At 42.1% G+C, this 60,948-nt stretch overlaps 1 protein-coding gene across 1 annotated transcript; it reads left to right on the top strand.

Moving 5' to 3' along the window:
* The first annotated feature begins 35,065 nt into the window (after positions 1-35,065).
* C6 (complement component 6) lies at positions 35,066-60,513 on the top strand. The gene is made up of 17 exons (XM_010585794.1): positions 35,066-35,210; positions 35,990-36,146; positions 38,521-38,665; positions 39,310-39,451; positions 40,298-40,436; positions 42,429-42,629; positions 48,626-48,866; positions 49,575-49,697; positions 50,665-50,831; positions 51,763-51,988; positions 53,196-53,367; positions 54,475-54,586; positions 55,010-55,142; positions 56,126-56,317; positions 56,851-56,941; positions 58,083-58,324; positions 60,241-60,513. The coding sequence occupies exons 1-17, from the start codon at positions 35,080-35,082 to the stop codon at positions 60,420-60,422; spliced, it is 2,796 nt and encodes a 931-aa protein (XP_010584096.1). The 5' UTR covers positions 35,066-35,079; the 3' UTR covers positions 60,423-60,513.
* Positions 60,514-60,948: the final 435 nt, after the last annotated feature.

Raw genomic sequence — 60,948 nt, forward strand, 5'->3', positions numbered from 1 at the left:
TGATCATTTTTTTACATTTGTGTTTCATGTGAAGAGCAAAACTAAACATGTTTACAATGTTTGATAAAAGAAGGCCATTTACATGTTTTCCATGAGGTACCAAATGCGATTCATGTCTCTTCTATGGTTATGAACAGTGCCAATAAATTTGCTGCTTTTGGAGCGATGGGATGTATATTGCCCTCTGCCTGCCCACAGCAGGATTCCCAACAGTGTGAGCATTGAAGCGGGAGACTGAGGACAGTATATCTGACCTGAAAATTTTAAGCTGCTACACTTCATCTATTAAGTGGTTTAACTGATTGTATTTATCAGTGAGCTACAGGTTTAAATGTCTTTGTGAAGTAAATTCAAAGCCATGCCTCTAACACACGCATAATCAGTGGACAGTAAACATGATGTATTACGTAGCTTGCACAGAGCACGGATTAAATCCTGCTTGCTTTTCATTCTCAAAATGGGGTTTTCCTATGTCTCTGCCCCAGGTCAAGTCAGCAGATATGTGATGCTGGCCTAACTCTGTACTAGGAACTGCCAGTGCAAATTTTCCCTGGTTCTAGCAGAAACAAAGTTAGGCCAGCTTGGAGCACTACTTCCTCCCAGGATTAATCTTATGTAAGACCCTGACCCATCGCCCACTGAATTTAATAGGAAAATTTCCTGTGTTTATCATGGAGCTGGCATGGATTGGGCCTAGGATCAGTAACTTTGTGTACTGTAAGGGGGGCAGGATTTTGTCCCATACTGGAAATCTACTTTCTGCAGGACTAAAACTGAACTGAAAAAGAATAAGTGCAGTCGAAGCTTCTCTTTAAGGCAGCTACGAACACAGTACTTCTCTGCTGATTACAAAAAACATCAGTGCCAGTTTCATCAGTGAAAAATTGCTGTACTCAAGAGTGTAGTAGTTCAATTTCTAGCTAATAACAATACTTTATAGTCCTTAAATTGTTTGTGCGATATAATACTGCATAACACAAGATTGGAAGTCTACTTAATGGTACTGTTCTAGCAGCAGAATCACTGATCATCCTACTTTTAATGAAACATACATAAAACTCAAATATATGGAAAACTTGGTGATTTATAAAATGAGAGCATTGCCACTGTTATGACACCTAACTGATACAATCCAATCAGTCATATCTCCTGGACACACCAGTGCACAGGCACACAACTTTGGAAAGCAAAACATTGCATTTGTGCAAAACAATAGATGCTATAATGTCTTACAAGGAAAATGCTCTTTGAAATATTGCAGGGCTTTATGGGATAAGATGAAGGGCAAGTTTCCACTGATACTACCAGAACTTTTAGTTGAGTGAGAAAAGAGAATGGCTATTTTCTGTCAAATGATAAGGAATACCATCTACCATCAGAGTTTAGAAAAACAAAAAATGGTCATATCAAACCGGTAGGTTACAGGAGGGGATATAGGGTTTTTGTTGTTGTTTTTAGTTTAGGAAGAAGTGGAATAAAATGAACACTTGCTGCTATTTTGTACTGAGAGGGTGCCTTGGAAAAAGTCTCTGTGTGTGTGTGTGTACTATAAAGAAACATTTAAGTGTATGTGTAGTATAATGACACATTTATATGTATGTATATGACACAAAGACATCCATGCACACTTGCATAGTGATATTCGGGTTTCTGGACAGAAGTATTATAAATTTGGTTGAAAAAAACTGTGCAGCTGTTACAAAGTTATGATGCCTCCTTCAGTAGCAGTTTTTTCTGTATAGGTTAGGACTGTAAGACCCATCCCCAGTGTAATCTGTGATCTAAGCCAGTTAGGTTTTTTACAGTATTAAAACTTTACCTGAACTGCCTCAAAAATTTACCAAGAGTCACAGCCCATCTTTGCATTGAACGACGGGTAGGACTCTAGTGCTTTTACCCACAACTAAGCAAGATACGGGGTGGGTTGATGCACTTTGTTTGCATTTTCCACAGGCTCTCCAAGCAAAATTCATGCAACAGACACATAAAATGAAACATGAGCATTTATGGTTTTTTGAACCCACCCTATGTGAGTGTCCCACATAGAAACATAAAAATGTTGGTGATGTGGTGTGAAATGCTCTTTCCATTTTTCTGTTTAGCTGGATTTGTTTGCTTCCAGACTCTTCTTGTCACCCTTCAGCTGCTTAAGTATAGTCAAAAGAGTTAACCTATCCTTGTAATATAGTAAAGTAATCTGAATCCTTGGGTGGAGCAAAAACTAGCTTTCTTTGTTTGGATTCTGACTGAAATTCTGTTGAAACCAAGAGCATCAACAGCACCGAGTTCCTTCTGGGACCCCCCAGCTCAGACACACAACAGGCACACTGAGCTTTTCGCTTACACAGAGATGTACTCAAGGCAAATGTTCTGCTGTATTTAATAAAAGTGTGTGTGTGTGTGTGTGTGTGCGCGCGCGTGCGCGCGCGGCTGTATATATGAATAAATATAGAGCTATCTTGAGCTTGTTAGTGTTATTATGGAATGTTCGCTTAGCATCAGTTTTATTCTAATTGTCATTGGGGTGCTGGAAAATAGAAGTAAAGCAAAAAAAAAAAAAAATCCTCTGACAAGAAGGATAATAGCCAAATCATATAGTTTCTTCATTAATGGGGAAAAAATCTTAGCAAAATACTATATTTTGATCAGAAAAATCATGTTTTCATTTAGCTGTCGATCTCCTTTCTGTTGGAGAAGCACAGCACTTTATGTTGGGGACAGGTAAACAACTTGCCTTAATCACTAAAACAAAAAGGTGTGTGAGGGGCATACGGTTTGTGCTTTTCTGGTAATTTCATCTGCAAGGCCCCAAAACTGTAAGTCCTGATAGGGATGCACTCCCTGTTGATACTGTTTGGGAGATCTTGCCAGAAAAGAGCAAGCCAGAAGGGACTATGCAGCACAACTGGACCATTCAAGAGCCCTGTTTTGCCACCCATATGCAGCTAAAACTCTCTTTGATTTCAACCAGAAATGTGCTTGCAGGGTTGGGTCAGATGAGCTGTTCTGACCTGATTCATTTGGGAGGTTTCTACACATGTATTATGAGGAATCTTGCATGGGAAATTAGATGACTGTAATCAGCCCATCAGAGGAAAAATACTTGTCTACACTATGGATCTTCATAAGCATCTATTTACTCAAACTGTCATGTCATTCTCCACTAAAACATTTTTTTTCTTCCTGTACTTATCTTCCTCCTCACTATGTTCATTGTATACACATCAAGTAGTACTGTTTTCTGACATTTTCACGTGATTACTTGATTCTTTCTTTTCAGTCATACTTGAAAAATTGTGACTGCGCTGCACAACACAAGCAGTGTCTTAGCTGGTGTAAACCTACCTGGCTCCATTTTTCAGTTTACACAAGCTGAGATGGCTTTGTTTGGTATTGATCCTACCTGCAGTGATTTGGACCAAACAGCAGCTGGTCCTGGAGTCTGATTCCTGCCTTGTGTGGAGATGGGTAAGATCAGAATCAGACCACAGGAGCCTAGATTTAAAATCAGTGGGTTATTTGCATTCCTTTGCTGTTGGTTACATTACTGGTTTTCTAGGTCCTGCCATTTCAAGCTGTTTTTTTAAACATACACGTGTGTGTATACATATGCATATGTGCATGAGAAAGAATGTATGATCCTGTATGCTGGGCTAAGTCTTTCTGTCATACTGATACAAATCTAGACCATTTCTACTAATGTCAAAGTAATTACTAAACCTTTACCCTGGCATGAGGGGGAGCAGATAGTCAGTGTATTGCAAAGGAAATTTAAAATCATGGAGCTTAACTCCACAATATCAAAAAAGTGGAGTGTCCTGAAAACACAGCTCCAGTGCTGTTAATCCTGAATATAGTATATGGAGCACTAGTCATTAGCAACTGAGTAGGCTGTTTGGTGACTTCAGGAGTTCAGGTAACACCATTTTAAACTTCTAAACTCCTTTTCAGTGAAGTAAAAGCTAATAGCGTATATGATGTATTTGCCATATCTCAGTGGTAGCTTCTGTGTTACATAGAGTCAATGTTGTTCTGAATTGTGTATGTTTACCCAATGATGAGGTTAAAATATGCTGTATAGTATGTGCAATGTATTGATTACAAGTATGTTGGAGTTCAGTGATCTGTTTAGTTTTTACTGTGCTGCTGTTTTGTAGGTATGTGTGTGTATGGGAGTATGGATTGTCTACAGTGTACAAGGAAATAATAATTAATCCTAAAGGAAAAGGGCAGTTATGTAACCTGCCTTAATGCATTCACATAATATTGTTTAAATCCCATAATTATCAATTCTAATTTCAAACATTAACAAGGATTGTCCATAGGGCTGACTCCCTCACTTTTTGGCACTAAGGAGTTAAGCTCGAAGTTACTTGGAGCTCACTTACACATTGGCAAATAAAGAATAGGATGTTCACCTGATCTACTACCTTGATTGTACAAGGTGGCAAAGATGTGGTTTCCAGTGTGATACAGGTCAAATCACTTCTGTGCACACACAGCTCCTGCTGATGCCAGCGGGAATTGTGGACCTGTAATTGAATTGTCTAAAATTCATCTGGAATACAATCATGATAGGAGGGTGGTGATACCCTGGCTTTGGGGAAGTGCCTGGATGCTATGCAATACTGCTCATGTCCCGTGCTGGAACGTAGCTGTAAATTCGCAGGAGGAGCTTTGAACTCTGCTCCAGTCTAGGTTGGACTGTAAAAATTCTTATGTAAAAATGATAAATGTCAAAGGCTGAGCAGCCTGGCCTGGCCTGCCCACATACAGCATTCTGCTTTCAGGAGCCATGGCAGCTTAATTAAAAAAGGTATAATAATTTCCCAGTGTCTCGCAGGACCTAGTGCTCTACTTAGGAATCGCTACATTGCCCACAGGTATGACCCCTCTAGCATTCCCACAGCCAGGTCTAGGTCTCCCTTCATGGTTTCTGTCTGAGATGCCTCTGCCTGATGCCAAGGGTAATGCTGAAAGATTTACTGAATTCAGAGAGGGTTCGCCTCATGCCTGACCAGTTGGACAGGAGTAGGCAGGGCATGCCTGCCTTATGGTACGTTTGATGTGAGGTCACCTTCACTCAGACACACCTGAACAGTGACTGAGGGAAGGCAGAAGTCTCATTTCAGACCCTTTTCTGTTATCTTAGTCTAGTTAAAATGCAGCATCTTCCCACTCTTCTCTTTTGCCTCTGCTCAGTGCTCCTTATCTCACCTTCTGCATATGCATCCCTTTAACCGCCAGCTGTGAGCAACACTGCTCAGAGTATTACTTATTTGTCATGCTCCGTACACCATAGCAATCCACAAGTTATAAGATGTTAAGTATGGTGCTAAAAGATGGTGGTGTCCCACATCTGATGTTCCAGGATGGTTTATCTCCACGCTCCAAGTTATGTACACATGTCCTCTTATGTAGGCCTGACCTTGGGTGATGAGCATTCAGTTATAAATTTTCTCCCTCCAAATTAAAAACAGATTGGATGATACACCAATGAGTATGTCCTGAGATGGAGGTACACTTAGGCTTTTTTTTCCGCAGTGAGATGATACATACTAGTCTCTTCCCTCAGCTCTGGGTCCTACAAAAGTCAATTTGATAGGGAGAGATTCCTCGAGTAGCTGAAATCAGTTTTGCTGTGAAGCTGAGATCCTTAAAACAGAATCCTGGGTTTATGTGTAATTGTTATTATTGAAAATAAAAATACATAGTTAAAAATATAATTTCAAAAAGAAAAAAGAAGAAATATCTGGGCTTGCCAGGACAGTTGTTACATTTTTGACTGCCTCAGTCATCAGTAGCTTTAGGACTATGTAGGTGATGATTAGAATGTTATTGCCACACTGCCTCCTGACGCTGTTCAGGGTCTCTGTACAGAAGCCTTATTATTCCCAATGAGCATTAATGCATTTGAATGACTTTCCTCCTTTTGGTGGGAAGGAGAATTGTGTAACACTGAGGACATGGAGCTCCCTGTGTGTTATGCCCACAAAGGTTCACAGAGCTGCACCTTCTCTTTTTAGGATCTATTCAATGGTACTTTAATAAATGTTGTGTAAAAAATGCCTACAGTTCTGTATAGCAAATGTGAATTTTTATGACAAGAATGTGTATTTAATGTAAAAAAAGAGTAATATAAAATCCAGTTTCTTTGTACCCAGTGAAATATCTAATAAAGCTCTGGTATCGTTCATTTATGGCTTCATTGCTGCATTCAAGCCTTTACATGTAGGAGGCTTCTTAAACACGGTTTTGCGATATGGGGTGGAGTCAGATGTTAGACCCAAGCTGTGCTCTTATGTTAGGACACGTGGACTGCCCCGTGAGGGCATTGCAGCGGGAGTACCATTTCCACATGGTTATTGTGGGACCCTTGAATACCACAGGGCGGTGTGATGTGTTCGTGCTGCTAGGGTCACAGCAGGCTCTTGGCGTTCTCTTTCCCTGGCAGGGCCCTCCAGCCCCAATTTGCCTCAAGCACCAAAGTGTACGACCCAGCTCAGTAGCCTGCATGAGCCCATGCTGCTACTCTTGCCATTGGTGGTATCTTGTAAGAAGGAGGGAGATGGAAAGCAGGGTCTAGACCTCTGAAATGTTAAGTCTGTCCCACTGCTCCCCCAGGCCCTGCAGCTCACGTGGGCATGGTGAGGAGTGCCCACCGCCGATGCAAACTCAGCTTGCCGGCAGGTCCTGGTGGAGCAGACTAGCCAATGCCTCAAGCCGGGCTCCAGGACATGCCCGCCAGCAGGTGAGTTCCTTCCATCACCTCTCCGGTGCCTCCTGTGGGGTTTGGGGACCTATTCCTCAGAGTGGGACACAGGTGACCCCCACCAAGATCTCTGCAGCCAGAAGCACAGCCAGCAAGGCTGGGCTTTGCAGCGTCCTGCAAAAGTGGAGTGTGGCATGTTAGAAGCTAAAGCCTTTGGAGTTTAAGGTTCATATTACTTTTTCTTCCTAGCGAGGTCAGAAGTGTTGTTTTGCAGGACAGACCTCTTTTGCTCACTTCTCCTACCAAGTCACAGGCAAACCCAGCCCAAGTGCTCTGCTTCCGCACTCTCCATGCTCTCTCACTTGGCCCAGTTTGAAGCCAAGGAGCCAGGAGGCTGCCAGGGTTGCAGAAGAAGATGCCATGAAAGATGAGCAATGCCAGGGAGGCCTGTCTGTCACTGCATTAAATTTGCCTGCTGCTTAAAATGTCTCCCCTCCTCTTCCTACCCGACAGGTACTGTCTTTCCAATGGGAGCATATGGGTTGCTCAGTACACAAAATGATTTTTCCTCATTGCAGAAGTGGTTCTCTTCTCTCTCCTTTTTTTTCCTAAACTACTACAATAAAAGAATCAGCAGGCCAACTTTATCCTGCTGTTGCAATAGCTACTTTATTCAAATATGGGTTGCCTCTGTCCTAATACAGTGGTCTGATGACACATGAGAACACAGCCAGCTGAGGTGCTGATGCTTTTAAGAAAGCATGTGTAACACTAGGTGAGACATGTTTAGTAAATGGTTCTGATTCCAGAAAGGAATTTTATATTGAATTACTGGATTGGGGGGGGGGGGAAATGTTCTACTCTAGTATGTTTTTAATTTGATAAGAGAGTTCAATTAAAATGCAACTATTCTTTTGGAAGGTCAATTTAAATAGATTTTATGGAAATAAGCTGTTTATGGGCATAGGCACAGCATAAGTGTTAAATAGGACTTCCACATTTTTGGCCCAGTTTCTTGCCCCTTAGTGCCCTAGCTGCGGTTTCTGCCATTATTCATTTATTTTTGTTTTCTTTCCCAGCAACTGTGAAATTTCTGAGGAAAAAATAATTACATTGTAAACGTATTGATTGAAATCAAAATAACTTAAATAACTGGTCTTAATCAGGTTTAAATCTTCAAGTACAAAACAGTAATTTAAATAATGAAAGTCTTGCTTTCCCTTTTTTCATCATAGTTTTTTGTTGTCTAAAGGCAGGACAATTAAGCCCTGGTTTAGCAACTAAGTGGAATAGAATATTAGACTTGGTATGTCTTTGCTAAACAGGAGGGTAAGCTATACACATGAGTAAATAAGTATCTGTTTTAATATACATTCATGTAGATTGTTGTTTCCTCTTTTGTTTTGTGAGAAAACAGCAAAAGGTATTTCTTATTTAGGAAATCAATTTTTTTGAGTTTTTTTCATGCTGTCTCTTGAAAATGATGAGAGCGAATTAACACATACAAAATCAGCACTATGGCTAATAACAAAAGTACTGTAAATAAAATGGAGCTAAATATGCTGGATCCCAAAGAAAATCTATATCAACACTGAAATCTATGGAAAGTCATTTACTGAAAGAAAAAAGTTTGATCAAGAGTTCAGGATTTGAGTAGGATTTATTTTTTTACATAATTATCAATTTCTCTTATTTCTTTAGGACCAAAAGGCCCCCAAAACATGCATATACTTTTTGTTCAGAGATGACTAGAAAAGGGACATCTTCCTGGCTTTTAAATCCTTTTTTTTTCAGCTCTGAAAAAACTAATTAGTAAGAGAGGAAAACTTACTGATTTCTGCTGCAAAGATCGTACATGCCAAAAAAGTTGGTCACTTCAAGAAACTTTATTCCTTGGTGCTTAGAGCTGGGGACCTCAACCATTTCACCTTTTGACATTTGTCCGTGTTTCAGTGTGAACAAAGTGGAAATTATTTTACAGTACTAAATAGTAAATGTAGTCTTTAATTTGGGTCAGTGTTGATCCGCAAAGCTTCCATCTCCCCTTTAAAATGGTGGAAGTGATACCCAATTTTCATATAGTCATTAATAGCTAGCAAACCTTCCCAGAAGTGAAGGCAGCTGGAATAAAGTCTGGTGCTCTTGGGAGGGAGGGAGAATTTGACTCTCGTGCTGGTGGAGAGAAGCGTGGTGGGGGTGGCACAAACTGCAGAAGGAGCTGATCAGCTGGAAGGGACCCAAATGCGGGACTGAATTTCACAGGATGGCTCTGAACAGGATGTCCTGGGGGCTGTGGTGTGGAAAAAGAAATGTATTTTGGGGAGACCAATGAGAAAGTGGGAAAATCTAAGAACAGGGAGCTTTGTGCACCTGAGAGGTGAACTACTGCCTCAGGAGGCATCACATGGGAAGGGACTGGGGCTGCTGCTTCGTAAAATGCAACAGTAAATGCTCCAGGTGTTTTGTTTTTCTGGGAGACACAGATGTAAATAACCTGTCTGGCTGATCCAACAGATTCAGCCCAGCCAATATGGCCTGAAAGACATACCTGAGCACCTTCACCTTCAGATAAGCATATTCAAGCAAGACCAAGCCATGGAAATAGAAGAACATTAAGACTGACCAATGAGCTGCAGGCAGAAAGGTGCTTGCAGGACTTTGGGAAACCCATTGCTCCATCACAGCATTCAGATTAAAAGGAAGAAAGCTGTAAAAAACTCCAGTGCTTGATTTATGTGATGCACGCAGTCCTTGCTCATTAATGCCTCACGATCTATGCAGATATATTCAGTTTTCTTGTTCCTGTGCAGTCTGCACAGGTGAGGAATTGTCATCCTCATTAGCAAAACTATTGTCTGACCAAACCACTTCCCATTCCCCGAGTAGCCGTCACATTTCTGAAACTCATAAACATCTTAAAATAAAGCTTGTACAATTTGCAAGGAAGAATTGGAGGGCATGAGCTGGGGTGTATTTTAGGTATGTCGGGTACCACATGGATGAAACTGCCAGAATAGATCTTGCCTTGGAGTACAAAAGCCTATTATTAGCCAATTGTTTAAGTCCTCTGGCTTTGCTTTTCTAGTAACTCAGGAAAAACGTTAAACCCATCTCTCAGCTTGCATTCAAATCCAGGAGGACAGTACTTTATGTTACTAGGTGATACCTGAACGAATTGCTTATTCCCAAGCTTCCAAGCCCTGCCTGCCCCAGTGCCGATCTAGCTCTGCGGGTGAGAGCACTGACACCTGCCAGGGTTTAGTGCTTTCATCTTTCTCTAGTGCTGTACTCATCTACCTGGCAGTCGTCTGACCAGAGTCGTCAAAGATCTTGCAAAAATTTTTTGAGGGTTGGTTTCTTGATAGCAAATCACAATTTATTTCCCTGCAGTAATGGGAAGATTTGCCCATGTTCATTAAAACACTTGACCCAAAATCTGAGCAAACTCCTTTTCCACTGTCTCATGTATCTGCTGCCCCATTAAATTCACGTCTACTCTTCCTCTAATTGCAGCATTAAAAAATAGAAAGTGTGAGAAGTCATCAGAAATAAAGCATACTGCATCTACTTCTACATGCTCAAACCTTGTAACTTATATATAGTCACTGCAAGCTCCCAAAGTAGCCGGTACATTTTAATAATCCCGTTGGCATTGGATTTTTTCAAGAATAAGTGTCTGGTTTTATATTTTAACTGAAATTAAATACGCAGTTAGCAGTGAATACAGTGAATGGCTGTGGCCTATTCTCCAGGCTATTGAGAAACATATCTATTGAGAAACATGTCTACCTTTTGATCCTGTCATGACTGTTAGTATCAGCACTGAAACAAACTGTAAATAATGGAGCAATAAAATCCATTTGCTTTTGTGGTCAAAAAAGCAAATCACAGTAGGGATCATGAGGAAAGAAATAGGAACAAACCAGAACACATCATTATGTGTTCATCTAAGCAGCGTCTGCGTCTCATGTACTGAGCGCAGTTTGGTTCACCGGTCTTAAGGAGGATGTGAAAAGACTGAAAAAGACTCAGAGAAGGACAACAAGGATGAGCAAAGTTGTGGCTAACTTCCACCTCAGGAAAGACTAGGTCAAGACTCTTCAGATGGGAGAAGAGGCTGATAGGAGGAGGTATGATAGATGGCTATGAAACCATGAGTAGCATGGAAAGGGTGGACTGCAAGTTGTGGCCCACAAGCAGAAGGAGGCATCAGCTGAATCTTGCTGGAAGCATGTTCAGAGCAAACAAAAGGAGGGGGTTTCATCTGCTGTGTAGTTACACGGGGGAGCTCCTTCCTACCAGATGCTGGGGTGGATGTTGAATGTTTTCATCAGCCCAAAGGAAGACTAGGCAAGTTCATAAAAAGATAAATTTATTGAAGGTTACTAAATACAGAGACAGTTGAGTCACCTTAGGGCGTTCCTTAGCTGCGAATTGTTGGGGGCTGAGAGGGTGTTTAGGAGCTCTTGTTTCATAACAGAAAGAAAAATTACTAATTTTGATGGTAACGAGTAATCCTTCACACAAATCAAAATCTGATAGGACTTGTCTAGTGATGAATAGGAAAAAAGTTAATTCATGTTACATGGAAGTGAAGGTAAACCCTGCTTGGATAGCTCACTCTTGAGCACCCCACTGATTTGTTATCATGCGGTCACAGAATAATTCAGGTTCATCTATTTCTGTATGTAATCCTTCCTAATACCCTTGGCAAGACAGGATTATCAGATCCTGAAAACATTATCTTGGAGGAAAAGATCCTGCTGTGCCTTCATTCATCTATTTGATGTACTGATTTTCTGAAGACTGCCTGGCTATTCACCCAAACCCTCATTTGTGTAACAGTATTTTTGTGGGCTAAAGATTTGCACATATAATTTACAGCAGAGTGGAGAGCCAGAAGTACTTTATTAGCTGGAGTTACAGCTTGTCACAAGGCCTGGTATCAAACTGACCTGCATGCCTTGTCTCCATAGTCCAATCTAACAAGCTATTGTATCTTCATGGTCTGTGTTCAATGAAATAAAGACTGCAATAGCCTTTTCCAGATGAAAAGCAAGCTTCCGCATTGAATGCGTTGAGATTATTAACTACGTAGTTATACAAGTAGGTAATCACACCCACAATTCATGGACTTGCACAAAATAGCAGTGGTCCAATTAATCAAACCATTTATAGACGAGTCTGTCGCCTGCTTGAATTACTGCATTACTAAAGCTCTTATATGATCAGATCAGGTGCTTTTTTATAATACGAGGATTATTACTCTGTACATCTGTTTGTGCAGACAATGTACTCTGCAAGAAAATCAGGTAATCTGTATTCTCCTTACTAGAACAGTTAAATGCACAAGCTAAACTCAGCTGAACCTTTTTGTATGTGGGCATAATCGGTCTGCATGTAACAGGGGAGGGAGGGGGAACTTCTTTCAAAAAGCTGCTTGCAAAATCCAACAGCACCGCTGTAAGCACCAACTAGATCGTCTGAACACTGGGATTTTAGCTTGTGTATAGCAAAATCAAAGTTGAAAGCGAGGGAATGGTTGGGGCAATTAGCTGCCTCATCTTTGAAATGCAGCAAGGCAAAGCTGGTGTATCTCCAGGCTAGTGAAAATTGGTGGGGGCTGTTATATCATACATCGCCAGTGCTGGAAGTACATGTGATTTTTTAGTGAGGACTAAGGCCTCTTCCATTTACTGCAGAAGAGGAACATGGACCACCCAGCCAGCCATTATGAACTACTTAAGATACAAGAAATTTAGGCTTTGGGTTTTATTGGCAATAATTATTAAGAGCTGGTGCCCTGGCTACCCCACCACTCAATCCAGAAGAAAGCACATCAGGTATGATCTCAACTTTCTAAGGGTTCAACTAAATGGTTCTGCTTTTATAAAATTTGGCTGCAATTTAGTGTGATGATATCAAATTGGCTGTTTAAAACCAAAACTAGGAGCAGATGAAAGCAAATGCACCCCCACCCTTCCTGGAGCCTCCTAAGAGGAGGCTGTTTGCTGGTGGAGGGAGTAAACACGGCTGCTGTTGCCCTCAAATGTTTGTCATCTCTCTGCTTTCTTTTTAACAAAGTCTGAGTCCTAAATTAGAGCTTGCTAAAAGGTCTTGACAAAGAGAAATGTAAATCAACAATTTATGATGAAGCTGCTTTTCAACTTTCAGGGCTGCTCTTTCTGTACATTGAAAGTGTCAGTTGTGCAAAGGCTGCAGTTAACAAGTAAGTGTAAAGTGTAATAATTTGCCTGTAATCATAATGTTTAACGCAGTAGAGCTCTGACGAGCTTTTCCCCTGATGTTCTTTGTGCAGCTAAGATTATCTTTTGGATTAAATAAATACAACTTCTAGAGTAAGAGGAGCTTAATTTAGAAGACCAAGTTACTGATGTGAGCACTTGTATGTACGTTACTAAATTAATTAATTATTCAGTGAACCTCCTGCTAGGTTTTTTTTTTTAGTTTGCCCTTTTCCCAGACATTCAGAAAAAACTCTTGAGCTTCTAGAAGAACTAAATAAAGAGCTTGGAGAATTACACTGGCAATTTTGTGGTAACTTTGTGGTAACCATAGCATTGTGCAGAATAGAGAATTGGTCCGGAATGTCTCACTTTTCATATCAAACCAAACGCTTGACCTGCTGTTCCTGCAAGAAGCTCTTTTTTTCTCTTTCTTGGGCATCGTGGACAAAACCAGGAGAAAAACTTGATACTGTTAACCAGTGGTATTTAATACCACTGTCCTGCAGCTTCTATTACAGCCTTTGCTGCGTCGGTCAGATCATGTGAGTGGAAGGAAGTGGTTTAGTGGAACCTTTGTGGGAGCAAAATATCAGTAACTTTTGGCCCTGTGTGTCTTGTGGGACCCAGTGCATGCTCAGAAATAGTTTGGTAATAAATATAAATGGGAGTTATTCACAGGTCTGCATAAGTTCTCTCTTACTTCAAAGCAAGTAGTAACTATTGTAGTATTAATGATCTGAGTGCTATTTTGATGCATTGAGGATTTATGATACTGAGTTGCAAGAACTTTGTCAATTTTTTTGAAAGGCCATGTAAAGGAGCTGAGTCAAACTATGTTTACAAAGATTTGTCAGAAAATCTATGTATTTTTATTCTCTAAGAAAAAAGAAACAGTGGTTCAGCCGCATAAACATCATACATGCATACATGGGAGCACTTGCCTATGAGTATGCACTTAAAGGGGAGAGAGGGGACCTCCTCCAAGGACAAATCATCCTGTGTTTTTATATTTACAAACTTGCCTATGGGTTTGGGTTTTTTTTTCCTTTTTGAAGTTTGTTTCCCAAAACAGTTTTTCAACACAAAATTGCTAATATCTGTCATGTTAGCCAAATACTTTGTCAGTGCAGGAGCCCTGGGCTCCAGCCCCAGGCAGCTCCCCAGGAACAGATCCATGAGCTGGGTGGTCTGCAGCTTTTCCATTTTCTTCTCCTGGGGCTCTTTTATGTTGCATAGATCACTTATATACCAACAGACATGTGGAAAACAGAGTATCTTGATTCAGGTCCATACTCCTCTAACAATTGGACAAAATGGAAGGGAACATAATGGTCTGGGGACTTTTCTGATGCTACTTTTGTGATTATAAAGGGGATGGGTAGCTTCAGAAGAGTAAAGGAGAAAAGAAAAGTAAACATGTTTGTGTCCTGTTGTTCCTCATGCATCGTTTCTGCAATTGCTTTACAAAACCTGTGTGGCAGATGGTTCAGAGCACATTGACCTTCCAAACAGAAAAACCTTTTCTTTTCTGAGTAAAACCAGATGCTGATTCTCCCTGTTTGTGTTGTATGTATTTGCATATGTGCAGCTATTTGGAGGTCAGGTGCCATCTTTTAATATGGGATTGCCTTGTGCTGCACAGGTTTTGGTCTGCTTTGCCTGCTCTCAGTTTATTTGCTCCACTACCTCGGAGCTTGCCTGATATTTATACCTCTGCAAAGTAAAGGTAAGATATTTGTGCTCTAATTTGCTAGCACTTCATATTCACTTGGCAAAAGCATAAAGCCTTGGGAATGGGAGCTTCTCTGTGGATTTTACAGGCAGCCAGGGACAGCAGTGGTGGGAAGCTTGGGGTCCAGCATGTGCCCAGCTGCCCATGGCTGAGCAGAAACAGCCTTCCCATCCACTGAGGAAGGCAACCTCCGCTACACCATGTTGCAAAGGATTCCCTTTTAAACACCAATATGACTGCCAGTTTCCATACCTTCAAGCTCTTCTTAAACAACAGCATTTTCTTTGTCTGTCTGACTATTGTGTCTAAGCTGTGTTATTTGAGATCCCATTAATTGCATTTTTATGAGAGATGGAGATGGCTCTTCCATTTCTTTGCTGTGTCTCAAAGTTTGCCTTCAAAGGTGTAGCTGGCTTTCCTGTATGGGTAACACCTTCCCAATAGTTCCTAGGCATGTCAGGATATAAGCAAAGCATGGCTCTATAACATGTCCAGGTGCCTCTGTGTTGCAGCTGTGTGTCCAAATGGCAGATAGAATACTTCCTTTAAACACTGTCTGCAAGCTATGCTAATCCTGTTACTTTGAAGGTGATGAACTGTGCAATTCTGAGTGTATTTGCATATTGATGAAAGAAAGAAGAATTTTCAGGAAATTCAGGAGAGACACCTGACTCTGAAATGAGCTCCTTCTTCAGACTGGACCTGGGGCTTGGATAAATCTCAGCTTTTAAGGACTCAGTTCTTGGTTACTATAAATCTGTGTGGTCCCATTGCAGTTACAAAGCAGCATATGTACCAGCTTATTCATGGCTCTTATCTATGTTTGTCTCCTTTGTGTTTAATCACACTGAATCCAACCACCTGCAAATCATCAAGGGTTCAAAATACTGCCACTCAGCCTGACCTGCAAGTCCCATATGAAGAATGTTGCACTAGTATTGGGAGTTTTACAGGGATTTTGCAGTGGCTAATTGTGAACTAAACTATCCCCAAACATGTCTACTGGTCCTTCTGTTTTCAAACCAAAAGTCTAGCATGGACTTTTTTTGGCGGGGAGGTGGGCAAGAAAACATCTGCTTTCAGGACAGAGTCACCCCCTTCCCCATCCCCTCCTTGCCCAAAAGTCACATAAGTCACATAAAGTTCCTGTCCTGAAGTCTGTAACTGTTGCTCTGCAAGTGCTCAGTGTATTATTTCCAGTGGCAGCCGCTGTTAATGGTGGCATGACTTGTTTTGTAAGTCTCTGCAGCTTGATTAAGCAGTGTTGTGATCTAAAAGTTATTTTGTCATGAATTATAAAACACAATAATTCTTACTGCAACACTGATCCACACGGTCTCAGCGTCTATCAGCCCTGGACTCAGCACTGAACACTACGGCTTTAAATGGCAGCATTTGCTTCCCCTTACAAGGGGTGATGGTGCAGCTGCAAATCACTCACCTGAATGCAGATAACAAGGTTCTGCTGTAATTTAATTAACACAGATCTAGTTCTCATGGTTATCCCTGAGGACTTGAAAAAGACCAGTTATTGATCAAGTTTGTAAATTCTCAAGTGAATAGTGCAATTATGCTTCAAGTGATATTTAAAAAATTAAATCAATATTTTAGTAGCACCTCTTCAGCATTCTTGCCTTGTGTAAAGCAGAAAATAGTAAGCCTGGCTGTAATAAACACACATGTATGCACATATACATGAGGCAATATTTGTATTAAATAAGTTGTGATGTGTCTTGGAAGAGCATTCAGCACAAGCTCCCTGTTGTACAGCACTGTTCTCTAGCTTCACCTGTAGCTGAATGTGTCCTACAAATCCACCATGTATAGTTCTGGCACTATTTTGCTTTATTTAATTTAGTAACCCTAAAAACTGCCTATGGATCACATCATCTTTCATTTTAGTCAGATTGTGAGGATTCTAGAAATGGGAACTCTTTATGCACAGCTGCTATGAGATATCAGCTGGATCATGTCTAATTAGATAGTGCACACTGGGTAATTAATTTTTTTTTTTTTAGGCAATGGATCCTTCTTTTTCTCAACTGTTCTAATTTTTCCACAAGACCTTTACAATCATCAAAACAAACAAAATAAAACAAAATTCCTGTCAGTGAAGCTGAATCTCACCTCACTTATACATAAGAAAAATGAAGTTTAATTAATGTGGTGATACCAAAACCCTAATTTTCTTATTTAGGTATCTTGTTCAAAAACAATTAAAATTCCTTCATGGGCTTGGTCATACACAACATGGTTCTCTTTGCTATCATCTTCCTCTCCAAACTTCCAGATCTAGTCACTGTACTAATTCCTTCTCTGCATACTCACCTTCTGTTACACTCACTGAGTCTTTCTAACATTTCATATAAAAGAAGCTTCTCACCTGACTTGCTCTTAATTTTTTTTTAAATTAAAAAAACCTCCAGCCACTATGATCACAAAATATCAAAAGAATTTCAAAATGAAGAGTCCTTTACTGCTCTTCCCAATACTCTGCTTATGACCTTGCTTTTAAGTTTTACCTTTTCTAATTTTTGTCTGAAGAAATAGCCTCTCCTCCTAGAGATGGAGCTAACCATGGCTGTAGCATTGTAATTGCACTGTGCTGTTTTTATGCAGCTTAAAAAATTCAGGTCACTGGCCATTTTCTTACCTCTGCAGAGCAGAATTAACACTACAGTGTCAGCTGGACATTAATGACTTAAATTTCCTTTAATGAAATGAAAGATCTTTTGCATGACCTTCTTGGCTGGGCTGAATAGCAGAAAAAAGAAGACAAATCTCTGATATATGTTGCTTAATTTGTTTCTACAGGTTCCCTTGGGCTAAATTACTGCAGTGGTGTGGTCAGCTTTCTTCACACGGCCCGCCATCATTAGCGGTCTGAAAAACTTCTCATTATGAGTATCTTTACAGGGCAAAGGTGGTGTTAAGCAAGTGTTCGTGTAACGTACCATGGGTCTTGGCGATTGCAACATGCTCATGCTGCACAAAGTGTTCGGCTCATTCCAAGTTCCTTCACCAAGACCGACTTCAAAGGTTGAAATGGGAAATTGTATAGCCAAAACCATTATCTTGGGGTGTTGCTTTCACAGCCACCAGAAGGCCTACATGCCTCTCTGGTTGGCTGTGAAGGAGCTTGTGGTGCCTCAGCAGCTCTAGAGGGATATGAAGGCCGTCGGGAGCAGCCTGTGCAGGAGAAGCCATAACCAGGGCAGCCTGGAATGCTGCCAAGCCTGTGTGCAAACAGGGTGGGTGAGTGGATGTAGGGAAGGAGGGATGGACAGACGGATGGATGGAGGGATGGAGAGAACGGGACCAGTAGGTCATTGCTGCACTGCAAACGGGACAAGCAAAGGTGAGTGTCGCAGCTGGGGTAGTTATGGACCAGGAACATATACAGAAGCTAGAAGCAAGGGCTCTCCGTGCCCAAGCACTGGGAATGGGAGGATTTAGTGGAGAAAGTGTGGGTGGAAAACCAAGCCTCAAAATGCCTGCAGTTAGCAACATTGACGTACCAGGGGCCCGAGAGTGGTGCGTTAGTCATGAGACTGCCTTGCTGTGGAGTTAAATCCCGGAGGGCAGTGTGGGCTTGCATCTTCACCAGCTTCCTCCATCAGCAGCCTTCTTCCATCCTGCATCCTTGTGGCTCACAAGTGCAGAACAAAACCCCTTCTGGCACGTTCCCTGCTTCTGCACAGCGCTGTCTTCTCTTTCCAGTGTGAGTTCATGCAGACAGCAGGGAGCAGAGAGGGGAGTCCAGGCTGTGCCCAGCTGTGCTGCAATGTGTGATGAGAAGCAGAGCTGGTTGTCAGTGATGTCTTTATCCAAGAAAATTAGTAACTTGAAGATTGTGTAGTGGTTTTAGAGGTCAACGAATCTTTTTTTTAAATAGGTGAATAAACCCCTGAGTCTGAAAATAGAAGAGGAAAAGGGCAAGAAAAGTAAGTGACTTGGCATAATCCATAGAAAAGAAGGCATGGGACTGGGTGTTGTAATTTATAGTTGCTAACCTTGTGTTTGGTTGTCTGGACTACGCTTCCCTCTGCTGTTCTATCTTGAATGTCATTAATTTAATCACTTCAGTGGGAACAGGAGCAAGACCTTAGGCTGGGATTTTCAAGGGCAGTTGAGGGAGACAGAGACTCACTGTTGGGTTCCAGCACAATGTTGTTGTTTTCAAAACCTCTTGGAAAGCCAAGATCTCAGTTACTTGTAAATGGTGGCTTAGGGAATTTGGAGTTCTTTTATTCACTTTGCAAGCAAGAGGTCAGAAGAATTATGTGGACCCTGGTAGAGCAGTCGGTTGATTGTTGTATTTGTTGGCCATTGAACACAGCCATCAGGTTCCTTGACAAGTAACTACGTACATATGCTTTCTGCAGTACATTTTTAAGACAATTAAAAAAAAAAAAAGTAAAACTAAGAGTTGTGTGACAGACTTACAACAACAAAATCACAGTATGACTTACTGGATCCACCTCTTGAATGCCTCAGAATGTGTTAATACAGGTAAAGCTGAAGATCATAAACTCAAAAATTACTCACTGAGGACCTACTGACACCTTGGGCAGGGGAAGGGACAGCCTGTGACTGCATGGACATCCACAGCAGGGAGCAAGGAAGGAGTTGGTTTTCCCTCTTCATCAGTCTAACAGTGTGAGTTTCCACCCATGGCTGCTACAGAGGACTTAGCAGTGTGAGTCGATCATGTAGGCATAATGGAGATTACCCTTTATTTTCCTGGATATGCAAGGATTTGTAGTGGAGCTCAGGAGATTAAGGCTGCCAGATGCAGCCAAGCTGGGAGCTGGGTCAGCCTGAGGGTCTCCCACACACTCTAAAGGATCTCAGTGGGATGGCTGAGAAGGAGGGTGTCTGGCAGAATGACTGCCTGAGTCATATGACATAGGATATCATTTTTCTTCCATCTTCATACAGGTGTTTAAGGAGTCATGCACGCAGTTATCCTTGGATACAGAGGCATGCACGTTAAATTTGCACAGCCAGCTGTGCTCTGTATGCAGGTGACATGCAGGTAAACAGACATGCAGCGTTTGGCGTGCAACTCTCCTTCAGACACGCAAATGTCAGCGTAAGGCATGAGAATTAGAGACCCACAGCTGTAAACCTAGCCATTAGCATGCAAAGGAGTTTCAGTATCGTCAGAGTCCCCTGTGCTTTGTCTTACCATAAATGGATCATGAATAAAACATTCTGAGTCATGGAGAAGAGCGCAGCTCCCATAATTGCAGGTGAGTGATGTAAAGATCGCATGGCAACACCACCAACTCCATCCCACTATAGGACGCAGGGAGTGACAGAGAAACAATCATCTCGGCTCCATCAGCAGAGCCATTTCAGGAGCCTGTCTGCCTGCCATGGAGGCATGTGTACACCTAAGAAGCATCATCAGATAAATCTACAACCACAGCTCCTGGCTCTGCTGCCAGGATGCTGGACCAGGAATTTAGGTCCATCCCAAGGCTTGGGGGGAGAGCTGAGATCATGCCTTTCTAATGCAACTCCTCCTTTGACTTTTGGATTTCAGCAGTAAATTCTGTCCAGCATTGGACAGAACTGTCTCACCACAAAAATACATACATGTAAATTTTTATTCATGTTTGCAGAACTGTAAGTAAAAAGGGGACAATCTGACTTTGAGACAAAATTGCTTTCAGGATTTGTGGAAAGCTATGATGACTTACAATTCTCATTATGCCTATGGCAAAAATATTACCATCCAGCAGGAACTGTGATGTAACCAACTGTCTCTAAAGCCCTTCTGTAGGGGTAGGGACACTGATGGCAGAAGGTAGAGGTGACGTTTAGTCCCAGGGAAAGGAAAGCAAAGTACCATTTCCAGATTTGCCCTTTTTCTGGGAATACTATATATAGAGTTTCCTGTGTGAAGAAGGAACTGCTTCTTGTTCCTCTGCTTCTGTTGTGGGTGACCTGTAAAACAAACACACAAATACACATGTACACAGCTGTCATTCCAGCTGCGGCTCTGATCAGAAAGATCTAGCCATATACTTGTTCAAGTTGCTTTCTAAATCCATCACGATTGGTAGTGTGTCATGTTTCTTGGAAGCAGTCTATTTCAGGTCACAGAGTGTAATTAAAGGCAATTAATGCAATTACTCACAACTGTGCTACTGATAATGCTCCAGATGCCATTACGGCACTGTGCTTCCTGCTGCTGGCCCTCACAGGCTGTGCCTTTATGTTCTCCTAGTGTTGTCATTGTGGTTAAACCGGGGGGCTGGAAATGGGAGGAAAGTACAATTTATTGTTCCTAGCTCCCCTCACTCTGAAAATTTCAAGTGTGCTAGGCAGACCTCAAACCCATTTGTCCATTCTCTTTTCTACTCACTTAGGGATGAAGAGTAAGAAGAAGACAAGGGTGAAGACTGCCATGGAAAATGGTTGTAGCTGAAATGTTATAAAACACTTATATATAAAATATATATTTTACAGTAGTCTGTTCTACAGTTAAACATGTAGTAAATGTGTCAATTTCCACTAATGAGTTTTATAATTATAGAGTAATTATTCAAAGGGACTATAACTTTAGGCAGTAAAATCTGAAAGACTTGAATTAGCTGTGAACTTCAAACTTTTCATTTGGAATCCAGCCCTGTCTTTCCCTTTTGTCTCAGCTGCTGCCAAGTAATTTACAGTTCAAGAAAGGCTAATGGAGCTATAAACAATGCACAGATGCCTCTCACACTTCCTTTATTGGGCTGTGGTATGAAAATAGCCGCTGCTTCCAGAGGAGGGCACATGCATAATTACAGAAGTGCCTCAAGTCTCCTGTTTATCCATGGAACAGGTACACCATAAATCATCTTTCGTCTTCAGTGGGGCTGGCTTAAGGGGCTGAAACCTACCTGAATTCACCCTCTGTCCTCTGCGTTTATTTTTGTAAAATGAGCATTGGCCTACTGGAATGATCATTAGACTCATTAAGTGTCTAAAGAAGGACTGAGTACTGGAAGCTCGGTTTTAAAAGCTGTCTCAGATAGATAGTGGGATATCTCTGGATCAACTTGTGAGCCTGTCAATCACTGCAATCACATTAAAGTTCAACATTTCCCACTCTCACCAGCATGAAACAAAAACATCTCAGTGGAGCTGAATGGTGTTGAAACCATTTCATAGCAATGGGGTTGTGATTGAGTTCATTAGCACCAGGTCAGGGCTGCCTCGTGTTCTCCTACGCCTTTCCTGAAACGCAGGTTCAGCAGTTCTGGAGCCTGGGCACACAGCACTGTCCTGCTGCAGCTGCTGTCTCTGAGCTCTGCCTGCCTCCAGGGACGGCTCTTGCTGCTGCTGCTGCTGGAACGGGGGCACGGGGTGGCCCAGGCGAGCCAAAAGCTTCGTCCGGCAGGGCTGAACCCGTCTCCCTGCTTCCCACAGGGATGGTTGTAGGAAAGGGGAGACCGTGTCCTTGGAAAGATGCAGTGGGATTCATCCAACGGTTCCTTTGGAGAAGGCGGACTGTTAGCAGATGTCAGTAGCTGATGGTCAGCTTCACTGCAGATGAATACTTGTGCATATATGGATATTTCAGGACATGAGGCCAAGTGAGCAGAGGTAAGCTAGCCTGCACGTGCACGTGGCAGTTCACTCCCCGGTTTGCTGAAGCTGCATTTGCTGGCTCTGGGATCTTGCGTGGCAAGCAGTCCTGTCAGATAACAGACGGGCTCTGTGAAAAGCTGATCTTCAGCTCTTTAGTAGTCAGCTTTGCCCTGCAATGAAGAGGCAAGGAGGCTGGGGCGTTTATGTACCAGCCAGCCAGAGGAAAAGCTTTCCACACTGACAGTTTTCATGAGCCCTGATGTTAAGCATTTACATCGCAACTGACAAGAACCATGGTTTGATTTTTAGGTCTGCTCCAAAATGTCACTGGACAAAGAATGGCAGAGTTGCAGCAGAGACCTTGGGACCCCTCACACCTCAGGACCCTTTTCACGCACCCTTGACCCCCACCAAACTTTGGCTGTTCTACTGAGTGTGTGGCTTGCCAGGCATTTTGGAGAGCCAACCTTTGGATGGGTGGTATGACTATAAAGGGAGGTCAGAAGCTGGGTCTCTAAGATATGATATTTAGAGTAGTTGTTCTGATACTAAAGGGGAAGCAGCTTCTACCTGCACAGGGCACTATTTCTGTACTGCATTGTACAGCCCATACAATGCCCAGCAACCCTCAAGACTTTCATCCTCTGTATGGTTTCTCTTATTCAGCTTTGCAGATCATATCAAGCATAACTCAGGTATGTACCTACTGTTCTCAGTTCAATTTCATCTCGGTTGCCCCACATCTGGTCCCATCCCGGTTGCCATCAAACACAGACTGTCCAGGTGGACTAAGGAGTCCCCAGCTGGGGATCAGTGTTCCTGGCCAGCCTGGCAGCACCACAGCTCAGAAGCAGTCCCTCTGCACGTGGTCAGGAATGTCATCTTAAAGTCATTGCAGTGTACAAGTGGACAGGAGCTTTCCTAATGAATTCAGTTACACCTTCTCTTGATATTTAGAGCACATTCACTACAGTGGTATGACTATTGAGAAGAACAAGATGAGGTAACATGCCATTGAGGAAGGGGAGAGCCTTAATCCAACTGGAAGTGGGCTACCAGGCAGGCTAGATGAATGCAGTTTAGTTTCCATACAATAACAAAAAGGTTTTTCCTAAGAGTGTGCTGTCACCCACTGCATCAGGTTTGTAAGGCCTTGCAACTTGTGACTTTTGACAGCTATGGCACATGCATGTTTACTTGGAGAATTTTCTTGCAGTCATGGCTCCAGCCATGGAGGAGAGCCCCTGTGAGCAGTGGCTATAGACGAGTCTCCAGCCAAACCTCCTTTGTCTTGTGGGAACCGGTGTGAGGTATGCCAGGGCTGCTTCCAAATGGATGACACTGTCATGACACATGGCACAACATCCTGGTTGCTGGGGAAAATGAAGACTAGGAAGAGCTGCAGCTTGGGCGGCTCCTGAGTCACTGAATAATCAAGGCTAATCCCATCTTCCCGTTTTAAAAGCAGAAGATAACATGTGAAATCTGACATAAGTGATCAGTTTATTATACACTTTGGTCTGCAACCACAAAGCCATTTAGGAGTCGAGGTTGTGTTGACTTGAGCCTTGCCTTCATTTCAATGCCCTGAGGCTCCTGAACATCCCCATGGAACCGGGTCGATGTGGCATACAGCTAAAACCAGAACAGCCAGAGAGTTTCACAGCACAGTCTGACACCGTCCTTAATGTCACCCCACTCTGCACAGACGTGATGGCAATGCTGATGTTTTGTGTCCAGCTCACACAGAAAGAGAAGGTAAGGTAAGTTGTGCTTCTGGCAAGAGGAAGAGGAATTGAACATGTATGGGGTGAGCTGTTAGCAACCATCTCTGGTCAGTCAGTTCTGCTGTGTGGACTGGGATTTGAGCTACAGCTCTGAATTTTCTCCATCTGCCTCTGAGTCATTGCCAAACACCATCAGGATCCTCTGATCCTGATTTCCCACAGAAAAAAACAAGCTGTTTTTTTCTCTCAGCTCTGTAATGCACTTCAGATTTGACCTAGAAGGTTCGTGTCTGGTGGAGAAAAACTCCTTCGGTGCCTGGTATTTGTCTTCTTTTATCATGATAAAGTTACCAGTAATACAGAGACTCGGAAAAAAATATCCAATAGTTGTAGAGATGAATCAGCAAAGCTCTTGATTGGTATCAATTTACAGACCTTGCCTAGTGATCAAATAAATTAAAATCTCTTGCCCCATTACTCCTGATTCATCTAGTTTCTCAGTGGGCAGTTTTAAAAAATTGCAATTTAAAATTATTCATTGTGTCAGTGTTAAATGCATTCTGTATTTTATAGTTATAATCTGATTTCAATGAAGAAAAGCTCTAAAAAATTTTATCTGTTGGTGCTCTCTAGTGGTGACGTTTGCCTGCAGTAAAGCTGCAGGAATTTTGCTAATGATTGTGCAATTCCATATCTTAATTGCTTTAAATTAAGTCCCTCAGAAAGCCTGTTTGGGTGTATAAAGTCATTCACACATATCAGTGCTTGCAGGACTGTGCTTTCATGTAGCACAGGGCCTTTACAACGTGAAAAATATACACAGCAGCAAAGAAAATCCTTTTTCCTTCCTAGGCTTTGTTAATTTCTGTTCTTAGTCTTAACATGCTACATAAACTTTCCTAAATAAGATGAGATATGCCACTCTTGTTTCTTTTCTCATTCTGTATCAGACAGAAAGCCACACACACACAGAGAGAGGCATGGAGAACATTTCTGCCCTCAAGCCCATCCCCAGGGTCTGTTTCCAGCAGCCAGTGGTGCAGTGGTGCAGTTCCCAGTATGGTGGTCACTCCTGTGTTGTGGTCCAAGGCTCCCTCCCCACACATGTCCCATGCTGGGGACGAAGCACTGGTAAAAAGGACTTTGATGAATGCCAAACTGGCATCAACACATGCCTCTCTCTTGGGCCGAACTTTACCAACTTAAGAAATATCTGAGAGAGGAAGAAACCCCACAGCCATGAGTCTACTCTTGCCTGCAAAATAGCTGTATGCAGCCAAGTGCCACAGCTCCCTAGTGCAGCAGGAGCCAAGCATAACCATGTTGCCCCTGAGAAATAGCAGTTAAGCCAAAAAAAGTCTCTTCTGCCCTCATCCACTGGCAGTCATGGTACAGGAATTATTCTGAGCCCAAGCTGATGGACAAAGCCTTACAGACTGGATTTACACTGGTAAATCCTCATGGTGTCAATCTCCTCCAGCACAAAACCCCTAAAGCCTCTGGGTTTCCCCAGCACATGCTGGAATTTATGTCTACACAGGCAAAACAAGGAACAAAAGGAGAAGTTGGTGCAATCTATATATCCAGATCTGGTATCTTTTAAATACATGTATGTAATATATATATAAGGATATAAAACATTTATATACCTTTTAAATGACACCACTCTCAAACACTTAAGCCCAGCACAATAGTGTTGGCTCAGGTTCATTTATGTGAAAGGTTGCTAAGGCTGTATTACAGGAAAGAGAGTACAACAGCACCACATATGCAGAGGAAGTGGGATGCTTCTGCCCCAGGGAAACTGCCACTAATCCTGGTCCAGTAAAGGACAAGCATGACTGCGATGGTTTAGATTCTGCTGAGAAGGGGACATTGTCCCAGGACTTTGAAAGGCCCCAGAGAAAACAGCGGAGTTGGCAAATCATCTGTTTTTGAACAGAGGCAGTGAGTCTGAGCAGGAAATGGGAGCACTGGGATGGGAGCAGTGATTAGGGATGCACCCAGTTCTCTTCACCTCTTCCCTGTGGGGTGGCTTCTGGGTGCTGGTTTAATGAAACAAGGTGATTACCAGATGCTTTGATTGATGACTATCACACATTTTCATAGTAAATACCATAGCTTACCAGGGATCCTTATTGCTTCACATTGCTCCTTTTGAAGTTTTTTCTACCCTTTTTTCTTTCAGGCAGGATCTTATCTTCCTACCTTCAGCATTTTCAGCACCATGTCATCTCTTTCAGGAAGCTGAGACCTATGTGCAAACTGGCTGGAAGCAAACTGAAATCAGTCTGTGGAATCTGTAAGGGAAAATTTCAATTTCTAGTGTTCACCTTATGTATGCACATTACTAGACCTTCCCTCCCAATGCAGAAAAGCCCAGTACAGCAGATGGCTCCCGCAGATGCAAAGTGTATTTCCAGTGGCCTGGAAAAGAGCCTTTTCCCCATGTACTTTCCATGACTTAGGTCAGTTTTTGAGAGTTGGTTCCCTGGGAGTTTCCAAAGCCCATAAGCAGGCGATGTGCACCCTGGCTCCCTTGCTGCAGACAGGGAGCGGTTGCCCTGGTAAATATCAGGGAAATCAGCTGTGGCACAAGGCGCTGTCTCCTGAACTCTAGGTATGCTCACAGGTACTCACACTACCCCCATCTGCATCGAGCACTGATACGGCATGACAGGTATTTTCTCCTGTCTTTTGTCTAGAATACCTGCTCAGCCATGGGGTACAAATGCCTCGCAGCTCTGTTGTCCCTCCCGTTTGTTAGCACTCCAGAAGTACTGTCATTTCTTGTAGAACTAAACACAGATACACCTTCCAGCATGACTTGCTGGGTGATGTTTCAGGGATCCTGAATCTCCAGCCCTATTTGCTGTCTGAGGCCTCAACATTTATCTCTCATTTCAGTCCTCCAGTGCGCATGGGTTCCAAGAGAGATTTAATTTGCTCAATGACTTAATTTAGGACGCTACTGCAAACAGGGAGACTGTGGTCACACCTTGCCATGTGATAGATGACCGGTGTGGTGCCAGCTCAGGTGCAGCGATGCCCATTGCCCAGCCATGAACCGTGGGCCAGGCCCTCAACACCGGGTTGATGAAGAAGAACAAGAGTGTTCTGGCCCTCTCCTGCATTCACCCCTCCACAGGCTGGGGGCTCCTGTGGTAACCTGGGTCGTCCTTAAAAGCCTTGATGGAGTGATAAACACTCACTTCTGTGAAGGTGGAAGTCATGTATCTCCCCTGGATTTCATGGGGGAAACTTGCCTCCTTGGTGAAAAAGGGCACACAGCCACCTTTTGTAACTTGTCTTATTCACTGGGACACAAGGGCCCCTTTGATTTCTCCCCCACAGAGGAATGCACCCCAGTAAATCATGTGCTTATAGAAATCAGAAATGATATAAAATATGTATTACAAATTATAGCTTTAATATAATTTAATAGAATTATAAATTAAATTATAAATTATATAAACTATAGATTGGTCCAGGCAGCCTGTGCAGGGGTGGTGGAAAGGGAGTCCCCCAAGATACTGCCTGTATCTGTGGGCCCAAGCTGTCCTGGGGTGCCTACTCTGCACATATAATAGGGATACCATGAAGAGAAAATGCTGTTCTCCCCATGAACAAGCCTCAGGGGACGTGCATAGATTTCTGACTGCAGGAGGGAAAAGCAGCCTTGCAGACTGCCTGGAACAGAAGTAGGGAGCCTCGGTGCTGGCAGCCAACTATTACAACCAGTATGGGGAAGGGGCACACTTTTGGCATCGGAAGAGTCTAATGGGTTTCGTTTTTGGCAGTTCCAGCTGATTTCCAACCCCTTCAAGGCAAGAAGAAACCTCTCCTGGTGCATCTTTTAGGAGATAATTTTTTCTCAAGGTTCTTGCAGGTTTGTTTTAAGTCTTATTTTATTTGGATGCATGAAAACCTGAGCAATAATTGTACTGAGGAAATCCTGCTCTGTGTTCTTGTCAAGCTTAATCGCCTCGATTTAAGCACTCAGGGTTGTAGGAAAGGGTCTGTGTACGTGCGTGATTCAGGTTTTTCTGGGCACACCACAGATTAGATCTATTTAGCAGAGAGAACTGTGAGAAAAAAATTGCAAGGCAATGGAAAAATATGTCTGTATTTTTCAAATTAATTTCAAGTGAAAATTTCTACTTTTTCTTAAGGAGGAAAAAAAAAGGAAAAAACCCTCCCCTCTAAAAAATTTCAGTCATCGCAAATGCAAGTTTTCACATTAAAAAAAAACAGAGAGAAGTAGGTATTTTTGATGAAAAATGTTAAGTAGGCAATTTCCATTAAAGTTTTGACAAACATTTCAACTGGTCTCTTATAAAAATAATGATTGGACAATGTTTTACTGGTCATTAATGATACCATCTCATTAGTATTTGTGAAGTGTTAACCAGGAAACAAAATAGTTAAATGAATCACTTGTTTCGTACAGTTATACATGGATGCAAATTCCTCAACATACAAGCAGCTTGAATAGTAGCTACTTAATGATAGCTTCTATTTATTCTGAAAAATGTTATAAGGTAAGATCACGTTTGCCTGGGCAAATACAAGGTGTGGGTCAAGCAGCCCAGCTCAAGTGCATCCTCCTTCCACCTATGTACCCAAATCACTAGCACCAGATGCTTTCTGACCTCCTTCCTTCCCCATAAACCTCGCAGTGGTGACTGCTGCAGGCTCCTTGTTGTGTTGCAGCTCATGCAATGGAAGATGCATGACTCTTCTGAGATAGACCAGCTCAGACTCTCTTCATTCAGATGCTGCTTCCTCATTCCTTGGTGGCTCATTTGGCAAGCAGGGTGTTGTGCAAAGGGTGGCTGACTTTCCATCCACCCTCCATAAGGACGTGAGGTGGCTGAGTGCTGAGTGAATGCCTGTATGCAATGTTTCTGGCTGGTTCCCTGTCATCTCCTTTGCTGGTAAGGTGCCTTACAAGCATGGCAACTAGGATTTATTTTCCCCAGAATTTTGTTTTTCCACTGTGTGGTAACTAAAACCCACTTTTAAGTATTTCAGCCCCTGGCAGAAGGGGTGCTTTTGCTGCTTTGGGGGAATGTGCCTGTGCTGTCATTGTGCTCAGGTAATCCCATGCTCGTGCTTCAGTCTGTCAGCACAGTCACTGGGTATTAATGGGTATGAAATCCAATGTGACCTCTAAAAGTGAAAAGTATTAATTTAATTTCCAGGTGATCTGTGGGATGAAGAAGTGACAAAACAGTAGCCTGAAAGCATAGAAATGAAGGAAGGTGCTGAGCTGGTGTTTCCCTCCTTGGCTCCAGCTCACCCATTACCATGGGGTGCAAGCAACAGGGCTGAGGGTCAGGAAACAAAGCTTGTGCTGGGCTTCCTGGTGATGCAAGCAGTGAATGTGCTTTTCAGAGCAATACACCCTGAACTGTGCTTGATCCAGAGCAAAGCTACCTGAACACATTTTCAGAAGCAGTGGCTGGTTTTGCTTGCTGGTGCCCTGGAGTGACCTTGACACCTACCACCTCCACCATGAAGTCCTGAGTCCTGGGCTACTACTGATGCACCAAATACTTTCAGCTTGTTAATTAAAGTCAAGGAGCAGCAAATTCTGTGCGAGAGGTAATGCCTGACTGTTTGTTCAACAAAGCAGCCGGAAAGGGCAGCTGCACAACACTTCCAAATCTTGCAGCATAAAATCTGAATCTGCTAACACAATCCTTGGCCAGAAACTGTTTTTCTTCACAGGTGTTGCTGTTTCACAGCATCCTCTGTGCTGATACAACCCCTCTTCTCGCAGCCTTTGCCTCTGCTCTTTGATCCCACACCTCCTTCAGATCAGCAGTGGCAGCTATGGAGGAGCCTGCAGCGTGGGTTTCCTCGTGAAGCAGAGCACAAGTGCCAGGCTGCAGGCAAGGCTGCCCGCCACTGCTGTGTATGCCAGGGTCACTGGCACCTCTGTCATCAGACAGCCCAGAGATGGACAGAGTAAATAAGATATTTTATGGTTCACTTTTCTTATTGCCACAGGGTATGTCAAAACAGCTCAGTATTGAAGCCATTCAGATGACCTTCCGGGCTTAAAGGTACCTTCATATTTTTGTTTCAATATCCTTTCTCATGGGGGACATATAGGGCAATAAAAGTTTAAAGAGGAGGAAAAATACCTCACTGAATTATTGAATTAAGTGCAAAGTGTATTTTCCTCCCAGTTCAGCCTGATACTAAATTTTAATCTGCCATGTAGGGATTAGAGATTTCTCTTGTACTTTGTTTTCAGGAAGATTTTAAGGCGAAAAAAAAGTCCAGGGGCGGTATCAGTTTATGCTCTTAAAACTCCGGACTTTGTCAGGGAGCAGACAGCTGAATTCAAATCTGCAAGATCTGTATGAGATGAGGGGTGCAGTTCAGTAAATTCTTGCTATTCATCATCCAAAGAACTGGAAATAGGTGGCAACAGTCCACAGTTGTGAATTTTATGGGACAGGATGAATATTTTTTTCCTGTCTCTGCACCTAAGGGATCTGGAAAGCACCAGAGGATGTCACTTAAACTGAAGAGCTGTTTGACTTCTGTTTTGCTCACTTCCCAGAAAATGTTGTGGTGTTTGCCCCCTTCCTTCTGCTCTTTCCCCTTTACAGTTCTAGAGTTTCTCCCTTGAGCGGAGCTTTGGGGTGAGAACAGAGGCTGCTCTCAGGGAGGTCTTCAAGGTTGACTTGGGAGGATAACATGGGTTTTCTGAATAGAAGGAATTAGATATAAGATGAAATATATGAGGTGTGACCTTGTGAAACCCAGCTAGAAACACTACAGTATCAGGCAGAATACTCATTGGATTTCTCCACTCCCTTTGAGATAACATTTCTCCAATCTTTGAAAAATGATCTTTTATAAACACATTGCAGCAGAGATGAAGAGATGTTATGTTTGTTTTGCTGGAGAAATATTTCTTGTAGAAATAATGAAATTGAGGCCATGGATATGTGCCTAGACATTCCCAAAGTCTCAGTGTTGTAAAATGGCATGCATCTATACACTGACCTCTCTGGGTTGCTCTCAGTGTGATTCCAGGGATAGTGCTTTGGTCTTTGGGGAATACTGCACCAGAGCTTGAGACCAGAGACTTCATAAGGCACAGCATCATATGGATGTGAAAGCCTGAAGGACCGCAGCCCAGAGGAGGACCTCCTTTTGGTGCTGATGCTTTTCCATGAGGCAATCTGTCCTAGAAGGAACCCTTGTCTGCATGAGCCATCACTTGCCATATTGCTGACCAAATTTCTAAATGTTTGTACCTCTAAGCAGACTTACTTGATTTCTCATGCTTTTAAAAGGTCATGAGGAAGCCTTCCAAGTAGCTGACTGTGAGGACAGAAGGTGAAGTCTCAGCAGTAGGGTATTGCCCGCTGTTCAGATGCCCTAACACATTCTGTGGTATAAGGGCATATGAGCATATGCAAGTGCTGATCTCCAGCCAGGGCAGAAGAGAGCAAGATTGCTCTGAGGATATCCTATAGACAAAGCCTGTGAGGAGCTGAGGTATATATATATGAGAGCAGTCCTGCAGCGTCACGAGGTGAGCTGCCACACCTGGGAAAAGCTCCTTTCTCTAGTCACTTTGGTTACATGAGTACCAGCTTTGTTGTCCTGGTCCAGACCCTTCATTCCTCTAATCAGCTGGCCTGCTTGCAGGTGAGCTGACAACCTCCTGGGGCACATCAGCAGCTGCATGCAGCTTTGCCAAAATGTAAGTTAGCCCAAGCAGTGCTCTTTGCTGCTGTGGCCCATCAGCCTCAGGCAACTGAGCTAAGTTCACGTGAACCCCCATCTAAGGATTCAATATGGAAGTCCTCACCTGTCGTCAATCCCCGACTTTGGTGTGAAGTCTACCAGTTCCAGTCTCCACCTAACATTGCTGTTAATGCTAATGGTGGTACTTCTCTGCTAGCTTGTTCTCTGATTATGAATGGCACAGACTGCTTGTAGACTGTGTGAAGTGCCCTTTCCTTGTAATAATTTTAAAATTTATAAACTCCTTTAGTAACTCCTTGTTTTCCTGTTAAGAAAAAGCGCAAAAGTAGTTTCTTAGCTAGAAGGTTTTAGCCATCTGCATTATACTACAGTAAACACTGACTTGCAGCTCACAGCTGTGGTTTGTTTCTACAGGCCTGGGAGAAGCCAGGTATCTCCTGCTCGGGATCCCACTGGGGCTGGAGGGGCTGCCGTCAGTGAGCTAGAAGTGCTGAGGGTTAGGAGATGCTCTCTGAAAGGTAGAAGCCAGTATTTTTCACATAACTTTCACATATTTTTCACATAAATCCCACCCAGCAGCAACCATGGAGCCAGAGTGATGACTATTTTGATTTCTTATGACAAGTTTACACAATGTAACAAGGGTCTGGCAGAACATCAGTTTGCTAATTGTGTCCTCAAGTTGTGTAACAACACTTCCTTGGCCAAACTCAAGAGTTTAAAAAAAAAAACCAACTGCAAAGGCAACTGGAAAATGAAGCTATGCAGGAAGCTCTGAGTTGTTTTTCTTTTTCAAGGATACATGTAACCTTGGGTCCCAACAAACTGGGAAATATCTTTTGAGGACTCTGACATCTTGACATGTTTCTGCCAGTCTGCTGGAGTGAAGGGGGATTCAATGCAGCAATACTCTCTGGGTGGGTCGCATGCCAGGTATTTGGGAGGTTTTGGGTTCTATTCCAGACTTTGATTACTTTTTTAGGGCAAACTGCTTCCTTAGTTTGTGCTTGTCGCTGCTGTTTCTGTTCTGCATGGGTGTATTCTCTGGCTTTCCATTTTAATTGCTGCCCTGAACCTCAGTCTGGGTCGGGGTGGTGCCCGTGTCGCAGGGCAGAGGCTCTCAGCAGCTCTTGTCTGCTGGCCGCGCTTCCCCAGGGTCACTGTGCACCCAGAGCTCACCACTGAGGGCAAAAGGCAAAGAGATGTAAATAACGTCAAATGTATTTGGAACCTTGCCTTCTCTGGGGGCCCCGCTTTTGCAGAGGGGGTGCAGCAGCAGACAGGTATTTTGCCCTGGCCTGGACTCTGTCCTCTGTTTCCTAGTGAAAACAACAATGAATTACGAGCGTGTGCCATCTTACCAGGTTCTTACTCTGTTGCCTTCAAAGTGAGAGCAGAGAGGTTGTGCAGCTCTATTGGGCAGCACAGGGAGACCTGCAGTGCATCGAGCCATTATGGTCTAATGCAAAGGTATTTTTAATTTTTCTTGGCTCACATTGGGCAGCTACATTTGTATGAAGAGCTGTTCCTCCACAGCTCTCTATAACATGTCTCTCTGGGGGTGCTGGTGGACAGGCCGTTTTGTTCTGACCATTTCTGCCACCAGACCAGACCTGCCTTCATTAACGGATAACCAAATCAAACAAAACCTCCAACCTTTCATTTAAGAGACTGCAGCAAACCACGTCAAGGTCCCACCAGTCTGCAAAGTTGACTGACTTTGCAGCTAACAGTAAGTCTTACAGTCTTACAGTAAGTTAATAAGGAAGCTTTTCTGTTGGCTTCATTGCACACAGATTACAAGACATATGTGGAAGTGTTTTGTGTGTGTTTTTTTTCTTTAAAATGCTAATTAATCTTTCATGTACTTACATTTATATGGCTGTTGATATGCTTCTGATGTATTGATTAGCTGGAGTTTTTCTCACAGATGAGAATAAACAGTGTTTTTCTATGTACAGTACAGTGAAGGAAGGAACAAAGTAATTGTTCTGTAGGTCTTCATCTCTTTTCTAAGCTGGCACTGTTGGTGCAAGGCACCAGGAACTCAGGTAAGGAAAAAGATGTAATACCTGTTCTCCTCTTGGTTCATTGGCAAGACTGCTGATTTCTGTCTTCAGTTTTACCATATTTTGGGTTTGGTTATAGTTAAATCTCTCTGAAAGTCTTGTTCATTGATGAATTATTGTGTAAAAAGTACTCTGGGTTCTCACTACGACAGCTGTGTGAAGATTTACAGCCTTTCTTTACTAGAGAAGAAAGCAGTGTTTGGACTTAACGCAATTTCATTTTTCGCAGCAAGGTATAAAAAGCATAATAGCATATGTGGCTAAAAACCTAAAATAGAAAACAATTGCACATTTCATTTCAAACTTTTCAAAATGAAATATTTTGTAGAATTGTTTTAAAATAAATACTTTGCTTTTAAAACTTCCTATTGGTTTGGGGGGGTTTTGATGCAAAACAAAATGATAATGTTCTACTGTAACAGCCTGTCAAATTTAGGGTTGATTCAATCCCATGATGAGGGGGAAAAATCTTTTGCATTTTTCAATGAATAAATAGTTTGTCTGGAAAATGTTTTTCAAGTTTACTAAGCATTATTATTTCCTAAAGACTGCCTATAACCTTCTACTTCATCAAATAAAGTTTGATTGACCACTGGAGTGAGAAATAGGCTAGCTGTTCTGTCTTCAGCTGTTGGTAGAAAATTTGGATGAGCTTTGAATAGTGATGGTTTGTGGTTTAGACAACTTCGTCAAAACTAAGAACAACACAAAGCTTTGTTCCTAGGAAGGGTTCACTGCAGCAAAATGCTTATGCAAAGGGGGCTTATAGGCATGTGAAAATGAATTGGTTATGGGGTAATAGATAGGGCTGCTTACTCTTAAGGTCCTTTTTGTTGTTTTACACATTTTATAGGAAGATGTGTCTCATGCTTTTATTCTTATTCCTAGAAAATATTTTTGAGAATACTTCTAAGCAATTAAGAGCAACAACAGATCTTTATTTGTCACATTCAAAATGATTTATAAGCAACTTCTTAAATAGAAATAATGAGCAGTCATGATTAGTACTCCTGATAAATAAATGGCCAAAAAAGCCATTGTGACTTCCGGTCCTTAAAGTATTAACTAAATTAATGATAAATGTGTATCACGCATTATTGCCCCTTTCTAGGTACAACGCTTAGCAACTTTGTATTGTGAAGCAGATTATAGACTCTGCAAATTAGAAGAGATGTTTCTCTAAGGGTGCAGGCGTAACTATAAGTGACAGATTCTTGAGCTTTTGTTACCTGTACGTGTTTAGATGGACACCTCCACTACAGACAAGACTATGTTAATGTACCTGATCCTGCTGAGCCTGGTGATTGGGAGCAGCCAGGGGTGCTACTGTGAACATTACCCATGGGGGTCATGGTCTGCCTGTTCACAAACCTGCAACTATGGCACACAGACCAGGCACAGGTAGGGCCAAACTATCTCACTACTTCTATGTTTCTATTTATTCCCTGAGAAAATACCACTTCTGGGGAGGGGGACCTGTGTCTGAAGTTCCAGCTTCCATAATATACTGACAAAAATTGTCATATCCAAGTGTTTACCAGATGAATAGATTACATTTTAATTGCAATACTTAAAAATTACAAAATTATGTATATAGAGCATTATGGTGCCTCCAAACAAACGTGTGTCTGCCAACACGTGTTGTGAGGAGAGAACAGCCAGGTCCTAGGAAGGCCTTGCCAGCAGCATGCATTGAGCAACCAGCCCCTGTGGGCACATGGGGCCAGTGCTCAGCACCCTGCGCCAGGAGCTCTGCTCAGTGCAGAGCAATGCTATGGGAGGGATAAGCTCCAGCACGGCAAGCACACAGAAAGTTCCTCCCTGTATGATTAGTCTTATGACAGCAGTTAAAGTCAAATAAAGATTCAGCAGCACCAAATTAGATGCAATTCAGTGGTATACTCTAAACTTGTGAGAAATTCCCTCTTTTCCTCCTGGCTTTCTCTGTAGCTATTCTCTAGGACATTTGAAGGACATGAATCAAAAAGAATTGCTCTGTAAACTTAAGGCATATTTGGATTTTTCTGTTAATATTCTGCAACTACCTATTATCTATCAAGTTTTTTTTCATTGGGCTCAAATAATTTCATTTATCAGCCTTCACCCACAGTTAAAGAACATCTACGATTCTACGATCTGTCTATGATTCCTTCCTAGAATAACTTGTTAATTTTTTTCAGGCAAATAAGAATGGATGAATATTATAGCCAAAACTTCTGTGACCAGCTATGCACAAAGCAGGAATCTCGTGCATGTAACCAGCAAACATGTCCTATCAACTGTCAGCTTGGAGACTTTGGCCCTTGGTCAGAATGTGATCCATGTGTTAAAAAACAAGTAGGTAGAAAATGTGTTATATGTGTTAAATGCAAGAAATTATGCCTAAGGGATCTCTTTGTTTCAGACATTCAGCTTTATCACAATTGATCTGCAAAATTACAGTTTAAGTTAACAAGGGAAATGGGTTATGAATTACAACAGTAGAAGATGGAGAGAACAAGTTAAAATAAGCATATCAAAACAGAAAGGTGTGATTTAGTAGCATAAATCCATTTATGAGAACTTACTTCAAAAGTTCCATTGTCACAGTTAAAGATGAGTTTTCCACATAAAGGATAAATTAAGCTACAGAGTTTGCATGTCTGTTCAAGCAGGAGAAAGTAATGGAATATTTAGCTTATCCATAGCATTCTATACATTCTAAAGACAAGAAAAATAGGACCAAATAAGCTGTTAAAAAGAGTTAACTGGCAAATCCTAACCATAACTGGCTAGAAATGCTTGGGCTATATGTTACACTGATAGTCAGGATCAGTTTGAGATTGCTGTTAAGAAATCTGGAGCACCGTTCCACCAACCTTTATAGCCCACACAAAAACCAGGTGGATGTTCTTAATATCAGTGGAACAAAGCGCAGGATTGTCTTTTTTTTCCTCTTGGGCTTGTGTCCATCAACTGATGGTGGACTTTGAGGTGAGATGGCAGAGAGGGAAGAGGTGAGATGGCAGAGAGGGAAGAGGTGAGAAGTCAGGTTCAAGTGGATTTAACCTAAAGAAACTGAGCTCTGGCAAATGTAAGGTTGTAGGGAGTGGAGGGGAGCAGAGTGCAGATTATTTGGGGTAGTTATGTGGCTGGTGGGTCTGAGCTTTGAGGCTGACCATAATAGCAGCTCTGAGGTTCTGTGCAGACAGAGCCTACAGCTCTCTGAATGTCCTGCTCAGCTTCAGAAATCCATGCCTGAAAAGCAATCTTGAAAAACCTGTCAGATATCATAAGTATTTTTTTACATACATATATAATTTTCTGATGCCCATGCAGGATGAGGAAGACCTGAAGAAGTTTTCTAGGCGTGAGATGTGAACCACCCTGTAGGGTTCCTATCCTGCAGCTGGGATGGAGAGTATGAGAGCAGAGCAGGGAGAAACAGTGAGGGAGTGGGAGACAGCAAACAAGCTGCAAGAGCTGAAAGGGAGCATTGCTTGAAATTGAACTGATTTTTTTTTGTAATCAATATCCTCTAAATGGCTGAGTTTCTTACCTATGCATCCATATATTGAAGCATTGTTCATTTTTATTAACTTTAAATATTGATGCAACATATATGCTGCTTCAAGCAAAAAGGTGCTTTTGTGGACTGTGATCCATTTTTTCCCTCCAAGCTATAAAGATCACTGCTTGTGACTGCTTTATAAATACAAACCATAAGAATGGAGGACATGAATTCCAAGGTAAGTGTGAAGACTAGTGTAACCAAGCTCCCAGTGAGAGGAAAGGATGAAGAGGTGGAAGCTCACACAAATAATATAGTGAGTGTTGTGGATCCCAAATGGAGTACAAGGAAGGGTTATCTTCAGCTCAAAAGCTTTCAGATGGTGTGCTATTGCTCCTCACACTCTCCCTTCATAGTCACCCAGTTACTGATTTTTACTAGACATCTTCCTGCATTGTTTGACTCCAGGATCTGTCTACAGGGAGGGAAGTAACAGAAGTCTGCAGGGAACTGTGCTTTTCCAGTGGGAAAAATTCCCAGAGGAGGAACTGTTCAGTCACATGCAGACAGGTCTCACCAGCAGTCTTTTGAAATGGAGTGGAAAATGTATATGAAGTGATTTGTCTAGCAGCCTTCAGCTTTGTTATTCTGCACGGAGGGTACTGACCTGGGCAAAGAAAACCCAGTGAGCTCCACATTTTGGTCCCAGATCTTCTTAGTAACAAACTTTCAGGAAAACCATTTCTGTCCTCCCCAGTCATCCAGTGCTCCTCAGAGAAGAGGCCCCAACAGCCAAGACAGCTGGTTTGGGGATGGGGATACATGCCACTGTCAGAATATTTCTATTTCAACAGAGATGATAAAGAACAGGAAAAATCTCCATAAGGCTGTTCACACACAATTTCCTACCATACCTTTAAAGCTGAAGATACAGGGTCTGAACTTTTGATTACTCCAGTGATGTAGCCCAGGTTGTCAAGTGTTTAATCATGTATGCTACATCAGAGCTATGGAGGATCTTGGATTTTAGTTCCCTGCCTGCCTTACCTGCGATGATGGTGCAGCAGGATGTAAGGACAAAAATAACTGATTATTTCCTTCAGGGCTCTGATTTTCATAAAGCTTCAGCAGCACTGAGGCATGTGGCTCTGCCTGAGGGGGCACCTAACTACAAAAACAACTCACACAAACAACCCTGGTGTTATTTCTTCTGCCTTTCAGTTTCGTGTCCGGACACTCCTGAGACCATCCCAGTTTGGGGGTCAGGCCTGTACGGAGCCGCTGGTGGATTCCCGCCCATGCTTCCCAACTAAGCTCTGCAACATAGTGGAAGTTGATTGCAAGAACAAATTTCAGTGTGAAAGTGGTAATGATGATCCTCATTGTGTAACTGCTGCATTATTAGATAGTCAAAAGTTTAGACATGGGGACAAAAAAGGTCCAGATGATCCAGACCTTGTATATGCCATGCACAAATTCCAGGGAAAAGGAGCAGGAAAAAAAGTCTACTTAAGGGTTTCATATGTATTAGTAGCAGCATGCGTTTGTAGTTTCTTCTGTAACTAAAAGTAATTCAAGTGCAAACTCTAGCCTGGGATGTCAGTATGACCATGACAGCTAGACAGTAACACTGTTCCAATAATATTTCTTTGTACAAATTTTTCATGTACAAACATATCTGAATATAAACTCACACTATTTTTATTAAATTGTGAGTATTTCTTGTTTACTTCAATTTAAATATAGCTGATTAGCCTCAAAATAACTTTATCCACATATCCTTTTTCTAAACCTTAAATTAAGCCTTTGCAGGTTCAAAGCAAGGCAAAACTGGCAGAACTGAAATGACCATTTCTTATTGGAATAATCTAGGTATTATTCTGCCTCACTGTTAATTCATATGGCAAATTCACACCTTTACTAGGGAAAAAGGCAGACTGACCTTTTCTGCATTCAGACATGATGAATCTTTGCATAAAGTTTCTTGCTGTTGCTGTTTCTCTGGTGCAGGTCGCTGTATTGCAAAAAAATTGGAATGTAATGGAGAAAATGACTGTGGGGACAACTCTGATGAAAGAAATTGTGGGAGGAAAAAGACTGTGTGTAACAGAAAGTATGAGAGCATCCCAGGTGTGCAGTTAATAGGCAGTGGGTAAGCCTGCTTTGTTTATTTTTCATGAACGTGAGATTGTTAGCTTGCTAATTTACATAAACAAGATGATCCCTAATTAACATGTGATAGTATCCCATTAAACCACATAATCTCTCAAATTAAAATTAACAAGAAATTATGAAAATGCAACCAAACCACCAGGCTAGGACTTGCCCACTGCATCTGCCAGTCCTGCTCTGCACTGCCGGTGCACCAGGTAAAGAGCTGTCAGGGAGCACTGCTGTCTGAGTGACCCTTCCTGCCTCACAGCAACCACAGCATCACGTACTGGCAACTTCCAGCTCAGTTATGCCAAGTCCTTCAGAAATTTTGAGGATGGTCCTCTACAGATGTTTGTCTATGATACATTTAACACAATAGTAACCATCATCTCTTCCAGACTACTAATTTAAGCAGTGTAAAACCTAAACATGGCATGCCTATACCAGGTAGTCTTGCATTTTTTAACTGAATTTTGAACTCGGTGCACTCCGGTAACATCACTTATGGTAGAAATGGAGAACTGCTTCTTCATTTTCCTAGGCCATTTTCAGGTGTTTCTCTGCTTAAGAGTGACTATCTCAAGCTGACATTGGGATTATCTAGAGGGTTAGGCACTGCTGGGAATTAGGAAACAGGCTTGCTACTATGGCATTTTTCAGGTGAATTCAATGTGAATGAGAAGTTCTTGTAGAGGAACTTCATTCAAATCAGTAACATAACCCAGATGCTCATACCGTTTCACTCAAACCTACAACATTTTCCATGCAGCTATATACCACTAAATGTTTCAGGTCTGTATGCCTTTCTGGGATTGTTTAATCTCTGGAAATGATTTTTTGTTAGATTTCACATTCTGGCAGGAGACAGCCGAGGGGAAGTCCTTGGCAACTCATTCAACGGAGGACAATGCACAACAGTGAAGCACAATGAGACAAGGAAATCGTATCGTGTTCCTGCGAACCTGGAGGCTGTCAGCTTTCAGGTATTCTGAAGCAGCAACTCCTAGCTGAAAAACCATTGCCATAATCACAATCCAAGTTATGTGCTCAAGCCTTAGGCGGTAATGGGCATTTCAGGACAAGATTTCTCAACCTGGTAAGGCATGAACATGCTCCAGGTGATGTGTGGAAATGGGATAAATTGAGCAGTTGGGTGGTTCTACTCACGCCTTTCCGATCTGTGTCTACTCACTGCATCATATATCAGAGTCAACATGATAGATTTGGGTTTCTTTCCTGCTTTCCTCATGGCTGTGGCCATGTCTTTGTTCTGACTTGGTACCAAGGGCTTTGCTCCTAACCCTAACATAATCTGGCCAGAGACTCGTTCAAGTCCAAAGCTCATTTCAGTATCACTGCTGTATCCTTGCAGTACCAATGGCTGTCCTAACTCCAGCTTCCTCCTAGTCACCTGCAGCCTTGGGACACAGTTCCTCCCTGAGCCATTTCAGCCCTTCAGTCCTGCCTGTTCCCTGCCCAGCCCGTCTGAAGAGCAGCAAGGAGAGGAGGTGGACACCAAACTGGGGAGGAAGGAGGACAAGAAGTACACAGTCTGGGGAGGAGTCTTGCAGGACAGGCCAAGGACAAAATGAACCTGGCTTGTATCTTATAAAAAATCTGGGAACCACTGATTTGGGGAGGCCTGATATTTTAGACTTTTAGACACTGATATTTAGAAAATTCTTTGAATGCCATGGTTAGGGCATAGCATCTGGCTGTGCACATATCGGCAGGCCCTGTCTGAAGCCAATAGATACTGCATTGGGAAGGAAGGAATGCAGGACATGAAAAAGCTCAACTAATGGACGAAATCTGAACTGCTGACTTTTGCCACAAGTGCTGTGAGTTGTTAGTATTACTTTACAGGAGCAACTGAACAAAGGACACCCTAATATGTTCCATGGAAACTGCAATTGGATTGGCCATAACATGTAGGTTTTGTCAATAATGGTGAAAAATTACTATGTGCAGAAATACCCAATGGGGAAAAACAAGCCTTGTTTTGCCCAGGTCTCTTTAAAGCTGTGTGGTTTATTAAGTTACTGATGTCCATTTGCAGAACTGTTAAGGGTTTGTGAATCTCACCTTTGGGATCTATCTTTGAGATCTATATCTTTTAACTTTTAGAGCAGCCTTTGGTATAGAAGGGTCACTGGATCAGGCTTTCTTCTTGAAACTCCAGTGTGTTTTCATGCAAAAGCATATGACTTCTTGGAGAATGGAAGTGGACTGAGGAATGGACCACCTCACCTCCCAAGGTCCTTAGCAGCCCTATTAATTAAACAAGTCTAGAGGAGGGAAAAAATTGAATCTTTCAAACATCCACAGGGTTTGCCTGAGTATTGGGAAATGAATAATTTCTGAACTGCTTCTAAACTTGTCTTGGTGCTTTGCACAACAGCATCACTGAGGTGTACTAACTTGATCAGGCAGGTTTGTGCCCAGTTCCTTTCCACCTGCCCGTAGTCCATCATACAATATGGGTGCTAACTCTGCAAGTATACTCTAAGACTGTATTCTGGAAAGCTATTCATTCCTCTAGCTGGGAATTAAGAAGAAAGGACAGAAAACATCAAGCTCTTTGCCTTGTATAATATAGAAGCCATGGGACTGGGACTTAGTCATAGTGTGGACATAGCATGAGGGTCTGAGACTCTTTGAAAACTGTGTTGAAACACTTGTTGAAAATTATTCTTAAGCTTTGGTCCTTGGGGGTGGGGAATTTTTGAAGAAAGTATTAAGTGCTTTTTTTTTTCCCCTTGTATAAATGCTTATTAGTAAGTCTACTTCTTGTATTCGTCTTGCTATTAATCTTTCTCAGTCTCATCTTTGGTGTTAAGAACAGTTTTTTAGCTTACTGCCATGTCTCAATCAAGCATGTTTCTCTCATAAAAAACCCCAAGAATTCATTGCTTAATAGGTTTATGTTTCAGATTATTATTTGGGAAAATGCATTTTCCTTTACTGACCCCCAGGTAATGAATGAAGAGGATGATGTAACATCAGAATTCTACAATGATTTAACTCCCCTGAGTGATAGTGCTCATGGAAGTACATCATCTGCTCATGGTGCTCGAAGATCTTCTGGTATCCCATTTTTATTCTCAAAAAAGACACGGGTTGATGTCACATCATCTTCCTCCTTCAAGAAAGCCATTGAAGCCTCATATGAAAAGGTAATTCAATGTTGCCTCCAATTTCTTCCTTTCATTTGATTTCTGTCTGCTCATTTCAGAAAAGAGCTATCAAAGGCTATTTTCTTTATCAAGGCATTGGCATTACTTTTTTTTTCCAAAAACACTAGAATTACACATTTAAAAGTTCCTTTTCTGATACTACAGTATGTTCCTGGTTGTAACATACCTTCTGTAATGCAACATGCTTTTCTGTTTTTAGTATAGAAATCGTAGGCTTTTTCCACTTAAGAGAGCATAGATTTCACATAGATTTGAGATTTTTAGATCAGGTAAACCACTCCTTTCCCTGTCCTAGTTACAGATTAAGAAGGCAGAATGCGATGTAGTAACAGTAGCAGACAACTCTAAAAAGAAATGAAGTGTACTCAGGAATGTTATACATATGCATGTACTGGGAATTAATCTACATCAGCTTTTTATTTGGTAGCTAACTTTCATATTGGAGTCTTATGCTGCCAGGATGCACTTGCTCATAAAGATAATCTCAGAAATAAGACATCCACAGAAAAGTTTCTGAGAATAGCAAAACTTTTTCCCTTAAAATTCCGCACCTTTAATGCAGATGAATACTGTGGGATATAAGATTATGTACTTTTATAGTTTAATGGCAGTAAAGATTAAAGATTAAGATTTCCTATGATGGAAGTCTTCCACAGGCCTTGCTAACTTGTCTTCATGGTTAAGTAACTTGACTGCTTAATTAGTCCATTACTTCTAGTTTGAATTCAACTATACTGAAGTTCTAGCTACCGGAAACTATTGACTTTCGTTCCCATGTAGATACCTGTATACAGATCAGGCTTCTCTTTTGTACAACTGGTAAGTTTGTTTTGGTGGAATGGTGGCTTCTTATTGGCTTAAACCCAGACCAAAGCTACTTATGGAGATGTTAATTTAAATGAAACTTTTATCAGGAAAGTTTTTTCAAGGTACATTGGGTTTCAGCATTGTTGTCATGAAATCCCAGAAATGCATATGAAATAGCCAATAACTTAGTTTGGTGTTGGCTAAAGATGACACAGGTTAAAATCCTTTCTTAGTGGACCCATAGCAGGAGTTTTAACTTGGGTCTTCCTCATGTGTTCTACCGTATCATACGGGAAGCCTCTATTTTTATCTTTATCTTCATAAATTTTATTTATGTGTGTTTGTAGATAGATGTATACTTGCATATGTTTGAGAGACTTATAAATGAATTTTAAATACTTTCTTAAATAGTGAAAATAGAAGTTTATACAGATCACTTAAAAGGACGGGGAACTTACCTGGGCTTTGGAAGGTCAGATTCAGGCTGATATATTAAACTGTGTGCAGAAGGCTTTCACATAAGCATCTCAGGGACTCTGGAGGGCCCTAGCCACTTGAAATGTCATGCATTTTTCCATATTGGCATGAAAGAAATATGAAAGCTTGACGTTTTTCAAGTTTATTTTTGTTTACCAGAAACTTTTTTAGCTAAGCTGACTGGTCCTCTAGTATGTCTTCTTGGTTTCTGATCCTTTAATCATAGAATCACAGAATCATAGAACCATAGAAGATTTGGGGTTGCAAGGGACCTGTAAAGGTCATGTACTCCAACCCCCTTGCAATGAGCAGAGACATCTTCAACTAAATCAGGTTGCTCAGAACCCTGTCCAGCCTAACCTTGAATGTTTTCAGGGATGGGGCACCTACAACCTCCCTCAGCAGCCTGTTCCAGTGTTTCACCAATGTCATTGTAAAAGATTTCTTCCTTATATCTAATCTAAATCTACACTCTTTTAGTTTAAAACCATTACCCCTTGTCCTATCACTACAGGCCCTACTAAAAAGTCTTCCCCATCTTTCCTATAAGCCCCCTTCAAGCACTGAAATGCTGCAATAAGATCTCCCCAGAGCCTTCTCTTCTCCAGGCTAAACAAACCCAACTCTCTCAGCCTGTCCTCACAGGAAAAGTGTTCCATGCCTCTGATCATTTTTGTGGCCTTACTCTGGACCTACTCCAACAGGCCCATGTCTTTCCTGTGCTGAGGACCCCAGAGCTGAACACAGTACTCCAGGTGGGGCCTCATGAGAGCAGAGCAGAGGGGGAGAATCACCTCCCTGGACCTGCTGGTCATGCTTCTTTTGATGCAGCCCGGGATACTGTTGGCTTTCTAGACTGCGAGAGCACATTGCTGGCTCATGTCCAGCTTTTCATGCACGGGTACCCCCAAGTCTTTCTCTGCAAGGCTGCTCTCAATCCCTTCATCCCCCAGACTGTATTGACACCAGGGGTTGCCCCAACCCAGGTGCAGGACCTTGCACTTGGCCCTGTTGAACCTCATGAGGTTTGCGTGGGCCCATTTCTCAAGCTTGTCCAGGTCCCTCTGGATGGCATCCCGTCCCTCAGGTGTGTCAACTGCACCACTCAGCTTGGTGTCACCTGCAAATTTGCTGAGGGTGCACTTGATCCCACTGTCTCTTGTCATTGTTGAAGATATTAAAGAGTACTGGTCCCAATGCGGACCCCTGAGGGACACTACTTGTCACTGACCTCCATCTGGATATTGAGCTGCTGACAACTACTCTCTGGATGCAACCACCCAGCCAATTCCTTATCTGCCAAAGAGTCCACCCATCAAATCCATATCTCTCCAATTTAGAGAGAAGGATGTTGTGGGGGACCGTGTCAGAGGCCTTACAGAAGTCCAGACAGATGACATCTCTAGCTCTTCCGCTGTCCACTAATGTAGCAGCTCCATCAGAGAAGGCCAGTAGGTTGGTCAGGCAGGACTTGCCCTTGGTGAAGCCATGCTGGCTGTCTCGAATCGCCTCCCTGTCCTCCCTGTGCCTTAGCACAGCTTCCAGGAGGACCTGTTCCATGATCTTCCCAGGCACAGAGGGGAGGCCGACAGGTCAATACTTCCCAGGGTCCTCCTTTCTACCCTTTTTAAAAATGGGTGCAATGTTTCCCTTTTTCCAGTCTCCAGGGACTTCACTTGACTTCTGTGACTTTCAAATATGATGGAGAATGGCTTGACAACTACATCAGCCAATTCCCTCAGGACTCTAGGATGCATCTTGTCAGGTCCTCTAGACTTCAGTATGTTCAGGTTCCTCAGGTGGTCTCAGATCTGATCTTCTCTTGCAGTGGGAGGGACTTTGCTCTCCCAGTCCCTGCCTTGAGCCCCATCCACTCGAGAGGTGTGGGAAAAGAGATTGCTAGTGAAGACTGACGCAAAAAAGTTGTTGAGTACCTCAGCCTTCTCCTCGTCCGTTGTTACCAGTTTGCCAGTTGTGTTCATCAGGGGGGTACACTTTCTTGGACCTTTCTTTTCTGGCTCACGTGCCTACAGAAGCCCTTATTATTCTTTGCATTCCTTGCCCAGTTCAGATCCAGCTACGCCTTGGCCTTCCTGACCCCATCCCTACACAACCAGGTAGCATCCCTATACTCTTCCCGGGGCACCTGTCCCTGCTTCCACTGCCTGTGCATTTCCTTCTTGCCCTTTAGTTTGACCAGTAGGTCTTGACTCAGCCATGCTGGTCACTTGCCTTCCTTTCCTGATTTCTTACACCTAGGAATTGATAGCTCTTGTGCTCTATGAAAAGCATCCTCAAAAATCATTCTTATCACCTCCTTCATGTCTTCTGCTTGCATCGTGGTAACTGTCTATGGTAGGGTTCAGCTTACATATCCGTAGGCAACAGCAGTTCCACAGGGATCTGCGTATCAGCTAATTACCCTCCATTTGTATTGATGAAGATAAATGGGTGGGTTTCTGCATGTCTGTTAACTGAACAGTGCCCTAGTAGGGGTGTAGAGGGAGCCCAGGTGACCATCTCTCACTCTTCTCTGTATAAATATAAGGAAAGATTCTTAAAATGAGACTGGAATATTATGTAACACATTTCATTATAAACTACTTTACTAATATTGCCCATCATGCTCCATGTTGTTATTTTTTGTATACTATTTTCTTCACTTTTTTTGTCACTGAATTCCCATGCTGTGATGTCAAAGGACTGCTGAAAGCTTTGTATCAGAATTTGTGCCCATTCCCTTAGCCCATGTTCCTATTATTTCTGGCAGGAGTTAATTTAGTTGGACTGCTTGAACTACAATTCAAAAATTGAGAGGTCAAAGATAGGAGGCCATCTGCAGCCCTGGGGATGTCAGGCAGGGACAGACATGATTCTGTGGCAACTCTACTTATGATATTTGGGATGAAAGATTACTTAATTAGCATGTTTTTGTGAAATACTGCTTTGTTAGAAAATTGCCAATTAAAACTACTGGTTTTAATATCAGTCCAGCTCAGCTTGTGTTTGGTTGCTTTTTGTCAATGAAATAGCTTGTATAACAAAACTGAACTTGAGTACTCGTACTTGATTTAGACCAGGCTTTCTTTGGGAATAATCATCCCTGATCTACTAAAATTTTGTATTAACACCTGGTACTCATGGGTGAAGCTTGCTACAGGCACCAGCATTTACCACTATGATAAATCATGTGCCCAGAAATAAGTGGAGACTTTGGAATCCAATTTCCTGGGATTGTTCTACAAGTGAAGGTTTCCAATATTGTGCATGCCTCAGGGATTTAACATGGAAATCACTGGGTTTGACAACTGTAAGTTAAATTGCTAGTAATAAAAGCACTTAATTGCTGGTAATAAAAGCACTTAAGATAATTTTACTAGCAGAAAATGCAAATGCAAGATGCATGTCAAGCAGAAATTCATATTTAGCATGCAAGTGCATGTTAAAACCAGCTAAAGTTTTAGAATCAATATTTGCTGAAGTGGCCATGCATGTCATAATCGAAATGTTAGCTGGCACAGCTGAAAGTTGAGGGTCAGAACCTAAATCACACCAAAACCCTGAAAAAGATGTTACCACAAGGTATTTTAGGAGCTGAATATGATCTGGGAATTGTTACATACCCTATTTCTCCCATTCTTATTCTCACTGCAGCAGAAAGTTGAGTATCCTTAGCTTATTTTCCAATGTGCAAACAAGAGCACTGAAATGAGCAGTGCTGTGCAGAACTGAGAGCTGAGGTCCAGCTTGTATGTTACATTGCTTAGTCCTGGCTGGGAGAACCCCCTGTTGAGATGCATCCCTGTGTCTTCTAAGCCAAGTGACCTTAGAGACAGAAGTGGAGTAGAGCCAACCTATCAGCAGCAAAATTCAGCAGAAGAACCCATGTATAAATCAGTAGCAAATTGTTTTATAATGAGTCTTTCCTATCTGCTGGTTGGTCATTTCCTCTTTTCCTGCTGCTGCTTTTGCTCTTTATCTTTTTGCTTAGGCCTTGTGCCATCAGTTCCCCTTGTCACTCTAGAAGTCCCTTCTTTCAGTATTTTCTATTCCTTCCCTTTCTAATTATTTAAACTCCCACATAAACAGCCTCTAGCATTGCAGAAATATATGAATTAGCTGTTTCAAAAACATCAGTATTTCCTAAATGTAAGTGATGTTTCTGGTTTTTGAACTTCCTCCTTTTTTTTTGCGCCTTACATTAACGGCCTGACACGTGATCTTGATGAGATCTTTATCCCTGTGGTTTAGTTTTAGCAAACTGTTAAATGGTGAAACTTCATAACAGTGAGTTAGTATTCAAAACATCCACTCACTAGATCAGTTGCAAACAACCCATGGATACTTATAAGCTGAAGCCTTTCCTCTGAAACTTTTGGTTCTCTTATCAGTTGCTGGTGTATTTGTTATGGCAGGAATCTTTTTGCTTTCTGTTTGGTAGGTGCTTAGAGAGTCCTCATTTTTATTGGAATGGTATATACTCCCACAATGTAAAGCAGTAATGAGCATTGTCCTCAAGAACCTCACAGGGCTCCTGGAAACTCCAGGGCTAGTTTGTTTATGGTTGAAACAGCATGATACACAGGATTAATTAGTTCTTGCAATGTATCTCAGGACATACTCTTGGCTTCTCTACTTTCTGCAGTTAACTACCTATGAAGGTGCTAAGAGTCTCCTTTTCTTATTTCTAGAATTCCAACTTTATTAGAGTCCATAAAGTAATTTCTGTTGCAAACTTCACAATGAAACAGTCAGATCTGCAGCTCTCAGATGTCTTTCTAAAAGCACTTAACCACCTGCCCCTGGAGTACAACTACGCTTTATACAGCAGAATATTTGATGACTTTGGCACTCATTACTACACCTCTGGGAAGATGGGTGGTTCCTATGACATTCTTTACCAGTACAGCTCTGAGGAACTGAAGAACTCGGGTATGTAATCTTTAACAAGGAAATATCACAATTTGTTTACTAGCTTTTCTTATTACTGTTTTTACGTCTTGCACTACATAGTAAGTTCTCCAACAGCAAGAAATCCTTTAGACTTGCATAGACCCAGAAATTACTCACACTGCCTAAATATAGAGCAAGAAGAAATTTTTGCTCTACACTGTCTTAGCTTGAAAAGTTCAAGAGGTTCCTTGCTTGGTAAACATCATTGTGTTTAGGGAAACCTCTTAAGACCTTCAGATCAAGATCAGGTGCCACCAAGAAAAGGTGTTCCAGCATGCTTCAGTGTGGGACTGAGGTCTGACAGGTGTAAGTGGTACTTTTTGGGATACAGTCATTAAAGTTGTTGGTACTGATTAGAAATTACTCTAAAAATATTCCCATGGCTGCCAGATTGTCAAAATGAAAAGACAATACCACAAAAGTGGAAATCTAAGATCAAAAGCTGTGATCTTTAATGCCACTGCTGTAACTTGCATGGGTATGGGTACCTAAAGGGGATGGTAAGCATGACTCAATCCAATGCTGTTTGTACCCAGCGAAGCAGGTGCCTGCATTAGTGAAGTCTCCAGTGGTGGGTGAGGAGCAGGGAGACCTGCAATGGCTCACCTCGGTGTGGGAGCCTGGGGGCATGGTGCTGTCATGTAACATGGTTATGGTGATGAAGCTGCTGCTCTGTGGTATTTCTAGGCCTGGCAGTGGATGAATCAGTGGAGTGTGTCCGAAGAGAAACAGTAAGGCGTGTGCTCTTCTGGAAGAAAAAGAAAGTCAGTACCAGATGCACCACAAACAGGATGACTGTGAAACACGAAGGTGACAATGATGAGAACAGGGCCCATGTCCTGTTACTTACCCTGAGAGATAGCATTCCCCTCAACTAGGTGCCCCAGGTGACCTCCCAGCTTTGTCGGACTACAGATGCTCTTCCCCCTCTGTCAGAGGAGCCAGTGTTTCACTATCTCTGAAGCAAGCTGGAAACACCCTCTTACTTGCAAAAGAAATTATGATGTAGGAGCACTCTTCTCCTCGAGCACCATCATTGGGGATCTGGTGGCACTGGGTCTTCCAGTGAGTCACGGATCTGGCAAACATTCCCCATGGCCCTGGGTCCAGGGCCAGGCATGCTGAACTGGGAAATTGGCATGACTAGAAACCTGTGATCTTGACTGAGTCCCTGATCTTCTTTAACGGTTGCTCTGGGCTCACTGAGAGAGTTGGGCAGCAATAACACACTCTCTGATCTTCCCCTCCCATCTTCCTCATGCCATGCAGACACCTAGATGCAGAAGTTCCCTGGCAGTGCGAGATATGTCTCAGGAACTGCAGAAAGTTGGTGCATTTTCTGCAAGAATGGCAAGAGTTATGTTCTGCATCACTAAAAACAGGGATTCCATCACTTCCACCATGCTTTTGTCCTCGTTTTGTGATCAATTTCCATTACTCAGGTGTTTACAACTGGGACTAAAGATCCTGCCTTGCAGTGTGTTCTTCTAGAGGAACCTGCTGTATCCCCTGCATTTTCCACAAGTGTCTTTTGTAGTTCTGAATATCACCATGGCTGAGGTCTCAGACACTTTCATCTGGAAGACTATGACAGGCTGCTGTCATAGCGGGGATTGTTTTTCTGAGCTTAGACTTCATTCTTCCAATGGTAGCTTCAAAATATTAATCTTAGTATATTCTTTTATATCCTCTTACACTTTTTCTTAGAGCTCTGTTGTTAAATCCACTGTCTTTGGAGGCCTTTGTCTGATAATACTATGATGAAATCCCCTTTCAGGCTCCATTTTGGAGTCAGCCGAACGGTCAGTGTCCCTGGTAAAAGGTGGCAGGTCAGAGTATGCGGCAGCTCTGGCCTGGGAGAAAAAGGGGGCTTTTCCAGGACACACAGTCTTCTCAAACTGGCTGGAATCAACAAAGGACAATCCCATGGTGATTGACTTTAAGGTAAGAGAAGAACAAGAAAAATTGGGATAGTAAAGCACTCAGCAGCTCTTCAGAGAGATCTGCAGGTGTTTTGCCTTTTAAATCGGGATGGTGCTGTGTGTGATATGAATGCACATACATATTGGTGTAACACAAACATACAAAACATTTATTAGAACCACTTCTTGTACATGTCGGTTTATAAGCCACAGCAGGTTTGCATTGCCCACAGACAGTGAGAGTAGGAGGGAAGAATATGAGTAAATTACTTCAGCATCAGCAGGAGCTCAGGCATGGGCAGGGCTTAGTTACTGTGCAAGAAAGCAGTGCATGGTGCTGGGAACATTTTTTTCCTTGTGCTCTTTCCCTTGTGAGGCCTATGTTGAAAGGTATGGCACATAGGTAAACTGAAACAAAACAGCAGTCCCCTGGTATCTCTGTCCTGCTCATTTAAGGCAGTGTGCCGGTGCTGTTTTAAGAGCCCTGAGCTGCCTCGCTCCCTGGCTGGCACAGCAGCCACTCAGCAGCAGCAGCAAAGCACTCGAGGCAAACAGCAAAACCTGCCTGAATGCAGCATGCAGTGATCTTTCTTTCTCCCACTGCAGCTGCTGAGCTCCTGAAGGCAGTGTAGGCATCTCATGTGACAGGGACTGGCTGTAAGCAAACCCCATGTCATCTATGATGTCCTGAATTTTTAGACATGGTATCCCACTTGGGTGGTTTTCCATTGGCTCACAGAGCCCTAAATTGGGGAAATAAAAGCAATATAAACAGGATAATATAGATGTATAGCACTGTCATGCTCCTTCAAAGCTTCCGTAACTTTCAACACATCTGAATCGTGTGTGACAGAGCTTCATATGTAGGCTCTAATGCCTTTAAAACCCTGCAGCTACCCCCAGCAGGACCCTGCTGTGTCTAGGTAACTGCTTACTGAATGGCTGTCTACCAGGTGTCACCCATCGTGGATTTGGTGAAGAATGTGCCATGTGCTGTGACCAAGCGCCGCAACCTGGGGAAAGCCCTGAGAGAATACGCAGGCAGGTTTGACCCTTGCCAGTGTGCCCCATGCCCCAACAATGGCAGACCTGTTCTTTCTGGGACGGAGTGCCTCTGCCTGTGCCAGGCTGGCACCTACGGCAAAAACTGCGAGACACGAGCTCCAGGTTACAAATCAGGTATTTGGGGTGATACTGTCACAATGTAAATACAGTCCTTCTGGTATCTATTTGTCAAAGATGAATCTGACATAACCTTCCCTTACTAAATCCATAGCACTTCTTACTACACGGCGATGGACAGAAAGTATGAGAATAAAGGATTGAAAATAAAAAGTCAAACTGAATAGGCACAGCTCAAAAGAAATTGTAAGATATGCTAAGAGATTCCTTAGCTACATAATTAAGATACTAGGAAATGAGCTGTTCAGCAACAACGATGAAGTTGAGATCAAAGCTAATTGGTACAAAAACTAAGAAACCCATTCCTTAGTTTTCCTTATAGCCTCTTATGCTTAATACTAAATGGCTAATGGAGATAAAAATTGGTGATTACAATATGGAAGGAAAACTCAGTTATCTTAAGCAGAGGGAACATAATAATCATTCTAAAGAATTTAAAGAAGAATTTCATGCAAACAGATTTTTGAATGAAATTGGCACTAATACCATACCTATGGGAAACAGAAGAGACTTACAGTATTACATTTATTATTACATATATTTATATTCCTGGATTATAAGGGGACAGAAAGGAAAGTCACTTAGGCAGTTACAGGTCTCATTATCTGCCCCTGATAAGGAAATATTTTGAAAGAAATAAAGAATTGAGGATATGCAGGTAGAGATGAATATAGAAAGTTTATTGCATACAGAAAAGAAAGGGTGTATAAATAAAACTTTTTGTATATGCTTCATGCTGGCACAGACAAAATACCCCAGGGTTAAGAAGAGACAGTAGTGTTTTAATTTAGCTTGCATGGAATGTAGATTTGGGGTTTAGACATGGTGTTAGAGCTCAGATTTATTTAATAACTCAGTAAACTCTGAGCTATCTAAAAAGGTTGTCAGCATCACGAAAACTCAAACATCTGAGTGTGCAATAAAAGTAGAAAATAAGCTGCTTCTGGGTTTGAACGTTACCTGCAGTTAAAACTGGAAAGGAAGATATACTTAGGTTTTATTGAAGCAGCTGGAATTTGGCTGACCATCTCTTTTGAAAACTTCACATTCTAGATACAATCTACTCCCTTAACAATAACAATTTTAAATCCTCTGAAAACGGCTATTGTGAGTTTACCACAATCCCTCTCATAAGTGGTGTTAAGAGAAATACTATGTATGGTACCGATCTACCGAAAGATGGGATTTCTTTTACCTCTTGCAGTTGCTGTAGATGGCCGCTGGGGTTGCTGGTCCGAATGGAGTTCATGTGACACTTCCTTCAAAACAAGAAGGACCCGGGAGTGTAATAACCCCTCCCCGATGAATGGTGGGAAGCCCTGTGAAGGTGAACAGGAAGAAGTGGAGGACTGTTATGTCTCTGTGTTCACAGACAGGTAAGAAGATGGTAGATCAAAAGATCTCCATAGTCATGGGGCAAAGTTAAGGAGTCCTCCAAAATGGCTTTGTGACTATGAAGGAGAAATAGCAGATAACTCTCCTGTCAGAACTTCTGTGATGGGGTTGAGAGAAGGAAAGGTCTGAAAATCTTCGCAGCTTGCTTCAAGTTTTGATTTATTCATTGATTATTCCTAGAAGATGGCTGAGGAATTACATACTAAAGTATGCCTGTAGGTCTCTTAGCTGCTTTGCATGGCTTCTTGTACAAAGCCATGGAGAACTCATCTGCTTCTGTTCATGGGAGTTTGCAGTTTCAGGTTTTTTAATATCACATCCTCTTCTCTTAGATGTTTAGGTCTGAACTCAGTCTCAGAGAGAATTCCACTGAAACTACCAAGCTTTTCATATTCCTGCTTTGAGCATGGCTGGTGCAACGGTTTTGCACGGTTTCAACTTAAAATCCTAACTCCAACCCCAAACTGGCTCAGTTTCTTGGATCTTCAAGAGCAAGGCTTTGTACAGATTGAGTTTTTCTACTGGAACCAAAAGCTGAATCAGGATTTTCATCATTCCTGCTGTAATGACTACAGAGGAGGTTCTGGAGTGGATAGGAGAGGATTAAAAGCAATGGGCTCCACAGTTCTTTGTTACTGATCTCAGTTAGACACCACAGGCTGTACATCTCTATGCTCACAGAGAACAGCCTCCTTTAACTATTGCCTGATGGCAACAGGAAGCTTTTGACTGTGCTATCTTAAACCCTCTCAAATGACATGGACTCCTTAGAGACTTCCTCCATATGCTGTTCTTTGCCTCTTTTTCTTACTCTGTAAAAACATTTCATGAGTTATGTCAATAGAAATTGTAGCCCTGTATCTATCACTTTTTTAGTGCTCTCACAATCTCCCTCCTATCAATACCTGCAACTTCTGATGTCCACCATTTTTTATTCTTTTATTTAACAGAATAAAGTTTTTTTTCACTGGGCAGAGATACACACGGACACTCAGCATTCCTGTCCAAAGTTCCTGACATTCTGCCGTTGTTACTTAGTGATGCCAATGCTTAAGATACATCCTTACCAGCAAATCCTTGTTTTTCAGAGGTGCTCCTTGTATAAATGATGATGAAGCCAGGAGAGAAGAGGATGTTTTGATTGGTGAACCTGAGTCTGGATGCTCCAGGCCAGACACACCAGAAAACAGCTTTATCAGGGTGAGCATGAAAAATGAGTGATACAGAAGGAAAGTGTAGTAGTTGCAGAGCTGGGAAATTTTACAGCTTCTTTGTTACATGTGCCTGATAACCAAGCTAGCTACTGTGCTTATGAGCATGTTGCTGTGTGTGTGGCATGTTGCGGGACTCCACTCCACCAAAGCCCACCAGCAACTGAAGCAAAAGCAAGGTAAAATCCATTTCAAACAGTGGTCCTTGAATTCTTGTTTTGTAACCATGACATCCGTTAGTGCAGCTGGGCAAACATATAATTATATAGGTGAGTGGATGACTCATATTTCAGAGCTGGAAAAGCACACATTCATTACATCAAATCATCAGGCTTTTATCATTGTTTCTTTTGACAATGTCCAGTCTCGTTACCATAGATTTTTGAAGGGCTTTTTTGCTTCTTTTTTGTAGAATGAAAAGAACCTGTATGCTGTGGGGGAAGAAGCTGAAATTGCCTGTGTGAGTGGTTATGTCCTCAGTGGCTATCAATTCCTTCGGTGTCTGCCAGATCAAACCTGGACGCAGCAACCTGTTGAATGTGAACGTAAGAAAGAGAAAACTAATTTAGCCCAGCAACAAAACAGAAGTGGAAGAAAAAGAAACAAAATAGATTTTAATACAGGTTTTAACAAAAGAATCTGTAATGATATCTGAAAAGATAGCATTTTAAGAAGGTATTTCATGTAGAAGTGGCAAAAACCTACTGAGTCACTACATCATTCCTCTTTCAATTCAGAAGTGTTACTATTATGTACTTGTAAGGTTATTGTAATATTGAATGCTTTAGAAAATGCTCAGATGGGTGCTGTGAGGTCCTTCTTTTGTCTAGTTTTAAATACCTTTAACAGAAGGACTCATCTTTTGTTTCCAGACTTACATAGATATCTTTAAGTTGATGACAGTTATGCTGAAGAAAGCGTTCTTAAAGCAGCTCATCTAATGCTTTTTATATCAAATGGATGGTGTGTCTCTAAGCACCACCACCCCCTCAGGCTGCCTTGAAAATCCCCACAATAAATCAATGCCTTTGAAGTACTTATAGTCCAGTTAAGAATTAAGGATCAGAACTGACCTGGGTTTGCTAACAGGAAAGATTCCGGTAGTTTTCTACAACTCAGTGTGATTTCATTGACTTAGTCTTCATTTTATCAAAAAAAATCTCCCTGAATATACTTATAAGATTTCTATTGGCATTCATATTAATTGTTTTGTTAATAGCTTAATTAAAAAAATGCAGTTAATGACATTCTTATTTTTAAACTGTAAAATTAAATTACTTATACTAGCATACCTTAGAAACACATAATTATTTAGTTATTTATTGAAAAATATTTTTAAAGACTATGACAGTGCACTGAAAATTTCTAGACTTAATTATGTTAAATATTTATTAGTTTTGAATGTCAGTCAAATGTTCAGTGTTACTGAGTATCTTTATGGCTCTTCAGATGAAGCATTATGACTTGCTGTAAATATCCATACACCATAAAACCAACAAGAATTATACTTTTTTCTTGTTTATTACAGCCTCGGCATGCCTCAGGCCACCAACATCTGACAGTGTCACAATTTCCCCATTTAAGCAACAGTACAACATTGGTGAAACCATGAAGCTGAGCTGCCCAGCTGGGTTTATAGTCACTGGCCAAACACAGTATACCTGTGGGAAAGACCTGTCCTGGATACCTCCTATTTTGACATCTATTACATGTGAAAAAGGTTAGTATGCCTGCAGATACTTTACTGTTTCTATACTGCTGTTATTAACAGCACAGTTTATTTTAGCTAGAATTAGGAGGCAGATGACTGGTTTTAAGACACATAGCAACTGTTCATTAATTTTGGTTTTACTTTGTGCCTACCACAGTACCATATAATTTCAGCCCCAAACTTCTCCATTAAGTTCAGAATTTTTGTGTGCAATGTACTGTACACTTTAATTATGAAATTGAGATCCTGAAACTTTTCTTAAAAACAAAACAAAACAAACACCAGCTGTATTAACAAGGCTTTATGAAAGCAAAGTAGGAGAATGCATTCTACTGAAACTTCAGCTTCTCTTCTTGTACGGGATTTTCCAGTGATTTTTGCAAAGACTGCTATGTACTTGTGGAATCCCAACCACAGCAGGTTTTGAAGAGAGAAATATAGGATAAATGGAAATAAATCCATTTTAGGTTTTACAGCAGGAGTCTAAAAAATTTCTTTTTGCTTTTTTACTAGTTACAATAACTCTCACTCCTCTGTTTCAGATGTGCAAACTACTATTAGAGGCATTTGCAGTCCAGGACAAAAGCAGGTTGGATCTCAGTGTGTTTGTATGTCTCCAGAAGAAGATTGTGGGTAAATTAAGTACTTTAATTAGAAAAAGTCAAGTCAAAGTTTCTCCACTGATAGACCAAGAGTCCATTGTGACAAAAAACCCAGGAAGTGTAACAAAAGACAACAGCAATTCAGGGCTACTGTCTGTTCAGATATTAGCCAGCTATGCCTCTGTATCCAGATTACAGACCCATTTATCACTGTCATCACCTTGCTATAATAGGTTATGCTCCTTGTGTTTGAGATTCACCTTTTTCAGATGAACATGCTACAAAATACACTGTATGTTTCAGTCTCCAGACCATATACAAAATACGTAAGAATTGGATTTACTGTCTCTTTATGCACCATGACCTTCACAGACCACTGAGCCTTCAAGTGAATAGAGGGTTATCCTAGAGGATTTTTTAGTAAATGACTGGCCAGGGTGGAGGTGTAGTGTGGGTCTGGAGATAGGAAAGATAAGCACAGTTTGAATATGAGCTGGGCAATTGTAGGGCTGAGATCAACATATATTCCACCACAGGGCTCAGAAGGTGATAGACAATGTCAAAAGTATGTAAGCCAAATCCTCTGAAAGCTAGAGAGGTTTTGTTGACTAAAGCTGTAAGCTTAACTCAGGAACATAAACAAAGTGAGTTGTATTGCTCCCTGTCTTCGGGAAATGACTAAGCTCCACAAAATGATGCTGCTTGGAAATGCCTGCACTTGCTGAGAACAAATCCACTCAGGAACCAAGAGCAATGCAGAAGGAAACTACAAGCAACATGGCTGGGTTTGCCTGCTGTTGTTCTCAAACTAACTGTGCCTCTGAGGCAGACTTGCACACACAGCTGCAGGGCTGCATTAAGTCAGATAAGCCACCCCAGGGCCTGTGGAAATTTCACATGCATTGTGGAGGTAAGAGCACCTCCTGTTTTCTTGTGCAGGCACATGTCCTTCACCTCCCATCTGTTGGACAGGACCAAAGCTTCCTCATCTCACAGCACTGTGCCATATCAGGTCCAGGTCCTGCAGTAGCTGGGACAGCCTTAGGTCTTCAGACAGATATCTAACCTGTCCATGGCTTTGTTGTGTTTCATCCAATGCTGGTGGAGCGTTTAGGAGCATGGACTTGTTCCACAGCCTGCTTAAAATAATTTTTCTTTTTTTCTTGGGACAGCCACTACTCAGAAGACATCTGTGTGCTACACGCCGTTTCTGAACAGAATGTGACCAAGCCCAGCTGTCAGTATTCAGCTGAAATGTGCCTCGGAGAGCAGTCATTTCATTTCTTGCATGCTGGCCCTTGCCATGGTGATTCCAACCTAGACTGGGCTATTGAAAGGGCAAAGCTCTCTACAAATAGCTTGAAGAAAGTGCCCTGTGGCTATGACACCTGCTACGACTGGGAGGAATGTCCAGGTATGACTTCTGAATGGTGGGATTTATCCAGCCCTTTGGATCTAAAAATAAAACGTGCTGAGTCCTTCACTGCTCCAAGAATGGGACTTACAGGCACTGTGGTCCATCTGAGCAATTTACAGTGAGAGGAGCATGGAAGTGTGGTCAGCCCCATGTCCCTGCTAGCAAGTGTTACATTTAGATATGTGCCTTTTCCCTCAGGCACAAGTGATGTAGCGTTGCCACTTCCCATTAGTAAGCCACAAAAGGAACTTGGAGATTAAGGGAACTTCTTCAGGAGAATTAACATTTGAATCTTTAATCACAAAAATGTAGTCAGCAATGTTATCGCCTATTCCCTGTGAGGCTACTGTAACTGCTAGTTTGTACTTCAGGAGTTAATTTGGGCCACACCCTCTGTAGCATATAATTAAATTATGAAATTAAATCATGATACTACTTAAAAAGCAAGACTGGGGCCATCAGGCTTAATGGGATTTTAATGGTAAAATCTGTAAATACCCATATGTGAGAACTGTGTTTATTAAGAGTTTTAATGAACTAGCTAAGCTGGTGAAATCCCTAAGAGGATTATTTTATAAACACTGTTGTGCAACTTGGCTATTTACTGTGTAACTTGGTGATAAGAGCAGTGGGTTTTCCTGTAAATGTCTGAGGTGCTGGCTGGCTCCACACACGTCAAGCGCTTGCCAGGAAAAGGCTGAGTGGCAGCCACGCTCATTCCTTCACTTGCTTCCACAGACAAATGTGATCCTTATCACACCTTGTCTACTTATGATAAATAAGGCATCAGCAATGTGCAGCAATCCTAAAACCCTGTTTTGAAGATGCAAGGTTTCTGCAGCACAGGATTTGAAGTAGGTGCCTGTAAAATTGCTGCACAAGATGTTGTTCTTTGTGGGGCCAAAGCAGAGGGCATGACCAGGCATGCCCCTCAAGGGACATGCTGTGGTGGAGCCTCTAGGAACCTTGGGCTCCTGGGAAGATGGTTATAATTTAAAAAAATATTGGGCTTATTTATTCCAGAGCCCCTAGGAAGCCTAGATCTGCTCCAACTATGGAATTGGCTTAAAGCTGGATCCTGTGCCAGCATCTCAGTGTTTTTCTCTCAAAAGCCTACAGAGGAGCCCTGTTCCGTGAGGAAAAATGAGAGAGAGGAGAAAAACACATAAATTAAATAAGTTTTCATTGGACTTTCCTCCTTGCCATCTCTACAAATGTCAGCTTTCTCATGACTATGCACAAACATTTAGGAAATGGAAGTTTTGGTTTTCCTGAGAATGAGTAGTTGGTATCAACATAGAGGCAGAAGATGCTGCAGTACCATGTGAAAGCAGCTAAACAGGAAAACACACATTTTTCATATGTTTTAAAAAAAGGGAAGGCAGAAACTTAGTTTCCTGCCTAGGGAATTTCTGGGAAAGAATATAAAGATTTAGAATCTGATTAGATCAGAAATGGGTAATGAAATAACCAGCAGGACTGAGCTTTACCACAGGCCAGCAGCAGGTAGCTTAGCATTCCTAAAGGGAGCTTTAATGAAATAGGAGCTGACACAATATGGACCTTAAGACTCCATTTCACAGCAACATTGGGTGCAAGGATAATTGGGAACAGAAAGTCAACTTAATATCTTTTTGTTTAGAAGAAAGGTCAGGGAAAGCCAATGGATGAAAATAGTTAAGATACTTCATTTCTGCTTCTGTATGGGCACTGCTGCAAAACCTGATATTTAAAGCTGCTTTTGTCTCTGTACCTAATACTGTACCATCTTGTGTATGCATTATAGGCTTTTTGTAACTAATGTATCATGAATCTCCAATAGTGTTTTTCCCTGTTGGACTTTGAAATGTTGTCAAACTATGTGATTTTAGTCATGACATTTGCAGCTAAAATTCCAACTCATTCATTCCCAGAGACACAGACCCAGTGCTTCTGCCTCATGCCTTACCAGTGCCCCAAAGAAGAGAGCCGCCTTCACTGCATCCAAATGGAGTCGACAGGGAGGAGGAAGACAGTCAGTCATTGCACACTGGCAGCCATGAAGTGTGCTGGCATCAAACTCGAGGTGCTGGAGCAGGGACGTTGCCTGGCGTAACCCATCAAATCTCCTGGCAGCCACCATGATCATCCCACCGTGCACAGGCTGAGCCATCATGGCAAAAACTTGGCTGGTTATGAAAGGACAAGTAGATAAAAAACAAAGGATGGGGGTGGGGGTGGGGGGGAAGCACTCACTTGACAGATTTTTGGGAGAAGGGTGGCAGTGGGCTTTTTCTGGTCTGAAAATGACCTGGGGTGTGGGGTGTAGGGACTGCTCTGACTGCTCAGAACTGTGGATTTGCAGAGGGAGGGAGGGGAGGGGATTGGAAAGGAGAAAGAGGACCATTGCCTTTGTCTGCCCTGGTGCTGGATGAGACTCTTCCTTTCCGCAGCCATTTGTTGATCTGTCCCTGTGCTTGTGACTACTGTGCACCCTGGCTGTCTCACTGGCTGAGTACCTGCTGTATCATCCAGGCAGGCAGACCACTTCAGCATCATTGCATGTTCCCTCTGATGCTTAATGGGGTCATGAAAGACACTACCTGTACAGGCACTCATGGTACAAATTCAGGGAGCAATAC

Source organism: Haliaeetus leucocephalus, unplaced genomic scaffold (assembly GCF_000737465.1).
Source record: "Haliaeetus leucocephalus isolate CR32 unplaced genomic scaffold, Haliaeetus_leucocephalus-4.0 Scaffold120, whole genome shotgun sequence".
NCBI classification, from domain to species: domain Eukaryota; kingdom Metazoa; phylum Chordata; class Aves; order Accipitriformes; family Accipitridae; genus Haliaeetus; species Haliaeetus leucocephalus.

Excerpts from the sequence above, each read along its gene's own strand:
- C6 (XM_010585794.1), top strand. The coding sequence starts at position 35,080 with ATGTTAATGTACCTGATCCTGCTGAGCCTGGTGATTGGGAGCAGCCAG. Across the intron at positions 35,211-35,989 it reads GGCACACAGACCAGGCACAG|GCAAATAAGAATGGATGAAT; the intron begins GTAGGGCCAAAC and ends AATTTTTTTCAG. Across the intron at positions 50,832-51,762 it reads CCATGGTGATTGACTTTAAG|GTGTCACCCATCGTGGATTT; the intron begins GTAAGAGAAGAA and ends GCTGTCTACCAG.